This window comes from Sapajus apella, unplaced genomic scaffold, assembly GCF_009761245.1.
Source record: "Sapajus apella isolate SASKATOON/1434 unplaced genomic scaffold, GSC_monkey_1.0 scaffold24, whole genome shotgun sequence".
NCBI classification, from domain to species: Eukaryota; Metazoa; Chordata; class Mammalia; order Primates; family Cebidae; genus Sapajus; species Sapajus apella.
In genome coordinates this window covers 2549572-2621660 of record NW_022436964.1, presented here as the reverse complement: position 1 = coordinate 2621660, position 72089 = coordinate 2549572, and positions in this window count along the sequence as shown.

Below are 72089 nucleotides of genomic sequence, written 5' to 3'. Positions count from 1 at the left end.
TTTCTTCCAAAAGCCTTATTGTTTGCCTTTTAATTTTAGCTCAATTATGCACTTCAAATTAATTTTTATATGAAGTTTGAGGCAAAGGTCAATTTACATTTTGCTTTTTCCACATGGATATTCTACTGCTCCATGCTCAATTCTTTCCATTCTTGGTAGTGGCATCTCTGTTTGACTGAAGTGACTGTATATGTGTGGGTCTATTTCTGTGCCCTCTAGTCTGTTCCATTGGCCTACTTTTCTGTCGCTGTATGAACAACACACTTTCTTAAATATTGTAACTTTATTAAAGTCATCCTTAACAACATCATTTTTCAGCAATAAAAATAAATGAACTATTAATGTATTCAGCAACTTGGATGGGTCTCAAGAAAATTATGCTGAGTGGAAAAAGTCAATCCCAAAGATTGTATACTGTAAGATTCCATATGACATTTTTGAATCGACAAAATTACAGTCAGGAAGAATGAGTTCAATCACTATAACCTAGTGATTGCCAGAGGTTAGAGATGGGGGAGGAGGTGTGGGAGGCAGATGTTAGAAAGAGGCAGACAAATATATGGGATCCTTGTGGAAATGAACGTACTCTGTATCCTTACAGAGGTGGTGATTACATAAATCTCCATGTGTTAAAATTGCATCAAATTAAATACATAAACACATATACAAACATATACATACATGTACACACATGCACTAGTACACTTAAAACAGGGGAAATCTGAATAAGATTACTGAATTCTGTAAATGTCAATGTCCTGATTGTGATATTGTACTAGATTCATATGAGATACTACCATTAGGTTGAACACTGTATGGAGCATCTGTCGCATTTCTTACCAATGCATGTGAATGAACTCAAATGAAAAAATGTTGTGAGTCTTTTGCCTATGTGGATAAAAAACATTTTATCCACAGTCTGAACATAGAATAGCACTCTATTTAGTTAGTTCTTTAAAATTTTCTTTCAGACATATTTTATAGTTTTCACTGTAGAGATGTTGCACATTTTTGTTAACTTTCTAGGAATTTGAAGTTTTTGATGTTACTGTAAAGAATACCATTTAAAAATTTTATTTTCCAATTGTTCATTGCAAGTATATGAAATACAACTGATTTTTGTATATTGATTTTTATATCCAGTAATCTTGCTACATTCACTTAAGTATAATAGTTTATTTTTAGATTTTTTAACATAATCACATCTATCATCTATGAATAATGGCAATTTTAGTATTTCTTTTCAAAGCTTATCAGTTTTTATTTTGTTTTCTGATTTATTGAACTAGCTAAGATCTTCAGTACGATGTTGATTAGAATTGGTAATAGTGGATATCTTTGTCTTGTTCACAAACTCATGGGAACATGTTCACTATTTCAAAATTGAAAAAGTATTAGCTATAAGTTTTATCAAATGTTTTAATCTATCTCTTCAGATGATTATGTTATTTTTCTCATTTATTCTATTAGTGTGGAGTGTTGCACAAGTCTCTTATACAGTCATATGCCACACAATACCATTTCGGTCAACAACAAACCACATATACAATGGTGATTCCATGATATTATAATGGAGCATATATAGAAATCTGATATAAGACACATGATATTAGCATTGCAGATGAAGTAAAGGAAATGATTAATATTCGGTCATGGTAATGGGGCATTTGATTTTCCCCTGTGAACTGTATTGTGTGAGTACGCTCTATGATGTTCACACATGATGAAATCGTCTAACAGAACATATCCTTGTTGTTAAGTGACATGACCATATTTTGTTCTGATATTTCCTGTTGAGTAGTTGTTGAGTTTGCTCAACCTATCTTCTGCTATGTCCAGTCTACTCTTTATCCATCTAATAAGTTCTTAATTTCATAAATTATATTTTCCAATTGTTGATATGCATTTGATTCTTTTTAAGCAGATTCCAATTCTTTTACAAGTTTCTCTAAATTTTCATTCATTTTGTTCAAGTTTTCCTCTATGTATTTTAATATACACTTAATAGTTGTATTGAAATACTTATCCCCAACTCCAGGATTTAAATTATCTTCTATTGATTCCTATTTTTTGTCTTATCAGTCATATTATCCTCCCTTTTTATGTACCTGGTAATTTTTTATTGTATACCAGAAATTGTGAATGAAAGAATCATAGAAATTGAAAGTGATGTGATTTTCCCACAGGAAGGGTTCACTCATCTCTCTGTAGGGCAGATTGAGTGAAGAGCGGCATTACCTTAATCCATTGAGGAGTTGAGCTGAATAAGAATGGGGCTGAAACTTCAAGAAGACTCCCTCCACTTCTGGTCTTATGTGTCTTTAGCATGTACTGAGCCTCTATTCTAGGTCTCTCTATTTAGTGGACTGGAGACTGTGAGATAGTTGATGGTGACTTTCTAACCTCTATCCAGCACCCCATCATGCTTCAGAACTAAACAAATTTTCCATAGAGAAATTTGGCCAAATGTTTAGGGATCCTCTCTAGTTCATAATGTCAGTTGACACAAAAATCTCCACTGGTCTTACTTTCTCCTATTGGAGTCAATTCTTTATGGCAAGGTCAATCCTTAGCCTGTGCTTAGATCTGCACATGCCCCAAGGCATCCAAGTCCCAGCTTATCAAAGGAGGGTTCGTCAAACAACTGGACTAAATGGGCAAAGGACTTCAATAGACATTTCTCCAAGTAGGATATACAAGAGCCAACAAGCTTGTGAAAAGATGCCCAACATCATTAGTCATCAGAGAAATGCAAATCAAAACTACAGTGTGGTACTACTTCACACTGTTAGGATGGCTGTAATTTAGAAAGAGGAAAATAACAAATGACAAGGATGTTAAGAATTTAGAACCTTCTTCCATTGCTGGTGGGAATGTAAAATGTTTTAGCCACACTGAAAGGAATTAAATGTGGGTACTTAAACAAATACATGTGTATATAGGTACATAGCAGCACTACTCACCATAGCCAAAATATGGGGACATCTTAAATGTCTATCAGCTGATAAATGGATGAACAAATTGTGATATATGCATACAATGAAATATTATTCAGCTTTAAATAGCAAGGAATACTTACAAGCTATAATGAAGATGAACCTCAAAACATTACGTTAAGTGAAGGAAGACAAAATAAGGAAAAATTATTCTGTTCATATAAAATATCCAGAATGGGTAAATTCACAGAGACAGACACAGATTGGTGGTTTCCAAGAGCTGGCAAAATAAAGGGATGGAGAGCAATTGCACAGTGGGTATGAGGTTTTCTTTTACAGTGATACAAATGTTTTGAAACTAGGTAGAGGTGGTGGTTCCGAAACATTGTGAGCATACTAAACACCGTTGACTTGTTCACTTTTAAAAGGTTAATTTTTGCTTTGTGAATGTCACCTTAATAGAAAAAGAAAATACTTTTTTCCCCAGGAATGTTTAGCTTATATGCCCTTCTGTGTTTCCATAACTCTACAATATCTTCAATAATTTTAAAATGTATCCACTTCTTTCTAGTTGTTGCAGTGAAAATAATGGCCTACCTAGAAGTAAGTTCCTACGAACATCACATTTTTGAATATTTTAAATCATGGTATTACTATCTGAAATTATATTGTTGATTTAATTCATTTCCTTCTTCGCTGTCTAGCTATGGGGATCCTCAGCCTATGTGCAGATTCTGCTATGGAATCTGTTATAAAATGCTCCAAAGAGGAGGGACTTTGTCTTTCTTCCTCACTGCTATATTCACAACATCTAGCACAGGCCCAGTTTACAGCAAGCTCTCAACAAATACTTCCTGAATATATAAAAAGAAATGTTTTTAGGAGAAGCAATGAACTTGTTCTCTTCTAATAGTAGTTCATGGAAAACTCCTATCTTTGTCCTTTAGTTTATTGATAAGTCTGTGGTTGTTGAGGGTTTATTCCTTTGTTGTCTCTTAAGTAAAAACCAAGGACAGGAAAGGAGAATAATTTTTCAAGTCTAGGACACAAAATGAGTCATAAAGGGAAATTCATTAACACCAAAGATTTGCCCACAAACCAGGTGTGCTGAATGGCTACCACATGCAGCTGCATCAAAGGTAATATGCTGTTGTGATACTAAAGTATCATAAGATCCTTGAAACCCGTGAATACTCATTTTTAAAAGACACATTGCTCTGTTGACTAGACCTCAGCATAAATTAAAGAAGTCCAATCAGGTAGCAACTTTACCAAACAGTTCTTGAGATCCGAAGGTGATAGGCAATATTTACTTAACCTGTTCTCAACGAAATTACCAAGATTTGAAGTACCAAAAAAAAAAAAAAAAAAAAAACCAAAGACCATCTCAGTCAATGAATTTGCTCTGAACAGTGGCTTTCAATGACTTCCCAGTGCTCCTTTAGATCAAACTGCAAAATGAAAACAGCACCAATGATATTCACCCAGCTCTCCTGCATTAAATGTTATCACCAAATTTAGATCTCACTTCCAGTGTGTGACCTCTTAGGTTTCTAACCAACCTTGACAATTTTAGAATTTATGTAACAAAGTTTCATTGACTTAGTGGGAAATAGTACTTAATATTTTAAAATAAGTAAGACTTAGTTGGCAAAAAAATGGCTAAAGAGCCTTCTTGGAACTCAAATTGCTCTTTTAAAAAATGAAAACAGCTTGCATGAATTTAATCCACCCTTGAAAAAGTGGCTGTAATATAAAATCTTGGTTTTTCCCCAAATCAAAATTCAGGTTTCTGATCTTTATTCATCTTTCTATCTTATACAGCCAATGAAAGCTTAACCAGGAAGCAAAGGCTTTGAAATTGTCTCATATCTTCCAAGATTTGATTTCTATGCAGCTCACACTAAATACATTTTTCTTTATTTTCTCATGCTTTTAGGCATATATTTTAGCATTCTCTATGCCAGTTTCACTTACTCCAGGTCTTTTGTACCACAAATACCCAGCAACGCAAATATATGTGCCTGCAGAACAGTATAAATAGATTGCACATGGTTATTTCTATCTATATCAGCAACGATTCTTTTAGAAGGTGTGTTGCTTTATATGAAACATTTTATATATGAAATGCTTATAGTAGGTCAAACAAAAATGTACATTAAGCATGACAATAATATATTTATCCTACCATTTTAATATTACTCATTTCTTTGTAGAGTTTTTGTTTATTTTGATAAAGCTAGGATCATGTCACATGGATAATATGCATAAAAATTATATCTGTTTTAATTCAATAGACTAAGTTCAATTTCTTCACAGGCTAGGGACCTAACATTAAATAAACCCTTGGAATCCAAAAATAATGATAATCACAGAAAATAATAAAATGATTTAGCTTGTTTCTTTCCTTTTCTTAAGAGAGACACACCTAACTGCTTCCCCAAATGACCCCAATGTCTTGTAATCAGTATATCTAATTTATAGGTCCTCTCAAAACCATATCCTTCAATATAAGAAGGTACCTTCCTAACACTGGTGCAATTATTTTCTCTTTAACTCCCTTGTTTTCCTGGTAGAAAAAGAGGTATTGATCTTATCTACAGCTTCAAAAAGAGGTACTTGCAAAGTCCCTCAATTTAACCCATTTTGACACACATTTCTCATTTTAATTTCTGAATGGCCTCTGCATGTGTACAGGCATTGGAAGAAACTAGTCACAAACTTTGAATATTCCTGGTGGCACCAGTATACTGGTGGAAACAGATAACTTACAATATAAAACATTATTAAAATTATTTATAATAATTTGTAAAATTATTTATAAAATGCTCAGCTTGGAATCAGCTCCCAGTGAATTTTGAGTGGACAGAAGACTTCTCAGATGTCTAGGGGCTTTGGAGAACAATGATCAAGAGGAGTATTTTTCACTTCAAGGTGTTCTTAGGTGGGCAGATACTGCAGGACAGGAGTTAGTGAATACACTATCCATCCAGGGGACTATCAAAAGGCCACTGAGAGAGAAGGAACAACCATTTCTGCAAAACAGCATGCCGTGGGTGGGAGGGCTTCACTAATCTAATGCACTAATTTTCTCCATTGAACCTGATAGTCTGTAAAAGGCACTGCATCCCCTCTAGTAAACAGCAAACTTGTTTCTCAGGCACAGACGCAGTGGGTACTGAAAATCATGGAATGCAGTCCCTGAGCCCATCAATCATGAGCCTTTTGTCAATCATGAGCCTTTTAAAGCATACGCTGCTGGAAATTGTCCCCCTCTAAACACATGTCGATTTTCCTTGTACCTTTATTTCATCCATGGAGACAGTTTCCTCCTCTGTTCCCTTATATTTTTCATAATGGGTTGATCCAGAAAAACGTTTTCTCCTCCTCCAGAGTTTAAATTTTTGTTCTAATTTCTCTTCTAGAAGCTCTTTTCTCATTTCTGATTATCTATTTCTTGTGACACTTATGTTCTTTTAGTGCAGAAATAGCAATATATTTGATAATAAGGGACTTCCCCAGACTTCCCTAGAAGTGCCAGGTAATATATGTTTTACTACCTTTCTAAAATTAGAAAAAATTATAAATTTCAAGAACTTAGGATTCATGGAGTCTTCTGCTGGTTTGTTTTAGCCTTCTGTCTGTGCAATAAGGAAACCTTTACTGTATTCACGTAGATTTACATGTTGTTCCCATCCTAACAGATGTGGTTCCCAATCCAAAATCTTAATTTGTCAAAAACACTTGTTTTTTTGATACATTATTAATTCATATCAACTAAATGGCATGTGTTAACTTTGTTGAACAGGCTAAGTTTAAAACTATTTGTTGCTCTTATGAAACATTTATTAAATAAAGCTTAAAATGAATTATTTAAAATATGCTGATCCAAAATACTTTTAATTAAAATGATCTAACTTAAAAGGGGATTTACGCATTGCGTATTACTGGGAAAAAAGGTGAAAGGTGAGTTGATGGTCCCAAAGGTTCCTTGCAACCTTGGTAGTCTAGATGCTGCTCTTTGAAGAGTGCCCTGGGTAAAGAGTGCCCTTGACTGCCACAAGTGGCCCTTAATCTAAGAAGTTTGTAAAAGAAGGCCAGCTGGGAGCTCTAAGCATCAGTTTCATTGCATCCTAATAATTCGCACTTCAGTGATCTGCCAATATTATACAGTAATTCTTAAGAAAATTACTACCTGCCTTAGCTTATAGCACACAGGAAATTTAGTGGTGGATGGATTCAAAGAGGATTCTCTGTAGAAATGTCATTGGAGTGTCAGAAGTATTTATTAAGAAACATCATTGTGCGAATTTAACTACTTCCTTTTAAAAGTGATTATACTGAATGAGACAAGGTAAGTGGAAAGTTCTTTTTTTTGCTGAAACAGAGTAACTGTGAGATCAAAGGGGTATTTCAATGCTCAAGTATATTGGCCCACTGATTGTCTTTCCCCTGAAATCCTCACTGCTGAGTTATGTCAGGTTCACAAGTGTTGAGTCAGCTCCTATTACTTGGCCAGCCCTACAGGGTAGTTGTTTTGAGCACTGCCAAAAAAATTTGGAAGGCAAGTTTTAATTAGACAGCAATAATCATAAAATATTCATAACTATACAATTTCATGGCTGGAACATTTATTACAATAAAATAAGCATAGATGTGTGCAAAGATTTTACTATCAGTATTTTAATCACAGTGTTATTTCCTTTTTAACAACAGCGGTGAAAAACCTTAGCATAACTTAAATATCCAAGAATAAGAAATGGCTTAAATTAATTTTCAAGTGAAGCAAATGGAGTCAATGATAACAGTTAAATGCAAGGCTTTGGAGCAAAATTTAGTAGAACTGGAGTTGCAACTCTAGTATTGACTAGTTTTACAGTCCCCGGCAAGATACTTAACTTCTCTAACCATTATTTCCTCATCTGTAAGACAGAGATAATAACTACTTTAAATAGTGACAATCTGAAAAAAAAAAACTATATAATGTAGGTATACTACGTAGCACAGGATCTGGCATAGAATAAGTATTCATCATATAATGAATGGTTATCATGGTAACAATAAAACTATATGCATGTATTACATATATGTTGCAGAATGTTTTGTTATGAGTAAATGCTCATGATTTATTGTTAAATCAGAAAAAGCAGTAATGAAGTAGAAAATAGTGAATAATCTTAATTTTAAGAGAAATAGGAGTTATGCAGGTGCCTGTTGAGGGGTTGGGGGGAGGGAGAGCCTCAGGATAAAGAGTTAATTCACACAAGGCTTAATCCCTAGGTGATGGGTTGATAGGTGCAGCAAACTACCATGGCACATATTTACCTGTGTAACAAATCTGCACGTCCTGTTCATGTATCCTGGAACTTAGAATAAAATTAAATTTTATAAATAAAAATAAAGAGCAAAGATCATTCTAAAAAAGAATAAATTACAGGAACAAAAGAAGAAACTTTAGTAGTATACTTCTGGTGACAGAATTATGAGTAATAACTTTTTTAAATTCATGCTTTGTTTCAATGATTATATTATATATTGAAAACTATTCATATTTTGCAAATGTGTAAAAAGGTGACTGCTGCCATAAAAATAAAAACAAAATAATTTGCTCTAAAAGTCAGGAGAGAGCTAAGCATTGTGGCTCATACCTGTAATCCCAGCTCTTTGGGAGGCTGAAGCAGGAGGATTATTTGAGGCCAGGAGTTCATGACCAGCCTGGGCAAACTGGTGAGACCCTATATCTATGAAAGATTTCTTTTTAGTTAGCTGGGCATGGTGGTGTGTACCTGTAGTCCTAGCTACTTGGGAGACTGAGGTAGGAAGACAACCTGAGATCAGGATTAGCGGTTACAGTGACTTTGATTGCACCACTGCACTCCAGCCTGGGCAACAGAGCAAGACCCTGTGCAAAAAGATCCAACAAAAATAAGCAGGAGATATTTCTTCCAGCTGGGTGGATTAGGGGAATCTGCATAGAAGATTCCCAAAATATATGCAAGAAATGAACCCCAAAATATATGCAAGATTTGGCCATGCATGGATAAGAGGGGCACTTCTGAGGAAAAGGATAGGAAGAGCAAAATGCAAAGATATAAATGTTTGGAAAAAAAAAAATGTTTGAAACTTGTTTAGGGAACAATGCACAGAAGTTGAGTTTCCCTGAACTGCAAGGAAGGATTTTCTGCATCCAGATTGGAGACAATTTGAAGGCCCAGGCTAAACATTTGGACATTGTTCTAAGCCCAGCAGCCTCTTAATAAAGCTCCTGGAGAAATTTTTTTTAAAGGATTTATAGTCAAATAAAAAAAAAAATTCATGTTTTACCCCCTTCAGAGATTCTCCATGTGATTTAGTGTATTTAAAGCTAGGCCAAATTGTACTTTTAAAAATTATTTTTAAATTTTTATTACATTTTATTTTTTAATTGACATAATAATTATATACATTTATGGAGTACATAGTGATGTTTTGATACCCAATGTATAATAATCAGATCAGGTAATTAGCATTTTTATCATCACAAACATTTATCATTTGTGTTGGAAAAATTCAATATCCTCTTTCTTGCTTTTTAAAACCACATAATATACTATTGTTAACTATAGCTATCCTATATAGTTATATAAGATATAGTGATATAAAACATTTATAATTTATTCCTCCTATCTAGATTTATATTTTAATTCTTTAACAAATTATACTTTTAAAGACAGAAAAACAAATCATATTTAATACTGGTTAAATTTTACATAGATCAAAACATTATATCCCTGTTCTACCTTAAGAATGGGACAAAGGACAGATGAAAATTATTTTTTATTTATTTTTTAACTTTTAAGTTCAGGGGTACATGTGCAGGTAAACGTGTCGTGGGGTTTCATTTTACAGATTATTTTGTTGCTCAGGTATTAAACCTAGCACCCATTAGTTATTTTTGCTGATCCTTTCTCTCCTCCCACACAGCACCCTTCAGTAGGCCCCAGTGTGCTGTTCTCCTCTCTGTGTCTATGTGTTCTTAGACAGATGAACTATGACAGAAGGGAAGGAAAGGAGATTCAGGGCATGGCAACCCCGTGTTTGGAGGAAAATCATGACTGAAACATTTCGGGAATGTTTTGGGAACACAAGAAGCAGAATGTTGGAAAGGAACATGCCAACAAATGGAAGGGAGAGTGCAAGACCCACTTTTCCTCCTTCTCAGTACTACCTGGGCTGATCTTGTCTGCAATACCATGATCCAAAGTCTCAGTGGTGAGAAACCAAGTGAGAAACCTTCATGGAATAAGGTACAATGGGAGGATTCAAGACAGTGAGTCTAGGATGAGGCTGCACACATTCTGTCCCCAGTTCATCCCCTCATTTCTAGTCACTCACTAAAGGTAATGAAGGAATGCAAGGTCAACAGCCCTTCCACTGCTGACCAAGTGCTAAGAGGAAGCTGTGGCTGCTACAACCCACAGAGCTCTTGGTGCCCCTTTCCCATTGGGCCCTCTTTATACAATTACTTTTATTTGCATGGCACTTTTCACACGTGTTAATTCATTTCATAAACATAACTCCATTGAAGCAGGCAGTTTACAAATGAAGTTTATTGAAGTTATAAGTATAATGAGCCCTCTATCACACATGGCCACAAGGCCCCAATGTAGATCATGAAATACTAGAAGCATTTACTAATTATAATTAATAAATACTAGCAAGCATAAACATCCAACATGAAAATACAAACTTAAATGCCAGAAACTATAAATATTACTTTAAAGAGTACCCATGTTTAACTCTAAGATGAGAATTCTGGGATTACATATATAAAATGTTTAGAAATAGGGTATAAAATGTATGGAAAAATTTGGCACACATTAGGAGCAATCAGAAAAACGTGTGCACTGATCACATCAAAATCAAATGATTTCAAAAATATGCTTAATTATATCCTAGATTAAAAAACATAGTAAAAATGACCATTCTGTAATTACCTCAAATTATAGAAACAGTTTATGCATTTTAGGTTTTTAAATTATAGCAGCTACCACTGTTCTAACAAATCTTCCTGGTTTCTTTCTCATTGCATGATTTAACAAGGTCAAAATCCATTTTAGAGAAAAAAGAGAGACCTGAGAAACCTAACAGTCTTGTATCCCATGCAATATCCTTCTCTAGAGATAAACAGCAATTTATTAGGTCAGTATGTAAATTATAAAACTGTATAAGTACTCAAAAATTCTTTGCTGAACTTTTTGTGGAGAGAAGCTAAGGTAATATTTTGACTAAGACATAGGGGAAAGGAGAATTTAGAATCTGAATTCTGATTTGTTAAATTCTTAGAGAATTGCTTATTGTTCCACGGAAGTTATAAAGTTGAATTTCAGCCAATTAAAAACTAAATTTTGCCAAGTCCACTTCTAAAACATTATACATGCTAATCCAGGGCAAGTGACTATAAACTAGAAACACTTTAGTAATGCTTAAAGATAGGGAAACCAAATTTATTAGGCCTCATCATAAGCACATTTTGTAATGACTTTTATGCCCACTAGAGTTTAATGGGCACTTTAAGACGGGATTAATTATTTAACTTCAGGTATCTGCAACAAAGAAAATGGAAAGCTCTCCACAGCTAAAAAATGAAATTCAGATTTCTAGACTTTAATCTCTGGATGTGTGTGTGTGTATGCATGAGTGCATGCGTGCATTAAGAGAGACACAGAAAGAGGGAGATGGAGAGGGAGAAGAAATGATGACATATTTCTTTTTCTTCAAGACACTATCAAAAATCAGTTCAGAAATATATTTAACAGGTCATTTATTACTTCTAAATTTACTCCATCAGTACTTGAAAATAATTCCTCAAGCCTGAATATTATAGCATCCATTTTTGTCAGAGTTCGTAGAATCTCAGGAGGTTTTAAAAACTCATTAGCTAATAGAGTTGCACTAAATCGGGAGGCTCACTAATAAAATAAAATTCTCTAGTGTTTAACTAGCAAATTGTATTTGATAATTGGTTCTTTGTAAATTGCACTTTCATGGCTTTTGTCCACAGCATATTTGATGGAGGAGGAAAATATGTGGATGTGTGTAAATTAAAAATCCAATATCTATATACTTATACTATGAAGTTGCTAAAATACTGTGTCTTCTAGACATGGCAACATTTTAAGTAAAATAGAACTATACAGCATTCAAATTTGCCTATGTGAAAATGTGTCTTTTAAATATTTGTATGCCAAGAATTTCTTCTCTTAATTTGTGCTTTGGACAATTTACATCTCTACTACTTTGGTAAAGAGTCAAACACAAAGGCCTAAATCATGTTGAATGAAGAGAACCTGATTTGATTCTCCCCAGTGTACCTCCAATTCTCTCATGAAATCAAGAGATGATTCCTAGACATTTACAAACTTTTATTGACTTAGAGAAAATAAAGCTACCTTTTTGCTATTAAAGAAAATTTGAGGCCGGGCGCGGTGGCTCAAGCCTGTAATCCCAGCACTTTGGGAGGCCGAGGTGGGTGGATCACGAGGTCAAGAGATCGAGACCATCCTGGTCAACATGGTGAAACCCCGTCTCTACTAAAATTACAAAAAATTCGCTGGGCATGGTGGCGTGTGCCTGTAATCCCAGCTACTCAGGAGGCTGAGGCAGGAGAATTGCCTGAACCCAGGAGGCGGAGGTTGCGGTGAGCCGAGATCGCGCCATTGCACTCCAGCCTGGGTAACAAGAGCGAAACTCCATAAAAAAAAAAAAAAAAAGAAAATTTGATGTGCTCAAAACACAATCCCACCCACCTAGCAAGTTTGAGTGCTTGAGAGATAAACATGTCATTTCTGGGTTTTTGTTTGTATGTTTGTTTGTTTTGAGACAGAGTCTCATGCTGTCACCTGGGCTGGAGGTCAGTGGCGCAGTCCTGGCTCACTGCAACCTCCACCTCCTGGGTTCAAGCAATTCTCCTGCCTCAGCCTCCCAAGTAGCTGGGATTACAGGCACCTGCCACCACACCCAGCTAATTTTTTTGTATTTTTAGTAGAGACAGTGTTCCACTATGTTGGCCAGGCTGGTCTCAGATTCCTAACCTTGTGATCTACCTGCCTCAGCCTCCCACAGTGCTGAGATTACAGGCCTGAGCCACCATGCCTGGCCCATTTCAGTTTTTTTCCCTTTCTCACAATGCGTTCTATTTTAACTTGACTAATTTATACAGACTTATCACCTATCACCGAATAGTCTTGTTAATTTTTTATGAATAGATTCTTTTTATCATAAAAAAAGAGTGTGTTTCTCCAGATCAACATTTACCAAAATTTATTTTCATAATTTCCAAATGATTCAAGGGAATCCATATGTGGAGAACCATTTAAATCATGAGAAAATCCTATATTTAGAAAAATCTAAAGGATGGTTTTCCCTCAGCTATTGATATGTGTCAATATTTATAGTTTAATAGTTATAGATGTGCACATACATAAAAATACATACATATGTGTACATGCATATTTACATTTATGTATATAAGTACACATAATAATCACAAGCTCACTCACTGATTAGCAATAAAATATGTTTATTTTTAAAGATAGAAATTGAAAAGCTTTTTCAGAGAAAATGACTAGCCAACAGTAACATTTGCTTTTGGTTTTTTGTTTTTATTTCCTGGGTGCAGGCAGCAGGAGCAGGTACAGACTGGAAAAGGAAAGCTGAGGAGATGTAGATATTTGATATGCATATTGAATTCCATTCAACAAGCATTTATTAAATACCACCCACAACCAATGTAGCAATAAGCTTTATTGTTGCAAAATATATGAAGGAGATAATATAAAGATTGGTTATGCAAAAATACTTGGGAGACTAAATCATTCTTGACATTTAAGATGACTATAGTTTAACCTACTTAAGCCCTCAAATACATTAACTTTGTTCTTTTTCCTTTTAAAATGCAAACAAAATTTCAGATTTTGTTTAACCTGCCATTATAAACAAACTATCTTGTAATTAAAGTGATGTTTTCAGGATTTATTGATACATTCGAGAACCATCTGGCTTTAAATTAAATAGTCCAGGCCCTCTAAAATATTTGTGTGTGTGTGCGTGTGTGTGTGCTCGTGCTTGGGCGCCGGCTTCTTAAAGTTTTTCTGTCTCCCTTCTTACTTTCAGAGTGCTAATTATCATCTTTTACTGCTGTGAATATTCCTGCCTCTGGCAGTCTTTTTCCTACCTTTTACTTCTTTTAACCTAAGTGGCTTTGGAGACCAGGTAATAAGACTTGCTAATGACGTTTCTAAAGTAAAGGTAAACAGGCTCAAAGGAAGCACCCAACGTTCTGTTTCATGACACTAAAATAATAAGTGGAATTGGTTGTCAGATTGGGTGATAAGCAGTAAGGAAACTACAATGAGAAGCTGCAAAAATTTCAGTCCATTATATTTATTGGCAAAATTTTAATAAAATCACAGCTTTTGTAAACTGGAAGATATAAATTGTTTCTAATACACTTTTGGAATTGAAAAGGAAGGTTTCCAGACAGCATGTTGAAATTTTCAGCTGGTTTTTACAAGAGGCATACAAAGATAATAACAGAATAGGGAACCTAGAAATAAAACCACATACCTACAACCATCTGATCTTCAACAAAGTTGACAAAAATAAGTAATGGGAAAAGGACTTTCTATTTAATAAATAGTGCTAGGATAACTGGCTAGCCCCATGCAGAAGAACCAAGCTGGATCCCCTTTCATCATATATAAAAATTAACTCAAGATAGATTAAAATATTATATGTAAGATTTGAAAAAATCCTAGAAGAAATTCTAAAAAATACTTGGGCACGGGCCTTGCCAAAGAATTTATGGCCAAGTCCTCAAAAGCAACTACAACAAAAACCAAAAATTAGTAAGTAGGATGTAATTATTCTACAGAGCTTCTGCACAGCAAAATAAACTATCGAGTAAACAGACAAACTACAGAAGGGGAGAAAATATTCTCAAACTATGCATCAAACTAGGTATAATATTCAGAATCTATAAAGAATTTAAACAATTCAGCAAGCAAAAAACAAATATTGCCATTAAAAAGTAGGCATCACACCTGTAATCCCAGCACTTTGGGAGGGGGAGGTGGGCAGATCACCTGAGGTCAGGAGTTTGAAACCAGCCTGGCCAACATGGTGAAACCTTGTCTCTACTAAAAATACAAAATTAGCTGGGCGTGGTGGTGCATGCCTGTAATCCCAGCCACTGGGGAAGCTAAGGCAGGAGAATCACTTGAACCCAGGAGGTGGAGTTTGCAGCGAGCCAAGATCGCACCATTGCACTCCAGCCTGGGCAAAAAGAGTGAAGCTCCACTCAAAAAAAAAAAAGAGACATCTCTAGACAAAAGATACACAGGCTGTTTATAATTTAGAATTGGTAAAAGTGACTTAGGCTGTGTGTTTTTAAAAAAAGGATCCTGCCTCCAAATTTCCTACAGGTAAAAATACTATTTTAAAAATTGCTCAAATGGTATATTCTTCAATGCCCTCTTTGAAATTCATAATGGAAAAGGAAGATATCCCAGAGATGTGTGGGCCGTGCTGCTGGTCAGTCAGCCTAAAAGACCTTACAGTAACGTAATAGATTGTAGAAAACATAAATTCGATTCAACTGGAACATGATTTGGAAGAACCTCAAGGTGTTCATCTAGTTAGTTTTGTAGCAACAACAAACAACAACAACAAAAAAACAAGTTGCTGCAAGCTAAAGAGCTCATTAGCACCATACAGAACGTATTACTCTGGGTGCTCTAAAAAAGAAAAGATAACATTACCACCCAGTTACAAAAACATATTGTTCAGTAAAATTAAACTTTAAATAGCATTTGTTATTTACAGGCTAAAAAAACTGAATGCAATTGATTGCATTTTCTTCTAATCAGCAGCACAGCAAGTGCCTCTATAGACTGCAGACTGAGCATCACCAATATCCTTACAATAACCCTTAAAATGATGCTAAATCCTTTATGAATGTATTGATTATTCTCTTTGTGTCAAATGTAAAAAGCCTTGCTACCCAGCTGCCAGAAAATGTTACTGTAGCAAAACATTGCAGAGAGAAAGATTGCTGTTAGCCACAAAGTCAAAATCTTCATCATTTGCTCATAGACCTGCCAGAAAAACAACAGTAACAAAAGCAGAAATCTTTTGTATTACTTTTCTTCTATCTGATTTTATTTAATTTGAGACTTTTAATAATGGGCAATCAAAATTATGGCTTAGGATTTAATTTCTCCAAGTATAGCGCCTCCCTTCTCTACAACAACCTTGCTTATGCTTTGCGTACTAAGCCACTTCAATTGCTTGAATATGTAAGTCATTTTATGTTGCTGGAAAATTTATATTTCAATAAATTGAAATGAATTTGGGCTAACAACAAACAGATAAAAATATAGTAGCACTTCCAGACATGAATGAAAGTTTGTATTGTCCTAGTCTTCTGACAATTGTGAAAGAAAATGAATCTTGGGACACCAAAATCACTAAGGCAAGAGAAAAGTCAAGCTGGGAACTACCATCAGGCATCCTCCTTCCCATTTTATTCCTAAGTAAGACAGTTGAAAATATTTAAAAAACAAAACAAAAACACATTACATACCTCCACAATTTGCCCACAGGAAAATTCGTTGTCAACGTGAAGATCTTTACCCTACAACAGTTCTATTGAATTTGACCCTGGCAATAGAAATTGATAGCTTATCTTCACAGGTGTGAGACAGAAAGTCATCTTTGTGCTCACCTAAGACAAGTGCATATCTGATTTCTTCCTCTGCCCTATTGTTTATGTAAAAATTCACTGAGCCAGGCTAAATTGTATATTCCATGCAATGCTGATCAGAGACTCAAAAGAAAGCCACTTTTTGTCTCTACCTATGACCTGGAAACTCTTCTGCCTCTTCTGCCTCTCTGCCCTCACATCCCTTCTGACTTTGAGTTGTCTCATGTTTCCAGAATAAACCAATGTACATCTTACACATATTGATTGATGTCTCACGTCTCCCTAAAATATATAAAAGCAAGCTGCAGTCTGATTACCTTGGGCACAAGTCAGGACCTCTGAGGCTGTGTCATGGGCACATCCTTAACTTGACAAAATAAGCATTCTAAATTGGTTGAGACCTGTCTTAGATACTTTGGGATCACACTATAAAAAACTAAAACACTGGAAAATATGAAGCAGCTATTTTCTGTTTTAGATGATATGCAGCAAAGGACTTAAAATCTTGAGGAAAGGTAAACTAACAAGGTGAGCCCCAAGGTCTCCCAATTCTCTGCTCAAGAGCAATTTCCTAAACATAGCATGGCAATCTTTAGCAAAAGTAGAGCATGATGATTCCACATAAGTGAAAAGCCAGAACACAGAGCCTTAAGGCACCAAAGTGACTATTGTCTACTGAACAGGGCCCTGAAGAGAAAGGAGCTGTGTGGAAAAGGGAAATTCAGGCTTCCAGGTAATGTTTTCCTATGAGTCCATGACTGAGGACTGAGCTGGCATGTACAGGGCACAAACACACCTACTGGACTTACCTGAAATCTGTCACCATGAGACCTAGAGTAGAACACTGATACTAAAGGCCAATCAGTGCCAGGAGATACTGGAGTTCTAGTACACCCTGAGTAGATAGATCTCATTAACACCTTCAGCATCCAACTAAGACATTGGGAAGACTATTCCTTAGAAATAAAACTATAACTGACTGTAAGGTCTACTCCTTACCTGCTCTAAAAAATCTTATAACCAATTTAAACGTAATCCACACAGGAGATGGAATTAGGAGGTTGAGACCCACCAAGGTAGAAGAACTTGTGAAGTGTCTTGAATTTTATGCAGATCCACTCTAATAAAATATAAAAGTATACCTTAACTTCACAGTTATAACACAGTAATTCAACTGACTACTAGAATAAAAACTAACACACTTTGGAAGAAAATAACAAAACGCAATCCAGTATACACATAAAAAATTACTTAAGTAGGCAAAGAAATAGAAAATGTGACTCATAAACAAGCAAAAAAGAAAAAATAGCTAAAAGATGCCAACACCAACACCTTAGATTTAGTAAATAAAGACTACGAAGAACTTATAATAATACAATATATAACTTGAAAATTAAATATAGCATTAATAAATTAATAGCATAGAAATAGAAAAAGATCACATAAAGGGAATAATAACAATTATACTTGATTTCCTATCAGAATAGAGGCATACCTTGGATATATTGTTGAGTATAGTCCCTACCACTGCAATAAAGTAAATGTCACAATAAAGCAAATTACATAAATATTTTTGTTTGTCACTACATATAAAAGTTATCTTCATACTATACTGTAATCTATTAAGTGTGCAGTAGCATTATGTCTTTAAAAATTGCATACTTAAAAAATATTGCTTAAGAAAGTACTGACAATCATCTGAGCCCTCAGTAACTTATAATCTTTTTGCTGATGGAAGGTCTTGCCTTGATGTTGATAGCTGCTAAATGATCATCATGGTGGTTGCTGACGACAGAAGTGATGGTGGCAATTTCTTTTTTTAAAGTAAAAACAAGTTTACTAGAGAAGTAACAAAATAAAAGAATGACTCCTCTACAGGCAGAGCATCCCAGCTGTGGCAATTTCTTAGTATAAGACAACAAAAATGTTTGCCACATTGATTAACGCTTCCATTCATAAAAGCATTCTCTGTAGCATACAATGCTGTTTGATAGCACTTTACCCACAGTAGACCTTCTTTCAAACTTGGAGTCAATCCTCTCAAAACCTGCTGCTGCTTTATCAACTAGGTGTATGTGATAGTCTAAATTCTTAGTTGTCATTTCAGCAATGTTCACAGCATCTTCAACAGGAGTAGATTCCATCTGAAGGAACCACTTTCTTAGCTCATCCACAAGAAGCAACTCCTCACCCATGCAAGTTTTATCACATCAGCCTCCACTCCTTACTCTAATTTCTTGCTGGCATCTGCAGTTACTTCCTCCACTAAAGTGTTTAACCTCTCAAAGTTATCCATGACGTTGGAATTGAATTCTTCCAAATTCCTATTCATGTTGATATTTTGACCTCCTATGATTTACACATGTTTTTAATGGCATCTAGAATGGTGAATTCTTTCCAGAAGTTTTTCAATTTGCTTTGCCCAAATCCAACATGTATTCAACAAATAAGGCTTAAAAGTTTAATAATAATTCAACATGATTCAACTAATGAGACTTGAAAGTTTAAACTACTTCTTAATCCATAGGCTGGAGTTATTAACAGGCATAAAAACAATATTAATCTCCTTGTATATCTCTATCAGATCTCTTGGGTGACCAGGTGCATTATCAATGAACAATAATATTTTGAAAGGAATATTTTTTTTCTGAGCAGTAAGTCTCAACAGTGGACTTAAAATATTCAATAAGCCATGCTGAAAACAGATGTGCTCTCATCTAGGCTCTGTTATTCCATTTACAGAGCACATGCAGAGTAGATTTAGCATGATTCTTAAGTGCCCTAGGATTATTGGAATAATAAATGAGCACTGACTTCAAGTTAGTCACTAGCTACATTAGCTCCCTAACAGAGAGTCAGCCCTTCCCTTGAAGCTTGAAGCCAGGCATCGACTTCTCTTTCCTAGCTATGAAAGTCCTAGATGGCATCTTCCAACAGAAGGCTGTTTTACCTATGTTGGAAATATGTTGTTTAGTGTAGCCACTTTCATCAATGATCTTTGCTGGATATTCTGGATAACTTGCTGCTTCACCTTGCACTTTTATGTTACAGAGATAGCTTCTATCCTTAAGCCTCATGAACCAACCTCTGCTAGTTTCAAACTCTCCTTCAGCTTCTTCACCTCCCTCAGCCTTTGTACAATCAAAAAGATTTGTTTGGCATGAGGGAATGTTGTAGCTAGTTTGATTTTCTACCCAGACCACTTAAACTTTCTCCCAATCAGCAAGGCTGTTTTGCTTTCTCATCTTTTGTGTGTTCACTGTGGTAGCACTTTAAATTTCCTTCAAGAGCTTTTTCTTTGCATTCACAACTTGGCTACATGTTTGGCACAAAAGGCCTACTTTTTGCCCTCTTTCAGCTTTCAACATGCCTTCCTTACTAAGTTTAATCATTTCTAGCTTTTGATTTAAAGTCTGAAATGTGCAACTCTCCCTTTCTCTTGAACACGTTAGAGACCATTAATTTGTTTAATTTCAATATTGTGTCTCACAGAACAGGGGAGCCCAAGTAAAGGTGAAAGACGGAGGAATGGCCAGTCAGTAGAGTAATCAGAACACACATGTGTTTGTCCATTAAAGTTGCCATCCTCTATGGGCAAGATTGTGGTGCCTCAAAAGAATTACAACATCAAATATTACTGATCACAGATACATAGCAGATACAATACAATAACAAATATAATAACAATGAAAAGGTTTGAAATATTGCAGGAATAACAAATGGTGACACAGAGACACAAAATGAGCACACGCTTTTGGGAAAATGACATTGACAGACTTGCTCAACACAGGGTGGTCACGAACCTTCAATTTGGAAGAAGCACAATATCTGTAAAGAGCAATAAAACAAGCTCTGCCTCTACATCAAGGGTCAGAAGACAATGAAGCAACTTCTTTAAAATTTTGAAAGAAAAAAGTGTCAGTCCAGAATACTATACAGAGGTAAAATACTATTTATTTGTTACCAGCCCACCTACACTGCAAAAAACAAACAAACAAACAAAAAAGCTAAAAAAGATTCTTCTAGCTGAAGAAAATAAATTCCAGAAGGAAACGTGAACATATGGGAAGTAATGAAGATACAAGAAATGCTAAATAAATTAGTGACTTAAAAAGACAGTGTTTCTTTTATTTTTTAAATTTCCTTAAAAGATTGTTTAAACGAAAAGCAACAATATTTTAAGTTGTAATTAATAAAACACAGAGAAATACAAGACATAGCAACAAGAGCACAAAAGAGGAAGCAAGTACATAGAATTATGCCTTGGTTGAAGATATTACAGGGTAAATTTGGAAGTGAAAGTAGAAACTGAAAGATATGAAATGTAAAATGATACAACATGAACACTAACTAGGCTTTGATAAATTAAGGGTGTGTATTGTTAGTACTAGTTCAACCAGTAAGGAAAATAATCAAAACAGTTATACCTATAAAGCCAATAGAGGACATAAATGTGCATATAAAAAATGATAAACCCAAAGATGACAAGAAAAGATGACCATAGAAACAAAAACAAAATGGGTAAATGGAAAACAAGTAGTATGATGGCAGACTTTAACATGACTGTGTCAGAAATTACATTAAATATATATATACAAGAAACATCCCTATTGAGATACAGTGATGTCAAACTGAATAGCAAACCAAGACCCAACTACATGCTTCCCACAAAAAACCAAATTTTAAACATAAAGACACAGGTGAAAGTAAAGGATGAAAAAAGACATAGCATGAAACCAATAGACATAAGAAAGCTGTTGCAGCTATATTTGTATAGGATGTATTAGACTTCAAAATCAATAGTATTACTAGAAATTAGGAAGAATGTTTCATAGTCATAAAAAGGGAAATTTATCAGTAAGAAATAACAATTCTAAATGTGCATACAACTAAAAAATTGGGTTCAAAATACATGAAACAAAAACTGACAGAACTAAGGGAAACATCAAAACATTCAAAATTATACCTATAGATATTTTACACCCTTTTTTTAGTAATTGATAGTACAATTAAATGGTAACTTAGTAAGAATGTATACAATCTGAACAGTATCAGCTAACTTGACCTGACACTTATAGAACACAACATTCACCACCTGCAAAACATACATTTCTTTCAAGTGCACATAAAATGTTCATAAAGATCGACCATATGCTAGCACATAAAATATGTCTCAATAAATTTCAAGGATGGAAATTTGCAGAGTATGTTCTCTAACCACAATGGAATTAAATTCAAAAATCAATAACAAGATATATATAGTAATCCCCAAAATATTTTGAAGTTAAATAGCAGATCCATAAATGGTAAATCATTACAAAAATGAAAAGATATTTTATACAAAATATTAATAAGAATATGACATATCAAAATGTGAAGGATACAGGTAAAACATTGCCTAACAGGATGTTTATAGTCTTACAAGAGTATATTAGAAAGGAAAAGTCTAAAGTAAGTGGCTCACATTTACACATTAGATAACAAAAAGCAAATTAAACAAAAATAATTAGAAAGATCACATAATAAATATAAGAAGAGATATCAGAATCAAAAATATACTAGCAATAAGGGAAATAACAAAGACAAAGTTGGTTCTTTAAAAATGTTAAGAAAATTTATAAAACATTTAAAATACTCATCAAGAAAAAGGGGAAACCACAAATTTTCAAAATTGGTATGAGAAATATAATATCATTATAGATCCTAAAGACACTAAAAGTATAATAAATGGATAAAATAAAGAATGTTATACCAATAAACTTGATAATATAAATGAAATGGACAAATCTTTTGAAAACATTTAGTAAAACTAACTGAAGAAAAAGTAAAATGGCAAATAGTCATGTATTTATTAAGGATAATGAAGAGAAATTCTTCTGACAGATACAACTCCAGGTTTAGTTGGTTTTATTAGTGAATTTTATCAAACATCTAAGGAAATAATACTAATATTACACAAAATCTTTTAAATATTAGAGAAGATAATGCTTTTCAAATTTTTTGAGAGAACAACAGAACCCTATAACAAAACCAAAGGCATCACAAGAAAATAAAGCTATAGATCATTGTTCATCATGAATATATATGCAAAAATCCTCAACGAAACATTAGTAAATGAAAGTTGTCAGCATCAAAGACAAGACTCCATGATATGCAGTGGGGTTTATCCCAGAAATGCAAGGTTATTTAAACATTCAGAAGTAAATCAATGTAGTTCACCATATTAACAGAAGAAACAACCAAATTAATACAGGCAAGAGACTTCTACAGACATTTCAGAAAAAAAAATATGAGTAATAAGAATAGTATTTCAATTTTGGTTCTAATGTGCATTTTCATGATGAAACATTATTTCATCAATTCTGCTTCTACTTGTGCCAGAATTATGTGGTTCTAATGTGGCTCAATAAAACATTGTTTCATTCAATTTCACTTTTTTTTAAATAGTGGTAAATAGATTTCATTTTTAGAGTCATATTTTTTTATACTTCAAGTTCTGGGATACACATGCAGAACATGCATGTTTGTGACATAGATATGCATGTCCCAGGGTGGTTTGCTGCACCTATCAACCTGTCATCTACATGAAGCATTGGTTCTAATGTGAATTTTAATCATAAAAATGTTTCATTATATTTCATGATGAAATTGCACATTAGAACCAAAATTGAAATAACATTTAACATCTACTAAAGTAACAAAAATTACAAGCATAACAATTCTAACTTTTGACAAAGACCTAGAGAAAATTGAGCTCTCATGAAATTCTAGTGGGATTATAAAATTGCACAACTACTTTGGAAAGTAATTTGGCAGTTTTTATAAAGATAAACATACACTATCACATGATTTGGCAGTTCCACTCCTAAGTATTTACCCAAGAGAAATGAAAATATATGTCCACCAAAAAAAAAATCAAGTATGTTCATAACACCTTTATTTATACTAGCACCAAACTGGAAATAAATTACATGTATATCAACAAGGAAATGAATTTTTTAAAACTATAGAATGACTATAAAGTGGCAGGATAGTCAACAACAAAAAGAAACAAAATAACTACTGTAAGCAGCAATGTGGAAAATTTTTAAAAATATGTGTTAATCAAAAGAAGTCAGACAAGTTCTAGGACAGGAAAACAAGTTCTAGAGAAAGAAAGTCAGTGGTTGTTTGGTGCCGAGAGAGGTGGAGTCATAGATTGCTAGAGAACACAGGGAACCTTCTAGAACAATAAAAATGTGCGTTTTGAGAGATGTAATGGTAATCAAGGGGCATGCATTTGTCAAAACTCATTCAACTATACACTTACATGTAAATATTTGTATATAAATTGTAGTCTAACAAAGTTGATTTAAAAAGAAAGAATCATTCGAGCAGGTTTGTTGAAAATAAATAATCAGAGGGCAAGGATAGAAAGAAAAATGTCATGAGGCACACAATGACAAGACGGAACTTAGTTTACCTCTTTTGCAGGGGACAGGAGAAAAATGTTCCTGTTACTGGAATTCTCCATCCCCAAGTAACAACTGATAAGAATGAAAGACCCTTTCTAAGACCTCAGTCCAGCCCTTGGTAGAACAGACATTTTTAAGTTTCTCATTAGAAATTAGAAGTAGACATGAAAAAGTAAAAAGTTCCCACACTCTTATTCTAGTAGGCACTCAAGTAGAAGCAGGGAAAAGCAAATATTAATTAGAACATTAATATGGCCCGTTGGTCTCATGAGAAGTAGAATACTATTTCCTGCATAAGTTATGAGTGAGACTGTATAGATGTATTTCCTTTTTCTTTCTGTATTTTTTTTTTGAAACAGGTCCAAAAAAAAAAAAAAAAAGAGCAAGATAGTCAGGGTCCCCCTGATGTCTGTCACCAAGAGGCTCACTTCAGCCTCAGACTCCTGGGCTCAAGCAATCCTCCTACCTCAGCCTCTCGAGTATCTGGGACCACAAGCACAAGCCACTGTGCATACTGGTCGTGAACACCTAGACTCAAGCCATCTTCCCAAAGTGCTAGGATTACAGGCATGAGCCACTGTGCCCAGCCTCTTATATTTCCTTTTCTCAATATGAGTTTAGATTAAATTGTTCTGAGAATGGGAGAGCTGTGAACCTACGTGTTTAATGTTAAAGAAACAGGCATTCTTGCATCTCAAGATGGAGGAGCACTGCAGTCTTGAGAGACTTCTAAGCTGGAGACTGCAGTGTTCCTGGAGGACCCCTAACTGGGGGGATCCAGCAGCCCTGCATCAGTTTTCCCCACGCCCACTCCTCTTTCTTCTATAGGTAGTAAGAGTGTATAGTCACCAGTGATCCCATCTCCCAAAGTCCAGACCAAATAGCCTGGATTTGTACATTTAGTGTGGAAATGGGAATATTTCCAAGTATTTAATTTCCTCTAAGCTTTGACATGAGGATTCTAAGGAAGTGGGTTAAGATTTGTCAGGAGATGAGAAGCTCAGATCGGGGTTTACAAATGACCAGGTACCTTGGGCAGCTCATTTTGGACTCCAGGGTAAGGCGTATTTAGCAAGAACTTCAAACTTATCCTCCTGCCTCATAATTCCCATTGCAAACCACTGCAAATCCTCAGTGAATAGCTATGTAAATTCCTGCAAAATTTGATCGGTGATCTTAGAAACGCTGAAGGCACAAAGTCATACAGGAGAAGTCTACCACTTCTGAACTTCACGTGGCCTCTGATAGGGGACTAGCGTAGCTCTAATAGGGTGTCTTGGATTACATGAGTTTCATAGCTAGCTCGGCAAATCTGAAAGGAAAAAGGATTAAAGAGAGAAGAAGAAAGCATGAAAGCAAAGTGACAGCATGTGAAGAACAAAAAGAAGGAAGAAAGATATTCTCAGACAATAAAAACCAATATATATATCGTGCTCAACAGTGCACCTGTACTTTTCCAAGGCCTCAGGGCATAAGGGCCTTTTCAGTTTTCACAATTGCCTTAGAAATCAGTATTATCATTCTACTTATAAGGAAACTGATGTTCAGAGGGTTCCAATAGGTTGCCAGAGGCTATATAACTTGGAATGGTCACATGGAGTCAGGACTACAATTCAAGGCTGAATGACTCTGAAATAATAATTAAAACAAAAAAAAGAGAGAAGGTTACAGGATTGGAAGGGGAAAAGAACCGAAGCTCACAAAGCAGAAGAGAGGGGATAAGTTTTGTAATATTAGTTCAGTAGTACAATGAAACCTCAGAGAAGGACAGCTGCTCACTCATCATTAACATTGTATTTAGCTAGCTCTTCCACATTGTCCTGATTTGATCATTACACAATGTGTACAGGGATCAAAATACTACATTGTACCCCATAAACAGAATTATTATGTTTCAATTAAAAATAAAATTTTTTTTAAAATAAGATCCTTCATTCTTAAATCTTCAAACTAGCTAAAACATTTTTTTTAAAAATCTAGGTTCTCAAAGTGCAGTCCCAGATCGACAGCATAGGCATCATCTTCACCTGGGAATTTGTTAGACATGCATATTCTTGGGTCCATCCCCAGACCAACTAAATCAGAAACTCTGGGGGTGGGATTCAATAAGTATGTTTTTTGTTTTACTCAGTTTTGTTTTGAGTAAAACAAAACAACACAGGCATTTCTTACAGTTCTGTAGATTAGAAGTCTGACATGAGTCTCACTTGGCTAAAATCGAGGTGTCCACAGGACTGCGTTCCCCTCTGGAGGCTTTAGGTGATAAGCGTTTTTCCGTTTTTCTGATGTCTAGAGGCTGGCCTGCTCTCCTTGTTTCATGGCCCTTCCTTCCATCGTCAATGCCAGCACAGCAGGCCAAATTCTTTCTATATCTTATCACTTTGAACAATGCCTTCCTCTTCCACTTTTGACAATCCTTGAGAATGCATTGGGCCCACTCAGTTAATCCAGAATAATCTCCCTATTTGCAGGTCAGCTGACTAGCAGCCTTCCATCTGCAACTCAATACCCGTTTGTCATGAAAGGTAACATATACTCTGCTTCTGCACATTGGGGTGTGGACAGCTTCAGCAACTGTGATTTCACAAGCCCTGCAGGTGCTGCTGGCCACTTTAAAGTTTGAGAGCAAATGCAGTAGGCCACAGCATTTGCCATCAGTTTGGACCCCAGGTTTCTCCACACCACACATATTAAAATACCAGGTCCCAGGATCTGAAAGAAATTAGACCACTGCTAATAGTGCTGCGTACAAATGATAATTTTATTAGGGTAAAAACACAACCAACAGAGACTGCAACAAACTTTTCCAAGCTATTGAAGCTTGTCACCTTCAGAAATATCATCATTAAGAACCTGGATGGTATTCAAGAGCTAATATAATTTACTAAGAACCTATTAAACAAGGCAGGCCTGTGGAGTTGTTCTGCCACATGAGCATTTTTCACTGTAATGATTAAGCTGAGAAAGAAAAGAAACCAGCTCTCCTATCCAAATAGTTTAGCTGAGAGAGGTCTTTTCTCAGATACTTCTATATCCATGACAAAAACTTACACCTGCAATATGGGCCCTGGTTCTTGGGTCCCTGAATGTTCCTTTATTCTTCTAATGTTCGAAATGACAGAATTTGGATATAGGAGTAGCACATTGAATTCACTGATGATGCTCTATCTAGGTGGAAATGTTCTGCCAAAGACACTGTGCACATTTCCAACAATGAGATTTTCCGGATATATTCTTGTGTTTTTTCCTTCCTTTTTTCCCCCAAACTTGCATCTGACCTTACATTCACCTTCATATTTAGTTGATGCCGACTGGCTTTTTTCTTTCTTCCTTTCTTCCTTTTTTAATATACAGTGTTCATAAGAACGTGTTTTAAGAGTTACACATGAGCAAAAAGGTTAGTGGAGCCAAATTAAACCAAATTACAAGTAACAAAAGAGGAAATAAAATATTTCATTAAAACGATACATCCTTATTATGTATGATCATGTATTTAATCTACGACTCACTATATATCAGAAGTGTGTTATTGCTGTTCGTATTTGGGGTAGGAGAATAATGAAAATAATATTTCATTCTGTAAAAGTAAAGTGGTTTTTATGAACAAAATTTGAATGGAAAACATTAAAATTGAAAAGCAAACCTGATAATCTTTAAAATAATGTTAGGCTGGGAGGGTTGAGGGGTGGTGATACTTGAAAGAGATAAGGAAAGAAAGAGATATGAGCAAGAAAAAGTAAGTTCCCATTTTCTGGCAGTAGGTCTGAGTTTGTGAGGGATCAAGCCAGCCAGGGGCTTCGTGTTATAACAAACCAGGGTTTACTTCAGTGGGGGAAGAAACAAACTATAGAACACCTCTGGTCAACACATTCACCGTTGGGGAAGATGGCAGTTATGGATAGAAAACGTATTAAAAATAAAGCAAGAAGGGAGAGATGACAGTCTTAAGGGGAATCAGAGCATGGTAGCCAGAAGCTGCAAACCAAATGAAGGTGCCACACTGAACTCACCCCAAACAAAGCAAAGGTGTCTTGACAAAGCCCATTGCTCCTTCTTGAGCCCTGGGGGCTTCCTTTTCTCAGTGCACATTGGAATAGCTTGGAAAGTCTGTATTTCCAGTGTGCCTGCAGATTTCTTTTTACTCATAAATTAGAGCAAAAAGAGCACACACAAAATAGTTAAAGAGACCATAATACAATCATATTAAAGGTGTTTCAGACTTATAGGATGTGTGCAATACACATAAACACACACAATGTCCACATACCTTGACTAAAATCAAGCACTGACTGGAATCACACCAAGCATGTTAGGCAGAGGTAAGGTATATTGCCTTCATTTGTTCACTTTAAATGACTACAGTATAATTCACTCCGAAGTTGCTATGAAGAAGAAATGAGGATAGATTAACCTTTCGGTGCCACACCTGGTCTCCGGATTTCCCAACGTGTTAATGAATTTTCTGAGATGGGAGCGTCAGAGCTGCTGGCAGTACATTAATCTGAGGAAGCACGAAGCAATACATCCTCCAAACTCAAAGGTGGGTGAACCAATTTAGAAAATGTTAAATCAAATCCAAGCCATTCCCTAAAGACAGTTCCAACCTGCAAAGCCCAAAGACATCTGGAAAAGTCACTCTTGCACAGCTCATTCTAAGTCACCGCTGAGTTTCTAACTTCATGTCTTTATCTGTATTCAGGAAATAAGGTCTATGCCCCTGCACCTCCTGAAATTCCTTCTGGAGTAAAGACACTTGTCAGGGGACCTATAAAAATAACAACAGGCCATCTCTCAAATGCTCCCACCCATAGCTCAGCACCACCTATTCTATTCCGTGTTTTTGCACAGATACCTATGTTTGAAATGAAAGGACTGACAATAGAGAGGAATTTTTTTTTAGAGGAATATTTTTAAAGGAGGTAGTTTGTTGTTAGGAGTAACATACTAAGGGTGAAAACCCACTGGGAAATAAGCATATAAAATAATTTTAAGAGATCATTTTAGTGGTGGAATTAACAAAATGTTTTAAAGCAAAGCTGGTAAAAATGATGATCAGATAAGAAGACTAGGAATATACAGAGGACTTTCATTCTAAAAATGTTTCCTGGATTCTTAGGAGTGACATGGCAAGATGGCCAACTAGAGTTGCATGAAACTTGTCCCCCACACAAAAGAATCAGAACAAAAACTAAACAACTATAATTTGACTGGAGTGATTGAGAAAGTACGCTGAAGAGCACTGGGGAATGGTGAATTTCCTGTGGAGCATGAAAACATAATCAAAGGAGGAATACCCAGTACTGTAACAGTGCTACTATGTAAATCTCTCAGTCCTCTAGAATGAAGGTTAAATGTTTCAAAATAGTCAAAACAACGACAGCTATAGTTAGTGGCTGAGGAACAGATAATTGATAAAGATGTAAATTAAGTAACAAAAATATAAATTGCGCGCTATAGGGGAACCATCTAGGGTACTACTTTAATGCAAGCAAAGTAAAGTTGTAATCAGCTTAAAATAGTCTACTCTACTACAAGACTCTTTTTGATAGCCCCATGGTAACCACAAAGAAAGAAGTTACAGCAAATACACAACCAAGAAAGAGAAAGGAAACAAAGCACCCAACAGCAAGCAAAAAGAGAAAAAGGAACAAAGGAGCTATAAAGCAATCAGAAAACAATTACAAAATGTCAGGAGTACGTTCATACTTATCAAGAATGTTCATTGTAAATTGATTAAATTTTTCAATTAAAAGATAGTGGTTGAATGGATAGAAGTAAAAAAAGAAAAAGCAAGACCCAACTCTATGCTGCCTGTAAGAGACTCATCATTAAAGATAAACATAGACTGAAAGTAAAAGGATGAAAAAGGATATTTCATGCAAGAAAAACCAAAAGTAAGCAGAAGTAGTCATACTTAGATAAAATAGACTTTAAGTCAAAAACTGTAAAAAGAAGCAAAGAGGGTCATTATGTAATGATAAAAAAATCAATTTAACCAGAAGATATAACAATTGTAACTATATGTGCAGTCAACACTAGAGCACCCAAATATATAAAAGAAATATTATTATATCTAATGGAAGCCGTAGACTGTAATACAATACAGTCTATTTGTAGTAGGAGACTTCAATGTCCCCACTTTCAACAATAGACAAATCATCATAAAAGAAAATCAACAAAGAAACATTGGACTTTAACTGCTCCATAGACCAAACGGGCTTAACCTTCATTCCAACAGCTGCAGAATACATATCCTTCTTAATTACACAAGGAACATTCTCTAGGATAAATTATATGTTAGGCCACAAAACAAGCCTTAACTAATTTAAGAAGACAGAGACCATGCCAAATATCTTTTTTAATCACAATGGTATAAAACTGCATATTAACAATAATAAAACTTCAGAAACTTTAAAAATACATGGAACTTAAGCAACATGCTCCTAAATGACCAAAGGTTCAATAAAGAAGCTAAAAGGAAAATTAAAAGTTTTTTGAGACAAACAGGAATGGAAATACATAATGTTATAACTTATGAGATCCAGCAAAAGCAGTTATAAGAGGAACTTTTCAAGCAATAAGCAGGTACATCAATTAAGGAAGAAAAATTCTAATAAGCAACATAATGTGTACCTCTAGGAACTAGAAAAACAAGAACAAACTAAACCTAAAATTGATAGACGAAAGCTCAGAGCAGAAGACACAGACTAGAAAAATAGCTCAAAAGATCAATGAAATCGAGAGCTGGTTTTCAGAAAGATAAATTGACAAACCTTTAGCTAGATTAAGAAAAAAAAAAAGGGAAGATGCAAATAAAATGAGATGAAGAACATATTGCAGCTGACAGAAATACAAAGATAAGGAATGATTATGAAAAACTATATACCAACAAATATGACAGCCCACAAGAAATAAATTCCTGCACACAAAAATGTACCTGGGTTAAATTGTAAAGAAATAGAAAACCTGAATAATAAGGAACAAAATTACATCTATAATAAAAAGTCTTCCAAGAAATTAAAAAGCCAAGGACTTGATGCTTTCACTGCCAAATTTTACCAAACTTTTGAAGAAGAAATAATATAATTTTTTCTCAAATTATTGCAGGAAATTGAAGAGGATGGAATACTTGCATACTCATTTTACCAGGCCAGCATTATCCTGATACCAAAACCAGATAAGAACACAAGAAAATAAGGAAAACTGCAAGCCAGTATACTTGATGAACGTACATGCAAAAATTCTCAACAAAATACTGGCAAATAGAATTCATCGTCAGATTTAAAAGATCATTCACTATTATCAGTAGAATTCATGCCAGGGTAGCAAGGATGATTCAATATATGCAAATTGATAAATGTGATACACCATGTTAACTGAAAAAATACTTTCAAAATATATAATTATTTCAATAGATGCACAAATGCATTTGAAAAAATTCAGCATGACAAAAACTATCAACAAATTAGGCATAGAAGGTATGTACCACAACACAATAAAGACAACATATGGCAGACTCACAGCTAACATTGTACTGAATGGGGAAGAGCTGAAAGCTTTTCCTTTAAAATCAGAAATAAGACAAGCATGCCCATTTTCAACACTTTTATTCGACATAATAGTGGAATTCCTGGCCAGAGCAATAAGACAAGAGAAAGAAATGAAAGGTATCCAAATTGGATAGGAAGAAGTCAAAGTGTCCCTTTTTGCAGATTACATAATTTTACATATAAAAAACACTAAAGGTTTTACAAAAATACTGTTAAAACTAATAATTGAGTTTAGTAAAGTTGCAAGATACAAAATCAACATACAAAAATCAATAGTGTTTCTATATTAGCTAATAGTGAACTTATCTAAAAAAAAAATCAAGAAAACAATTCCACTTATAGCTGCTACAAAATAAAATAAGATACCTAGTAATAAACTAATCAAGAAGATAAAAGATCTGTCTACACTGAAAACTATAAAACACTGATGAAAGAAAGTGAAGAAAACACAAATACATTGAAAGACATTTCATGTTTATGAATCAGTAGAGTTGGTATTGTTTAAAAGGCTTATTACCCAATGCAATCTACAGATTCAATGCAATTCCCATCAAAATACTAATAGCACACTTCACAAAAATAGAAAAAATAATCCTAAATTTATATGGAACCACCAAAGACCCAGAATAGCCAAAGCCATTCTAAGCAAAAAGAACAAAACTGGAGAAATCACATTACCCTGACTTCAAATTACACTGCAAGATTATAGTAACCAAAACCACATGATAGTGGCATAAAACAGACACATAAACCAATGAAACAAAATAAAGAGTGCAGAAATAAAGTCACTCACCTAAAGCCAACCAATTTTCAACAAACGTGCCAAGAACTCGCACTGGGGACAGTCTTCAATACATGGTACTGGGAAAACTGGATGGCTACATGCAGAAGAATAAAAATAGATCCCTATTTCTCACCATATAAACAGAAAACAACTCAAAACATATTAAAGATTGTAGTATAAGACTCAATGTTATGAATCCACTAAGAGAAAACTTAGGAAATGCTTCATGACATTGGGCTGGGCAAGAATTTTTTAGGTAAGACTTCAAAAACACAGACAACAAAAACAAAAATAAACAAATGGAATCACATGAAACTGAAAAGCTTTTGCACAGCAAAGTAAACAATTAAAAGAGTTCAGAGACAACCTATAAAATGGGAGAAAATACTTGCAAACTGTACATCTGACAAGGGGGTTAATATCTAGAATATGTAAGTAACTTAAAAATTGCAACAGTAAGAAAAAAAGAAACTCCCCAAAATAGTAATTCAATTACAAAATGGGCAAAAACTTTAATATAATAGATATTTCTTAAAAAAAAAGACATACAAATGGCCAACAGGTATATTTTTAAAATGTTCAACATTGCTAATCATCAGAATGCAAATTAAAAGCACTGTGAGATATACCTTATTCTAGTTTCAACGACTATTGTTAAAAAAACAAACAAAAAAAACTGTGTCCAAAGTTGTGTAGAAAAGGGAACTCTTACACTCTGCTGCTGGCAAATTAGTATAACCATTATAAAAACAGTATGGAGGTTCACACAAAATGAAAAAAGAAACTATCATATGGTCCAATAATGCCACTGCTGGGTATATATTCAAGGAAAAGGAAGTCAACATATGGAAGAGAGAGATATCTGCACTCCCATGGAGATTACAGCATAATGCACAATAGCTAATATATGGAATCAACATAGTGTCCACTGATGGATGAATAGATAAAGAAAACATGGTATATCTACACAATGGAATACTATTTCACCATAAGAAAATAAAATTCTGTCTTTTTCTACAACATAAACGAGGTTAGAGGACCTTACATTAAGCAGAATAAGCCAGGCTCATGTGTGGAATCTACAAAACTTTGACCTCATAGAAGTAGAGGATAGAAGAGTAGTTGCTGGAGACTGGAGAGGAGCTAGAGGGAAGGATGGGGAAAGGTTAGTCAATGGGTACAAGTTACAATTACATAGGAGGAATGAATGCTGGTGTTCTGTTGCACAATCAGGTAACTATGAGTAACAGTGAGGAATTGCATATTACAAAATAGCCAGAAGAGAGGTTTTTTGAGTGTTCTCACCACAAAAAAGTGATAAATACATGAGGTGATGAATATTCTAACTACCCTGACTTGATCGTTAGGCAACATCAACATGTATCAAAACATCAAATTGTACTCCATAAATATGTACAATTATAATGTGCCAATTTAAAAACTGTTTAAATAACATACAAAATGTTTCACTGAATTTAAATATCTGAGGTCAAGTCCTGTGTGATAAAACTGAAGGCCTAGTTGGACTCTGCTGGAAATTGATTGGGCTGGGGAACCCTCTCATAAATTCAGTGGTATCTGATGTAGAAGATGCCGGTCAGGTTGGAAACGGAAAGGAGGACAGGATCCTTGGGATTTAGGATTCAGATCTAAATGTATACACCCAGAGAATGAAAAGCATGGGAAAAAACGTGCAGATGGTCCAGAGAAGATCAGAAATGTAACTCTCTCAGGCACCGCTGCAGAGCTTGGATAGCAAGCCAGGTGGTGAACAGCCCTCCAGAACAGACTTTCTAGACACATCACTTCCTTTCAACATCCATCCCCGTATGGCCTCTGTCCACCATTAATCTGTTTCTCTATTACTATAATTTTACCATATCAAGAATGTTTTACAAATGGAATTACATAATACTGACAGAGGCACGTGGCAAAGAAATTCTAGGCAGACCAGGTGCAGGTCCCAACGAAACCCCACCTTCAGGCAGAAAAGCCTAAAACCTGCAGCCCAAAGTAAGAACTTCTTTCCCTGTTTGCCCCACTCTCTCCCGATTGGTTCTTTCTGAATAATGTCTTTTTACCAAATGTTGCCTTTTCCAAAACTACCTAAGATCCGCCCCATCCCCCTTCCTGTGATTATAAAAACCCCAGACTCAGCAGGTAGAGAGAGAGAAGCAGCTTGACTGGAGAGAGGCAAATTGACTTCAGAGGGACAGCTGGACTTCAGAGGAGAGATGGCTTAACTTCAGAGAGACAGCTTGACAGCAGGGAGATGGCCGGATTTCAGGAGATTACCTGCCTGTCCTGTTCCCTCTCCAGCTCTCCTCTCCGCTGAGAGCCATTTCCTATTGCTTAATAAAATTCTCTGTCCTCAGTGGGTCCCTAGCTCTTGTCTGGCATCCAAGAAGAAAGACGGCAACCAAAATCTTTTTATCAATTACATACCTCTTTCTTCTTGGACGCCACACCAGAGCTAGGGACCCACCAAGTGCAAGCACCCAAAAAGGTTATCACACTGACCCTTAGCCCTTGCAAGGGGAATGGGGGAGCAGCCACCCCTTGTAACAAGGCAAGGTGCCCACTGAGCTGATAACACACCACTGTCCATGGACGGTGAAGATAAAAAAGCATTGTAAAGTGCCCTCTGGGCTTTGGGGGTCACAACAGGCACCCCCATCTGGGCTCTGCTGAAGGCTCGCACAGCACCTGCTCCTGCTGTCATTCAAAGTAGCTGGCCAGATCCTGTACTCACTCACCCATGTGTTTCCTCCAGCAAGGGGATGAGAGCCACGGGCCAAGTAAATGGGGCACCCCAGTCACAAGTCTAATGAAGGGGTTGAAAAAAATCCTGCCTCAATATGTATCCTTTTGTGATTGGCTTTTTACACTCAGCACAATTCTCTGGAGATTCATCAAGGTTGTTACTTGTATCTACAGCTTATTCTGTTTTGTGGCTGAGTAGTATTTCCATAGAATAATCGTACTAAAGCAGGAACGGCCGGCAGGAAACAAACCTCTCAAACACTGAACTGAGAAGGAAGTGGTGATTTATTCGGCAGGAAGCAAGGCGGCTTAACTGCCTAACAGCCAAGCTCGTCTAACAGAGAAAATCCCTGCCCTTATAAAGTCTTACAACTCCAGAAATTACACATGAAAGGGTCTTGGGTTTACAGCTTTACAAATTACACGTGCAAGAGTCTTCTGCTTACAACTCTAGAAATTACATGTGAAAGGGTCTTGGGTCCACGGAGTAGGTGTGGGGTATGTGGCTTAGGTAGGGGTTTGATCTTGTTTAAGTAAAAATAATGCCTTCCAGAAAGATTCCTCCATATCATGCCTGCAATCTATAGGAGGGTGATTAAGGTGGCTCCTGATCTGCCAGCCTTTACTTCTCCTATTGAAATGCAACGTGGAGGTCAAGGGAGAGGTGGTCTTAGATGCTTAGGTCTCCTTCCTCAGTACCACATTTGTTTAGCCCTTCACTCATTGAAAGCCATTCGGACCTTTTTCCAGTTTGGGGCTACTACAGCATATAAGGACAATATGATGTAGCAATTGCAATAAGCCCCCAAATGTAGACTTATTGTTCACATAAAACTTATTGTTTACATACAAAACTGTTTATGGAAGTTCTATTTGCCCCTCACTGGAAACAACCCCTGTGTCCTTCAAGGGGTGAATTTTACTTGGAATTATTTCTTTATTCTCATAATATTTTTTAATCGATGCTCTGCAAATTTTTTTATTACTCATTATTAAATGAGTTGGAATTTTATGGACCAATATTTACAAGGAATTTCTGTAAATAGAGAGGTCTATTCTGTAAATAGACCAATATTTGCAAGAAATTTCTGTAAAGTTCTGTAAATTTTCAAGGGTCGTGCTCCAGGCTAGCTGGTTTTGCATTGCAGAGATTCTCTTTTCTTCAGCTGCCACAAAGCAAGACAGTGTTTACAAATAATATTTACTCCTAATGTCGCTTGCGTAAAACTAAACTTGTTTTTGCATCCTTTACAAATTATTTTACATTCTCTTTTCTAGTTCTCAGAAGATGGAGTCTGTGTTTTTGTTTTCCCATCTCTTTGTTGATTGCTTTTGGTTGGTTTCCTGGAGAAGATGTGATTAATAAATTCATATAGTCATCATCTTGGAAGTTCTCCACTAGAAATTACGAATCTTATTGTTAAAGGGACCGTATCAATTGTATAAGCCAGCCATTCAACTGATGCTTGAATACAACACTGTTTTATTCATTTCTGTAACTTGGGTGCTGCAGAAATGTGACAAGCTAGGGTAAGATTAAGCTGGGTGCCTCCAAAAAGCTCTGGGCCAAGAAAATGACAGACCTGATTTTTAGTCTTAATTCTACTACTGTATGAGGAAAAGCAAGACAGTTATCTGTGTGAGCCTCCAATTCCCACCTGAATTGGTTGAGATGATCACCACCAGCCCTCGTCTTTTGAAAGGTCAGCAGTCTCTGTAAATATTATGACAGATTTGAAGCACAACAGACTTCAGGAAATAACCTAGATTGTAAAGATTACACTATATGTAATAATAAATGATTTATGCTAAGCCAAACTTTGGAAAGAGTCCTCAGTCATTACCTTTTACTCCTTTATTATACGTCTTGTTAGGCCCAAACTTTTAATTTGGCTTTTTCAACAAACATAATTTGAAACTGTGGGGAAATCTTTTCCTTTTTGCCTATATGTGGCATTTTAATTATTAAATGCTTTTTTAAGTTAAATTTTGAGTTCACAAGTCATGTCACTAATAATTTAATTTGGAAACCAAATTAAATGTAATTTCCTTGAAAATCTGAAATCTGTAAACTGCTAAAAGGGGTACAACTCATTGAACAGCATGATTATTAACACTTATAAAAAATAATTGTATTTTCCACTGGAAATGTCTGAAACTCCATGATGATTCTTCATCTCTCTTTCTGCTTACTGACATTAGGAAGAGAAAACAAGTTCGCTTCACTTAAAAAAATAATAACTGAAAATTTTTCTTCATGATCAAATTGCATTGAAAAACTGAAGGTTCTAATATTAAATCTGTAAAAAGAATTGTCCGTCTTAATAAAACTGCTGAGGTTAAAACATAGAGTTGTAAATGTTCTAGATAAAAATGTGACTCTCCCAATGTAACTTAGCGATTTGGGGAAGTGATAAGCTCAGTTGCTAGGGAACAACTAAATTTTAGTATACATAACCTGAACATTAGTTACTAAATCCTATTAGTACCTACTTTATATTTGGTTATCAGCTCATTGGCATCATATGTGACTTGTTACGAAATAAAAGACACTTTACTTTCATTTTACTTTTGATAAAAAAAATGCTATGTCAGATTCTGTTTGCAAATAAAAGGCCTCATATGAAGCTTTAAAATGGAAGGATACTTGCAAAAAATATTCTTATTATGATGAATACGTTAGCCTAAAATGAAAAATGTAAAATTTAGCAGGCTGCTACTCCCATTGTTCATTTTAAAAATTCAACTTTGATTTATCTGTTTGACTAGTTTGTTTGAAAAAGCAGGTATGTAGCATAAACTACTGGGTAAGTCTTCAATATTGTTTCTGCCACTTGTAAAAACCTTTCAAAACCGATATATTACAGGCTGAGCATCCTTAATCCAAAAGTCTAAAATCCTGAATGCTCCATAATCCAAAACTTTCTGAGCACCAACATGATGCCACAAGTTGAAAGTTCCAGATCTGACCTCATGTAACAAATTGAAATCAAAACACTGACACATAATAAACAGGTTATTTGGCATCCCCAAAAGAGAAAGACCCTCCCTCAGCCTTGTTTAGCTGTAACATATCTTTTCTAAGCATGCCCAGATTCCCTCAGGCAAGCATACCACAAAGGATGATAAAATGGCACATATGCAGGCTGGACACACCAAGAGCAAGGTCCTCACAATGCCTCACATGGAGCCAAAACCTGCATGCATTACTTACTCTGGGTTTATTTCTGTGTGCATATTCTCTGCTCTGTGGTGTAAAAATACTGTTGAAAATGTCTAAAACACCTGCAGATGCTGCAATAGGTAACAGTTATAAGAAATAGAGAAGTATTTACATTCCTCTACTTCACAGAAAGTCAAGCTGTTGGAGAAACTGGATAGTAGTGTAAGTGTGAAACATCTTGTAGAAGACTATGGTGTTGGAATTACCACCATGTATGACCTGAAGAAATAGAAGGATAAATTGTCAAAGTTCTATGCTGAAAGTGATAAACAGAAATTAATGAAAAATGGAAAATCACTGTGTAGGGCTGAAAATGAAGATCTCAGGCATGTATTGAAAGGGTGGCTCCATCAACTTCTCAGTGGACACTTATGACTTAGTGTTATGCTGATCATGAAACATGCAAAGATCTATGGCAATGAACGAAAATTGAAGGGAACTGAATATTCAACAGGCTGGTTGCAAACACTTAAGAAAAGACATGGCATTAAATTTTAAAATATTGCGATAAAGCTGATCACCACAATTTGCTGATCACAAAGCAGTAGAGAAATTCATTGACAAGTAAACCAAGGACATTGCTGATGAAAATCTGATGCCAGAACAAGTCTGTAATGCTGATAAAACATCACTATTTTAGTGTTATTGCCCTGGAGCAACACTGACTACAGCTAAAGAGACAACCCCTACAAGAATTAAGGATGCCAAGGACAGAATCACTGTGCTGGAATGTGCTAATGCAGCAGGCGCACACAGGAGTCAACTTGCTGTGATGGGCAAAAGCTTGCGTCTTCACAGTTTTCATGGAGTGAATTTCTTACTAACCATTATTATGCTACCAAGAAGGCATGAATCACCAGGGACATTTCTTCTGATAGACTTCCCAAACATTTTGAACAAATGGCACATGCTTACTGCAGGGAAACGTGACGAAATGATGACTGCAAAATTTTGTTATTTTTTGACAACTGTTCTGCTCATCCTCCAACTGAAATTCTCATCAAAAATAATGTTTGTGCCATTTATTAATACTTTCCTCCAAATGCAACTTTGTTCATTTAATCATGTGACCAAGATATTCCTAGGTGAGGAAAGAGTAAATATAAAAACACTCTCTTGAGCAGTGTGCTACCAGCAGTGAACAGATGTGGGTGTGGAAGGTTTTCCAAAGTTTAGCATGAAGGATGCCATATATGAGGTTGCCAACACTTGGAATATAGTGACTGAAGACATGATTTTGTATGCCTGGCCCAACCTCTAATCTGTGACTATGTTCGGTGATGATAAACAAGGTGGTGACTTGGAAGGATTCCCGATGTCAAGTGAGAAAAAGTGATGTTTGACTTGCTTGCATATGCAAAAAATATATCTTCAAACTTCATCAGTCAGCTGGAAGAAGTGAATATCAAAGACGTTTATACCATTGATAATGAGGCTCCAGCTGTTCATTCTTTGACCAATAGTAAAATGGCTGAAGTGTTTCTGAATCAAGGTGATCATAATAGTTATGATGAATATGGCATTGTTAACACTGTAGAAAAGGTGCCTGTAGACGATAGGGTGGAAATGTGTGATGGGCTTATTGGAGGCCTAGAGCATCATGCATTCATAACAGAAAAAGAAATTATGTCAGTTTATCAAAGAGAGTCTTATATGATAAAGGCTGTTATTTGTTTTGTTTTGTTTTCTGAGATAGGGTCTTGCTAGTCACCCAGGCTGGAGTGCAGTGGTGTGATCATGGCTCACTGCATCCTTGACCTCCCAGGTTTAAACAGTTCTCCCATCCACACTCCTGTATGCCCAGCTAATTTTTGGTTTTGTTCATTTGTTTGTTTGTAGAGACAGGGACTCCCTTTGTAGCCCAGGCTTTTCTTGCACCTCTGAGCTAAAGCGATCCCCTCACCTTGGCCTACCAAAGTGCTGGGATTACAGGCATGAGCTACTGCATGCAGCCCCTGCAAAAACTGTTGTTAATGAGGCAGATGACTCTGAAGGAAACATTTTTTTAAAGCCAACCAGCAGAATGCCTCCTCAAACCTGGAGGACTCACTTCCGGGTCACTCAAGGCTTCTGAGGTTTTTCTCAGCTAAAAAACTAAAATGTGCTATACAGTAACGTTTTAATCAGAACACAGCATTGTAGATAGAGACTAAGGGCCTGCTGTTGCTCATTGTTGCTTTGTTTCACAGTGGGTGTAGGTATTCTGGGGATGCCACTGTGCTCACTGTGCTGCTTAGTTACCTTGAACACATGAGTTCTTCGCTGTATTTATGGTATGTTACATTTTCCACTGTTATTTATGTGTGAAAAAGCATAAGAAAATGATTGCCTATCAATAGCATATAAGTTCAGAGTCAGGAATGATGGCAATGCCAAACGACCACAAATTATCCACATGGGTGGCTGAAAGAGTGACACCTTGTCTTTCTGGTAGTTCAATGTACATAAGCTTTGTTTCATGCAAAAAAAAGAAAATTAATGTTTTATATAATTGCCTTCTGGCTATGTTTCTAAGGTGTATAAAAACCATAAATTAATTTTCTGTTTAGATTTGGGCCCATTACCAAGATATCTTATTATGTGTATGCAAATATTCCCATATCTGAAAAAATATGAAATTTAAAATACTCTGATCCCAAGCATTTTGGATAAGGGTTTTTCAACCTATATCCCATTTTATAGATGAGCTATTCAAAAGTCAAAGAGGAAAGAGATAGGAGCTAGAAGTAGAGGAGCTCAGATTTTAATCTAGAGCTGTCTGACTTACTCCAAACCCCAGATCTTTCTATTTACCTTGGTATGCACACATTTAAGCATTTTCTTAGAAGATCTTGGAAATGCCTTTTCCCAAAGTGCAATTCTACAATTGAAATTCCATAATTAAATACACAATTGAAAAGGGAAGCTAGGTAGGTTTTAAAAGTTTCTGTCAATAGTGACAGATGCCACTTCCTCACATGTGTCATTCACCAAAGCAAGTCACACCTACCTGCCATGTGTTCAGAAGAAGGAGGGATGGAAATAGGTGGCTGGCAGTACTAACGCCTGTGGCATTTAGTCTGGCGGTTGTGTGTGTGGGTTGTGAGGCTCCTAAAGCCAGTTTGTCTGTATTTTAGGACATCAGAAGTCATTGAAAGTTTTGAGCCAGAACATACCATAATTGGTTGAGCCACAGTCTGAACTCACTAAGCAGATATGGACTGCCAGACTCCCAGACTCATTCCTTGATTATTGTTGCAAACCAACACACCATTCATGCTTTTTCTCACTTCCCAAAGCAGAACCTGCTGCATGCTTCCTCAAGCCAGCTTCTCACTCCTAAGAACGCAGAAGGATATGCTCTTTTAACACTAAAAAGAGAAACTATTATCTGGCACTGGGTGAAGAGTCCTGCTGACACCACTTCAGGTGAATTGTAGTTGTATCCAACAGGAGGGAGATCGAAGGCTCTCCAGAGGAGAGCAGCCTGCCCCAGGGAACAGGTACAATCATACAGCTGTATAATTGAACTTGTTCCTTTTATTTAGTGGCAAAACTTTAGAAGCTCCCTGTCTAAAAAGGAAATACATATAGACTCACACAGAGACCAAAAAAAAAAGTATTTACCACAACTTACCTAGTTATTTTCAGGGCAAACCCAAGATTTATATTTATCACTGCAAAATGCAGTTGTGTCCATATCCTTGAGTAGCCATGTGTTTGCCACTTTATGTACTTGACAGAAACATTATTTAGAAACTGGCTGTACACATAGTTCTTATATAATGTCTGAGACAGCACCATGTCAAATAAGATGCTTAAGGCTATGAGACAATATACATGTATATCTGCCAAAATATTTGTATGTAAAATATATATAGTCTTACAAGTAAAAAGAATTAATATAATAAAAATTGAAAAAACAAGACTGAAACCGGCACTCCATCAAGGAAGATATATGAATAGCCAATAAGTGTATTTTTAAAATGCTCAATATCACTAGTTATCAGGGAAATGTAAATTAAAACTAAAATGAGATTCAAGCATACCCACAGACAGATTATAAGACTGGCAGTATCAATTGTTGCCAAGGATGTGTAACAACAATTCTCATCCACTGCTGGTGGGAGTACATTAAGTGTACAACTGCTCTGGGACTTTGGACAGTTTTTTATAAAGTTATTTACAGCCACACTGTCATCCACTCTAAGCACACTAAGCAAATTAAAACAAATATCTATAAAAAGATATACACAGTAATGTTCTACTGGGATTATTCAAAATAGCCCAAACTGGAAACAACCCTAATGTCTATGTATTAGTCGTTTTCACACTGCTAATAAAGACATACCTGAGACTGGGAAATTTACAAAGAAAGGGGTTTTTTGGACTTACAACTCCATGTGTGGGGAGACCTAACAATCATGTCAGAAGGCAAGGAGAAGCAAGTCACATCTTATGTGGGTGGCATTCACTATCACACAGAACAGCGCGGGAAAGATCCACCCCCATGATTCAGTCATCTCCCACTGGGTCCCTCCCACAACATGTGGGAATTATGGGAGATACAAGATATTTTGGTGGGGACACAGAGCCAAACCATCTCAGTCCATCAAGAGGTAATGAATAAACAAATAATGGTATATTTACACAATGGAAAACTACTCAGCAAAGTAAAAGAAGAAACAATGGCTTTTCCCAACAGCATAAATGAACCTGGACTCAGAAACATTCATACTGTATGATTCTATTTATACAAAGCTCTAAAGTAGGCAGAGTTACTCTATGTTGATAGAACTCTGAATAATGGTTACCTATGGGGGAGATGAGTGCGTATTGACTGGAGGCAGTATAATTGAATTTTTTGGGGTAATGGAAATGTTCAATATTGTGATTGGTGAGTCAGTTACACAGGAAACATGCAAATGCAAAATTCATTGCACCCTACACTTAATAATATGTACATGTCACTGTATAAATGTTCTTCAAAATATTAAAATTAGATGTTTAATAAACGTGTCTAAATAATGACAGCTGGAATTTCTTAGAAAAGCAGAAACCTTGATACAACTGCTGTACTTAGACCTGTTTATTTTGGATATTTCCAACATGGAATGTGGTGTAGTGCAGGAATCACAAGTTCGAAAACTGCAATAGCCAATAAGCTAATGTAAATCAGTGAAATGACTTGGATACATGACAGGAAGGAGTGGCAGGGCCTCTGGTGACCTGTAGAGAGAACGCCACATCTTGCAAAGGTTGTCAGATATTTTTTTAATCTAGTGATTTTTGCTTCTTGGAGAAGCTGACCCAAAGTTGCCAGATGTCCTGGTTTTTTGAAATAAATCAGAATTTATATATGTAAGTGAAATATTTGATATTTATATTTTGGCAATTAATTTTTTTAATGTAAATGCCAAGCCAGCCAAATAGTGTTATATATTTTTGAGATGACTTCAAATGACACTAATTTCCTTAACCCTACCTAGACTGCAGCTATCTCACTGTGCATTGCTTTCCAAGAGCAAAGGGTACATAGGGAAATAATCATCACTCTGAAACTTAATGGCAGGCACATTTCCTTAACCCAGTCAATCCCAGGTTCTTTCTGGCTGGTAACAGAGGGAGAATATCAGTACAAAAACAATGCCTGGATCTCATTTCCAATTTTTATTATTCAACATTTTTTCTTCATCTTGCTAGGCTGAAATCCTTGAATCGGGCCTCACTAAAGTATATAAAGAAAAAAGAATATACGGAAAGACAATCTCGTGCTTGCGTTTCAGTTAACTGAATCTCCTCCATCACCTTTGGCTTATGCTGTCTTACAGACCACTGCAGCTTTCACTAGATCTTACACTGTCCCCCAGATCAAAAGTAGGATGACCCGACATCCAAGTTTTCTTGGGATAGTCCTAGGGTATGCCAGATTTCTTGGCAAAATTATTAATGGCTTCACCTTTCACTCTCATAATTGCTCTACTTTGAAAGATAAATTTTATGGTCACCCTAGTCAAAAGTAACCTTTTGCTCAAAGCATGGAATAATACTGAATCTAAACTGGAAGGCTACAACTACGAGTAAAGAAAAGTCCTTTCTCTACTGTCCAAGGCTCATCTTTTAAGCCACATTTTATTATCCAGTGAATCTTCAGAAAACAATTCCACTTTGTATCTGAAATGATTTAAAATTTCATGATAAAGTAGTATTGAAAGTTGATGGACATGTGTTTTTTCAAAGCTAGGCAAAGCTTGAGTGTTCAAATCCTTGATTTTAACGTGACTAAAGTATATAAAATTTAAACTACAAGTAATAAATTTGGGGAGAAACTTGATACTGTAAAAGCAAATTTTCTGAAACCAAATGAAATGGAGTGATAAAATGAAGGAGAAGTGCTGAGAGATGAAAGCGTTGTGGTGTTTTTGAGAAAGGATATCTTATTCCACCTACAAAGTCACAGCCCTGGGTGAAGTTAGTTGAAGGTTAATGAAAACATTACCTAGGTTTCGGGAAGTACCAGATCAGAGTGTGCCTGTGCCTCATATCTCAGGGCATAGCCAATGGAGAGCTACAGGCCTTAGAGAGAAACCTTGTATATCCACTGTAGTATCAGAACTGTAGAGTATCAAAGGCTAAGTGAGGGTCCAGGTAGGCTGGTGTGGGCAAACTTCAAAGTCTTAGACAACCCAGGTAAAGTGCATAGAACATCAGAAAACCTCCAGGACCCCACAAGAGAGGCTCACATATGGCTGAGAGATGGCTCGTGAACCAGCAACACCTCATGAGTAGCTCAAAGAAGAAACAGATGACCTGACATGAACAGAGGCCATGGCTGTGAAGTCATCACAGTGGATATCAGTCATAGACAGAGGACAACGAACAAATGACCAGCCAACATAAGACATTCCTCTGTGGACAGAGAACAATCGTGAGCCAGGTGCCCTCTTTTCTCAACACTGCGAAGCACCAAAGCCCCAGGAGCTTAGCTGCTATGCTGGGGAATAGAAATGGGAATGTAAGAGCCCTGGTTTTGAGCATCTTTCTCTAAAAAGGCTGAAAAATAAAGTTAATGGTTTGTCTTAAATCAGCATGACCAAGTTTTCTGCTTTCAGCCAAAAAGGGGTGTGAATTACATGCTAAATTTTGTTTTTTTCACATCTGAGTCTGTGGCCTGTGAAATTCATACCCCCTACATTTTATTTCCCCAGATGTTCTAAAGGCTGCTTGCTGTTGCTTTCTGTCTGACAACATAAAAAGCACAAAAATCTTAAAGAAAAGCAGGTTAGCGACTAGATTTCACTGAAAAAAAAAGTATTTCAATTCTATAGAACACCTAAAGAAGCCATAAATCTGGGCTACGTGTAGCATCTCAAGTAGTTGACTCATTATCAATAACAATGGTCCCACAATCAGGAAATCTGATTTTTGTCATTTTTCAAACTTTGCCCCCACCAAAACTTTAACCTGAACCGCCAAGAATAGCAAAATTGACAGATTTGTGATTCAGTTCTCCATTTCCCTTTGTTTGATGGATGTGTAGATTAGCAGTGAAATGGCCCAAGACTAGCAAGAAAACGAGGGGAAAAATCTGGTTGTGGTTTCATCACAGAACTTTTCCTCCCATCTTTATCTTTGTTTTCAACATGCATGTTTGCACAGGCGCACACACACACATACACACACACACACACACACACACACACACACACACACGTGTCCACTATCTAAAGAATCTGTCATAGAGTGAGACTCCATCTCAAAAAAAAAAAAAAAAAGAATCTGTCATATTACTTGCCAAACATTTTTAAAACAACTCCAATTTAAAATTGGAATAAATGATTTATACTTTTAACTTTATTTACATCCACCCACTTGTTGCTGCTGTTGTTTCATCGCAGGAAGATTCACCTAAAGAAGAATTATCTTTGGTCTCCAAAACCTTTTCAACCATGTGTCCACACTGTTTTCATAAAGGCCACATACAGAACCACTTCTGAACCCTTTACTTTCATGCAACAACTTCTCTAAAACTGTAGAGATCTTCCACCCAATCAGTCTTCTTCTTTCTTTCCAAGCACCCACACCAATAACAACCTTACACCTTTGCCATTGTCTTTTGCATGTCATAGTGGATCCTGGAATGCAAAGGCCTCCCATGGCTCAGTTCTAATCCATTTTCACAGATCAGATGCTCACATAACCAGACCTTAGTCACCATACCCCATGGACACTGCTCCCTCCAAGGCCTCCACTGTTGGACATTTCTTTTCTCTGACCATAGCTTCTTTCCTTCCATTTTACTAATTCCCACACTTTCAGTGAATGACGCTGTTTTGTTATAATCATTATGACCTCCAGGTCTTTGAACTCTGCCATCTCTCCTAGGGGCTCTCTTCTGGACTCACTTGACTCTCTGATTGACCTTGACCCAAAGGCCAGTCATTTTTCCAATCCAATCTTCACTATAATAAAATAATCCCTTCCTCTTCTGATATTCTACTGGCTTACCTTCAAATACACCCCAACATTTTCCTTCCCCTCAAGATACACTCCCATACCTGCTGACAAGCATTTTATAAAATGCACTTCCGCAAATGAAACTCAATTAACCTGAAGTGAATTCTCAAAGCTGCCCGAAGATCTCTTTGTCCACTGTTGGATCTTTTATGTACTCCTTGGATAGGGATTTGAAATTTCTTTATCCTCCTAAACACCCACATCAAACCCCATCAGAGACCTCTCAATTTCACCTTACCAAGATTAATTCAATCAAATAAGAGCTTCTTCAACTTTCCTTTACTTGGTCTCAAACTATTTCTCTAATATGCTGCTTAATTCAGCCCCTCCTGTTATTCTCAAGAAGTTTTTTCCCTCTCTGTATCTCATTTTCAACCCGTCTCCCAAAGCTCTTTCAACGCAGTTTAGTATCAGGCTCAATTTTTCCACATCCTAAAACATTTCCCTCCTCTCCAATCAAACTATCATTTCTTGTCTTGCTTTTTACTTGCTCTTTAGTTTCACCTTCTTTTTTTTAACATTTCTTCTCTTTATTTTTACCTTCTCTTTTAATTATGCACAATGTGAACCCAGAAAATCTAAGACAAGTTTCAATTAATTTAGAAAGTTTATTTTGCCAAAAATGAGGATGCACCCATAACACAGCCTCAGGAAGTACTGACCACATCCGCCCAAGGTGGTTGGGCATAGCTTGGTTTTATACTTTTTAGGGAGACATGAGACATTAATCAATATGTGTAAGAAGTACACTGGTTAGGTCTGGAAACACAGGACAACTTGAAGCAAAGGCAGGAAGACTAGAAGCCAGAGGGAAGCAATTAGATATGTATCTATCTCAGTGGGCAGAGGAGTGACTTTGAATAAAATGGGAGGCAGGTTTGCTTTAAGTGGTTTCCAGATTGAGGTTTCCTTAGTGATATTCGGGGGCCCAAGGTATTTTACTTTCACAACACATTGTTGAACTAGTATTCTAGTTGCTGCCCTGCCTTCCTGCTCACTCCTAAACCCTTACAATCTGGCATCAGCCTTCTCTTTCATGAGCTAATCTCACTGCCTGCCCTCTATCCCTTCTCTGTAGTATCTCCCATTGTTGACCCCAGTCTCACTGAAGCTTCTCTTTTTTCACCACTGAAACTGGCTCTCCTCATACCTCTCTGCTCAATCTCTGTTCCACTCGTAGCTCTACGTTTTCCTTCTGCTCCCTCAAGTGCAGGCAGCCTCCTGACGCTGTTCTCACCCCAGGACTTCGCTCCTTACAGTCTTTTTTTCTGTGATTGCATCACTCCTAACAGTCTCAGTAACCTAGATATCTTCATCTGAGCATTCCATTTACATCTCAAAATCAGTAGTTGCAAAGTTGAACACAACTGCTTTGCTCCATACATCTTCTTTCCCAGAATTTTCCATTCTGTTAATATTCTTTACCATCTTTCAAGCCGTGCAAAGGAGTTGTCAAGCCATATATCATCTTTTGCTTCTAGGTCCAGGCTTCTAACAGGCATTATCTTCCAAATTCTATGGCTCTGTGTGAAGGGACACTTGCAATCACTCCTTTCCATTTTATTTCAAACTTACTCTCTAACTCTTACAATTGCTGTATTACCTCCCCTCTCATTTTATCCTTCTCCAAGTAATCCCAGATACTTCTACTGGATGACTCTTGCTAAAGCGTAGTTCTAACAAAGCAACTTCTCCTACTTCAGAATGTTCAGTGGTATCCCAGTGTCTAGCTCATTACCTGCAAACTCTCCCATCAGCACTCAAGAGCTCCTAAACGATGGCCCCAGCCTGTTGTCCAGCCATCTGCTCTACTTAATCCCATGCTCCAGTAATCTGAGGAAACTGGGAGGGAAATTGTGAGACAAGTTAAAACAGAAAAACATCTTTCTTTTCTTCTGTATTCTTTTTATAAAGGTTACTTTACTACTTAAAGTTACCTACTTAAAATGTCTATCTACACTAATAGATTGTTTTATATTTCAACCTTCTCCTCTCTGGGAGGAAGACACATAAACACATTTTGCAAGAAGCCAATACACTCAGTTCCTAAATAATATTAGAGCAAAATTGTGTTACAAAAATCTTAATTGGGTTAAAATTAATTGTGTTAAAATTATAAGGCAATGCCAGCCCTAAGTAAACAGTAATCATTATTATGGCTATTATTTAGTCTAATCTTTCTGTCCTCAAGAAGTCCCATGCATTGCCTTTTAGTAGGTTACCATCTTATTGGGGTACAAAGACTGGCACATCAATTATTTACAACCAGTTGTATTTTTCTTTTTTTTTTTTTAAACGTAGAACCTATATATTTTATAACTGAAAAAATTTCCATCCTTGCTTTGTTTACTAGGAAACCCAGTCAAATTTGTGGCTTAACTCAGCAGCTATATAGGGCCCCATGTATTATATATTTGTTTGTTATTTTTATCTATATATTTATCACATTCTTGGCCTTATTTTTTTTATCTGATTCTTTCAATAATTTATTTAATCCTCCTATTTTATAAGTTGCTTCCAATTCTTTGGATATAAATACTATTAAATACCGATAAACCAATCTATGAATAATCAAATTATAGTAGAGAGTTTGGTATTAAGGAACAGTATTAGATAAAATGAATTCAGACTCAGGTAAGCACAGATTTCATTTTAAAAGACTACTGCAATGAGGAGAGAGGACTATTGTGATGAAGTGATGGAGACAATATTGCAATAAGGAGAATGCTCCTTTGGGAAGAGGTGCAGGCAACTCAAAGGTTACAAAGAAAAGGCTTTCTTTATACAGGGAGGAATCAACAGGCTGGAAAGAATCATGCGTGGGGTCTGAGCTGAGCAGGTGGCATTATGAGAGTATTTTTTTTCCTGAGGACAATAGGAAGTAACAGCTCTGGAGAGCTGTTAAGGAGATGTTGCTCTGTGTCCCATGCTCAGGAATAAACCAAATTTGAGGGATGCAGGTCAAAGAATGGCACCTAACCAAAGTTTGGTCAAGTCATATTAGTTTTTTGTCCAGATTGGTCAATGGAGACAAATAATTCAGCTAATCATTTATGAGACAAAGAACAGGAATTTTGAGAGTCAGGCCTTGTCATGAGTAGACAAGGGGCTCATTTGCAAGTGTTATCCAAGTCATATGGGGAAGAATCGTTCTTTGCAGTAAGTTATTTCCTTTGGAACAAAAAAGATTAGGGAAATCTTTTAACCATTGCTATCTTTCAAAAGCACAAGGCTCAGGTAAAGTTCAGCACTGTCAACAGATTGAGAGTAAAATAGGAATGCAGAATAAAGGGAGACTGGTGATGGAATCTTGGAAGAAATATTATCAGGGTCTTTTGCTTAAAGGACTATTAGGATTTCAGTGGTTGAAACTATAGCTTAAGAAAACTCAGGCTAGAGTGGGAGCACAGGCTAAAGCACAGAGAGAATGAACATGTGTGTAGAGAGGTAGGCGCTGGACAGAGTGACTAAAGCAGAGGCCTGGTTGAGGAGGGGAGGGTAGAGGTCACTTGGCAAGTGAATTCAGCATCAGGATTCCTGAGAGCTCAGTGGTGTAGCTGCATGCGGTGCATCCCATTATTTCCAAATCTAAAGATGATTAATCAAAGCATAACTGGATATCCTTTCAATTGAATGTCAGAACACTCCAGGTATTATCTAAACGTATAGGGTTATGTGCCTTTGTTTTTGACTAGGCTGATCATAATTCTGTAAAGATTAAGTTTAACTTTTAAAAACCAATAGTGATGCAAACAATTCTTATCTATAGACATGCAAATTAATTTAAATCCCCCCCACTGTAGTTTTAAATACATTTGCAAATTCATTTCAATATCCCTGATCCATAAATGCATCTGTTCTTTGGATTTTCCTTTGAACTAGTCCTAACATCTTATTAGTTCCCTCGTTTAATTAATGACTTAAAATCTTTGAGATGTGTTCATCTTTTATAGGAATGCTTTTTCCTTTTTTGAAAAGCATTCTTTTGTTAAATGAATGTACTTCATTACTCATACCACAACAACCACCAGAGAAAAAAGCTTTCAAATCTGGCTGCCACCAACAGAGAAATTAGCAGTCACTCAGCCTACTTAGCCTTCTGGTACCCATTATGTTTGCAAGTAAAGGAGTTCCTGTACTCCTCGTTTCCTTGGGAGTTACGGTGGGGTTACGTCAAGTTACCCTGGAGGTAAATACAATATTTAGGAGGGACTCTAGCAATATAATCAAAGGCCATATGAATGTCCCAGGAATTGGCACACAGTGTTCCTGCAGCCTCCAAAATGTGCGAAAGGAATGACTTATACTCTGGGAAGAATCTAGCTCGATGTAAGGAAAGACTTTGCAGATAAAAAGGACTGAATTACAAAAATAAAAATAGTGAGTCTTGCCAACACTAAAAAGCAAGCAGGTGTGAGAAATGGAGTGGTATAGGTTTGTGACTAGGAATGCCCAGCACGAGGTGTGCAGGCCATGTGCTCCACCTGAGCCATCCTCTAGTCTCACTGAAGCAAGCAAAGATCAGAAACACTCACATGGGGAACCCACTGGTCTTTCCAAAAATAGGCATCTGTTGGGAAGAGCTGTTGCTGCATCTGAGCAAAAAAATAAGAAGCCCTGCTCCACCAAGCCTGAGCAAAGGCTGATCTAGATGTTAGTGCCTCCCATTCACCAGTCAATCCATTATCACTTCCATCACTATCCTGGGAAGCTGGGGGACAGGAAGCATGTCTGCATTTGTTCCCTGTATGTCTAAAGAATTTTCTAAACATTTGGCCAGAAATGGGCTAAAGAGAGCGCTGCGTACCAGCCACTTAAGTGCCTTAATCTTTACCCTATCAGGATGATAGTGTTCTGGGTACAGCTCACACACATGGCCTCTTCTAAATTGGACAGCTGCTAAGGATGCTGTCAGCAAGTCCAATTTTAGGTTACTCCAGAATGATAAAATTCTACTTTTCTTTCATTGCACGTCTCTCAGAGTCACTTAATTTCCCCTTTTTCTTATTAATTCACATTATAAAAACATTGTTTTAGTTTAGGTAGAATTTTTTTTCTGCTTCATTACGCTCGTCTTTTTTTTTTCTTGGACTTCCCTCCCTGGTATGTGCAATGAGTACACACCACCTCCCTTGCAGCCTCTCTGCTTTTAGCAATAATTTGCACATAATGGAACAGCCAGAGGGGGTTTGATCAATGACCTCTGTCTCAGAGATGCTGTTCCTAGGGAAACACATCTGCCAACATAAAGTATTGGAGCAATCACAGCTCAGTGAACGCCGTAATAAGCAACTGTTACTCTGGCGCCATCAGTCATGTTCAGTTACAGACCTGAAAGGAAATGGCACCTCAGGGAGCAATGTCCTTCCATAAATTTGGGCAACAATGAAGAATGATTTGCAATCAAGTAATAAAAGGCCCAAAAAAGGTCCACCATGCATACTAACATCCAGTACAGCTGACAAAGGAAATAAAAAACCTTGGCATTGTTTGCTCGTTATGTAAACTATACAGCTGTCCAAGCAATTAAGATATGATTTTGGGAATTCTCTCGTAAAAATTTGCTAACAGTGCTTCCACTTGTGAAAGTGACATTCTTCTTTATCAGTAAAGTGCATTTCATTAAGGTAATGCAATTTCATCAAGCTTATTAGTAGAAATTGCTTAACCTTATGGCAAGAGTATATAAACAATATAAAATTAATGTCGCTCCTTGTGTGGGAGATAGATTTGCATTAGTGACAGTGCTGATCAAGTAATAAAGAAAGCCTATATAGATTGTTCAGGTCCAGGGGCAAATAGCTGCCCTGTAACTCACATGTCGGGAAGCTGTGCTGGCAATAAAACAGTTAAACATTAACTTCCATGAAAAGCATTGAGCTATAAGGAGAAAACAGATCTAATTACTGAAAATATGTTGGAAAAGTGCTTAACTTTAGGACAAAACAAGACACCTCCCTTACTGAGAAGGAGCATGGGCTTGCTTAGCAAGCAAAAGAAAGGGAAAGTTAACTCTTGACCCAAGCCCCAAACTTCACTGGCCAAAGACAAGTGACTTTGTCAACCTATTCTACACCCCATAACCATTATCTTTCATACAGGAGGTCTTCTCTGGAAATAGGGTTGTGGCTGGTAGAAGGAAGTGCTCTCTAAGCAGAGCTCCATTTGACCTCTTTTTCTTTCCACCATTTCAAGCCAAGCCAAATTTACCCTTACTAAAACAAATGCTATTATAGAGTTCTCATAGAAAAGTTAGTGCTCAAAAGCCACTGTCAGTGGAAGAAAGAACACTTCAATTTCTATCTCGACTCCAAAGACATCTTTTATCCTTGACAAGTATTAGCCTTATTAATATATGCTTTCATCAGAATTGTTGATGATAAATGCAATTGATATATTTCAAATCCCTTCCTGTAATCTTGCATCCATAGCAAAGGAGTGGGTAAGGACGGCAAAAGAAAATAGTTTAGAAAATCCCATATTGAATTATTAACCGTCAAACAATTGCATATTCATCCTGCAAGCAAGCCCATTCATCAGTTGAACACACAGTCATTGCTCCCTACCTTGCAGAGGACTGATTTCCAGACCTGAGTAAGAAGGAAGCCCTGCCCTAAGGGAGCAACAGTCTGGTAAGGAAGACAAGCATGCAAATAAGAGGAGAGAAAGTCAAGTGAAATAAGCAATGCTTCAGCATTTAATCTGGTATCAAGAGCAATGAGGAAGGCGAGTTTAATTTTGACCCTGGGGTGGGGTCACGAGTCTACATGAACAAGGTAGGATATATTGCCCTTGAATGATGAGAAGGACTGATGAGTAAACCCGTTCAGAACATGACCCGTTCAGAACATGACTCCATCATGAGGTTTCTGAAAAGAGGGTAGAGATCGTGAATGAGCTTCACTGACAGATGTGGCGGGATTAAGAGTTTAGAACCATGTCATTGAGAAACTTGAACAACATAGGGGCCTTAGAGAGTCAGATGATACATTCAAATGAAATAGTCAAGGTAAGTTTAGTAAAGAAATATTTACAAAGCTGTGGGCAGGATTAAGGGAAACTAACAAGGGATAGAGTACTGTAGGGCTAGCAACAATGGGGAACTTTATCATTCTGAAGATTGGGGATGGGGAGGCTCAGAAACTTAGAGAAAAAAATGGTAGCTATGGCTTTAAGATTGGACCACCAATATGAGCTATGGTCTCAGGTAGAGGGATACAGTCTACACCAAGAAGGATACACCCCAGCAAGGAGTGAGGCAAAGGAAAAAATACTTTGATCTCTCTTTCCCAAAGGGCAAACTCAACCAGAAGGCAAGGGAACCCTTTGATCCAATAGTAAATGTCAGCCTCAAGGACACAAAACTGGGGAGTGGGAAGGGGTAGAGGAGAGGATGGATATCAAGGAGCAAACAGAAAATACCTAGCAAGGCTAAATCACCACGATAAGATACTTAGACATGAGTTAACTTTTGGTTATAAATCTGATAATAATTCTATGGATAGGACTGTCAGATTCCCCATTTAGATTATGAACTACTTGAAAGCAAGGAATGGGTCTTTATCATTCATTGTGCCTTGCCTACACTAACTGTATCCCCTGTATCTAGCATAGATGAGGCAAAAGTAGCAACGTGAGAATTTAAGGGTCTAGCAGTTAAACAAGATTAATATAGTTAGGCCTCAAATCTCATGAAAAATTTTAGATTATGGTTTTTGGAAACATACATCTGTCCCTTCAATAAGAATATCAGGAGATGGATGTCAAAGTGCATGACATGCTAGTTTTGAAATCAATATAATTTTAGGTCAGCCTTGAGTATATGGACCAAATCTTGAATGAGGCTGGAGTTTCACCACAGCCATAAGACATCTAATTGCAAAAGAAAACCTCAAAATGTGTCACCAGAGCTCAAGGGCCACTGAAATTTTAAAATCTATTCTATGGTGTGCTGGGCATAGGTTGGGTTCACCAAGAAAGGATAAAGCACACCATGCTGGCTTCCTTTGCCTGCAGGCAGCTGGATACTGGAGCAAATTTTTCAGGGGCACTTTACCCTGGGGATAAAAAAGAAGGAATTCGGGTGGCAGCTGTGTAAGGAAATGAGCCCTGGGCTTGGCATGTGCAGACCTGGGTTGGAGGCCCAGGCACACCATGCATGGCCGCTGTGACTGGTGACAAGTCTCTGAATCTCAGTGAGCCTGAGCTGTCCATGTGCTTGGGGGAGAGAATTTCTATATCTCAGGATTGGTGTAAATGAAATACTGTATGAAGAAGTGACTTATAAAAGGCAACACATACAAATATTAGGTGTTATTCTTGCTGCTACTTCCTGGCATTCAACAATTGTTCAGCCCACAAAGCACACAGTAGCGTCTTCGAAAGTGAGCCCTATACAATTCTCTTTTCTCTATAAGACATGAAAGGGTAAATCTGAACAGTTCGAGGGATGAACAAGTTATTTTATGACACATTTTTCATGAATTTTGCAGCACATATGGAAGAATAACCAGCTTTTTGAAAGCAAATTTAATTTTTAAATCTATAGTAAAGCCAGGAAGAGCTTTTATTTGTTTATTTGCTTATTGTTTGCTTTATTCAAGTTACTGTGTCAGCTTTGCAGAAGTTTTTCTCATCAAATGCACAGTCACTGAATAATCATCTCTTTTAAGTTGATATAATCATCTCTTTTAAGTATCTCTATGGAATGTATGACATTAACATCCTATACTAGTCTTCTCAAGGCAGTCAGAATGTTGGAGGTAGACCATAAAAATTTGGCCATGGGAGATAATTACACTGCAGAAATTTCATCAGGTATGCTGAATGATGAGTGCACTAGAATGTTAAAGCTTTGGTGGTTCTTTGTCAGGAGTCTTCAGTCAACTGTTTTAAATTCTCTCCCCTTCATAAACTTCTATCTCCACCATGGCCATAAGCAGTCAACCTTTGATAATGGCCAGATCTGTTGGACCCTCTTTCTTCTTGGCATCTGTCTTTGAGAGACAGCATAATATAGTTTTAATAACATGATCCCTGGACAAGGATGACTTGGGTTCAAATCCTAGCTCTGCCATTACAAGTGATATGACCTAAGGAGAAGGTTACTTAACATCTTTATGCTGTAGTTTTCTCTTGTGTAAAATGGAATAATGCATACCAACTTCATCGGGTGTTACAATGCCTGGCACAAGACTTTATAAGTTTTTTTAAATTAAAAATTAATGGTGATTTCAGAAAATAAACAAGCCTTCTATTTGACAGTATTCTTGACCTCTATGAGCAATTCCTTTTTTTCCAAATAAGAACTTGGAAACCACACCTTTTCTTTCTAAATCAGTGGTTCAATGCGTAGTTCTTCAGATAATGTTGCTTTCAAGATCTAACATTGCTTCTAAATCTGTCTGCAGATTTTAATAAACATCATAAAAGATTATTTCACCAAACCTTCAACAGATCTAGACTTCAGTGCCAAGATCTCTGTAACAGGATGTTGGGCCACTAGCCATTTGGGTTATATGAGAAATGTACTTAGCTTCCATACGTTTAAATGTCCCTAATGGAGCTGCAAGAGGACATGCTGGGATTTGGAAACACAACTCCAGTGTTTTAAGGGATAAGGACATGCATAAATGTGTCCAGGGAAGTCAATGGGGTTTTGGAATTCCTTTATGCACATTCAGGAAGACATTCCTGCATTGCCGAGACCTGCTAGGTAGAACAACTAGTTCAGCCTCAAGCCCAGGAATTCAAAAAGGGGTAAAGAACAGATGGTGAGGAAAATGGCCTGAAGAGCCCTCAGATCCTTCTTTTTAGTCCTCAACAAGCAAGGAGAAACCATTCATTATGAAATAGATATCATGACATCCCTCTCTGAAGATCCCTACACTTTAAAAGGATAGAGAAGATCCCAAGAACACTGTAACTGCTTTCAATGATGAAAGCACTAATGTAGAAGGATGCAAATACCAGAAACTAAGAAATAACAAACACAGATATCTTCAGCTTTGAGCTTCAGCATCTATCCACATTAGCACTTAAGATACCTCTCACCATAGACTCTTGTTCCTGGGCAGCTCCAGCCCACTTAACAAGCAATCACAATTTAAGAGAAGGGACACTGGGCCAAGGCTCAGAAGACCTGGATTTGAGGCCAGTCTCATAAATTCACATAGTGGAAAAAGCATTTGTTAGAAAATTGAACTGTAAAGAGTATGAATAGACAGACCCAGATGTGAAGGTTATGCAGCTGCTTATTTCACAAATATGCCTGAGGATCTGTGATCCTTGCTGGCTCAGTTTATTCAGAGGAATTAGTGATATTGCTAGTCCTACTTTTAATAAAAAATGAGAGAAGGAGACACAGAGGTGGGACAAACTACAAGCTCCCTGTCACTGAAACCCTGGCAGAGGTAAGAGGCACTCATGGGCTTCTTGTGGCAAGGGGATTCAGGCTTCCCTGGTTTTAAGGAGGCTTGTGAATAAATGTTTTGCCTCAAATAGGACCTCCCTCTGGACAGAGGACTTAGATCTGTGCCTGTAGGTAGATGAGACGTCTTGAAGTTGCCCACACAGTGGCTACACAGTTGTGTTAGTTTCCTATTGCTTCTGTAACCAAACTGCAACAAACACATCAAAACAAAACAAGTGTACTCTCTAAGTTCTGGAGGTCAGAAGTCTAGGATCAAGGTGTTGGCAGGGCTGTGTTCCCTTTGGGGCTTCAGGCAAGGACACAATGCCTTGACTGTTCCAAGAGGCCTCCTGCCTGCCTTGACTCATAATCTCTTCCTCTATCTTCCAAGTGCTTCACTCCAACTACTAGCCTCATCACCCATCACATTTCCTTTCTGACTTAGCCCCTCTTGCCTTTCTCTTGTAGAGACCTTTGTGATGGTACTGAGCCCACCTGGATAAACAAGGATAATCTAGCACTCCTGAGAACCTTAATTTAATCACATTTGTAAATGTCCCTTTGCCATGGAAGTTATAGTCACATGTTCTGAGGATTAGGATGTCGACACCCTTGGGAGACCATTATTCTATCATACCCATGGTGCTTTAGGTTGACGGGGACATTTAATTATCTATCATAGAAGGTATAAGAACATTCCCCAGTGGGGTTCTCTCCGCAAGTCAGGCTACCAGCAGGAAATGACTCTCCTGCATAAGGATCCACCAAGTGGCTCTCACATTCCCAGTCAGGACTCCCAGAACCCTACTACTAGCGAAGAATACCAAGAATTCCTAACGGAAGGATTCAGAGAGATTAATACCCTGAAGGTGATAAATCAGGCCACTAGCCTTAGGGGCAAATATTGAATTGGGTTTGTAGAAACTGATTAACTTAAATGACACCTCCTAGGAAATGACAGTAGACAAGATAATTGAAGAAGATAATCTAGTCCATAATGGACTGGATTAAAGACTATTCCCTTAGTCTTGTGGTGTCATTAACACCTGCTTTCTTATTCAACAGAAACTATCAAGTAGTATCAAATCAATGATATCCTGTAGGGTCATCACAGAACCAGAGCTCAATACCCAGTGTTTAATAGATTTTCAATAAGTATGCAAAAGATGCTGAGTCAATGAATGAATGAATGAATGAATGAATGCTGTAACCTTGTCTCTCATAATTACCCAAACAATTATAATATTTTATTTTATATAATATTTTTAAACTTCCAAAAGTAGAAACTTGATTTAAAATGGAGATCAGTGGCCATATGACAAAACATATGTTATACACCAATAAAGTTATATGTTCACATCATGGGATAGTGTATACATGTATGTGGGATGTGTGTGTATACTTTTTGGTATTTTATGGTATCATTATCAGGAACTGAGGAATGCCTAATTTCTGCTCTGCTCTATAATAAGTGACAACCACATCTGCATATAGACCAGGAGTTTAAAATCACACACCTACAGAGGGCAGACAAGCAACAAATGAGGGAATCAGGTAAAATGGAAAGTCAAATTGGTAAGTGATAATTTCACAACCAGGCCCAAGATGGTCTCAATAGTATTCACTCCACAGGCTTGTGGAAAGTGTATGCAACCATTTAAAATGCTCTGGTAGGCAACAAAAATAGCCAAAAGAACATTTCCATGGACTCTATAATAAACAACACTGCACTGTTTCCTTTATCCAGGTCAGGAGAGGGTTGATGTCTGCGATCCTCCCCAGACATTCTGTGATACTAAAAAGTAAAGAATTCTATCCATGTGGAAGGCAGCAGAGTTACAAGGGAAGCTGTAAGACAGGTGATTAATTCTTTTAAAAGCAGTAAACCTACAAATCTAGGGGAAAACAATCCAATCTGTATTACCTAATGGTCCACTGCTAAAATGGTAGTGATCTATTATATGGGGGTGGAAGTGGAAAATAATGAGACTTGTTTTAATTATGACAATATAATTTCTACAGGGTAATAAAGACCATCGAATAAAACAATTATCAAGGCATGTGTGCACACATACTTGGTGTCATTAATTTGTATAATGATACAACACTAAAAATTACACTTTTGTTGAGGACAGAGACATTTGTTGTTTTTTTTTTATAATTTTGTAATTCAGGATATTTACAATCTAGGTTCTGAAGTTAAGGTTTTAAGTTACGGCCAATGCTTCTGTAAATATTTCTAGGCCATATAAATCATAAAGTCACATATCGACTAGTTTTGTAAAATATGTAACTAGAGACCAAATTTCCCCAGGTCTGTGTGTCTACATGAAGGAAGATAGCTGAAGGGTAGGGCGGTGAGGGAGGATTACTGCAAATTTTCCCTGAAATTATTCATTCACTGACACTTAATTTTGAGCTACTACTCTGCTTAAAGAATTGAATTTAACCAAAAGGTGGACTTTCTTCCCACAGTATTACCAATTTTCCTATACTATGTCTTTTTATTAGAGACAAATTAGACTATAGAAAAACACAGTCCACTTTATGTAAACACGTGATCCTTCAACAATGCACATGAGTTTCTAGAGGCCTCTCCTTCAAGTACAATGCAGTGTTTTCAACTAACTTGGCATCAACATAAGTTGTGAGACTGGCTATTGACTTTTTTCCTATGACAAATTAGCAAAACTTGAAACAGGAAAGTTCTTTTGCTAAGACCCCATTCTGAATTTGTTTGCGCTGTGCCATGAGTTCCTCTCCTCTGAACTCACAGCTATATTCAAAGTACAGCATTTGTAAAATGTTTTAAATTATTATTTATATGTTTTCCACCAATAACTGCTTATGACTCACCTTATCCATGAGATAGGGCTTATCCTGAAAGTAAACAAGAACGAAAATTAAAATGAAATAAAAAAAAAAAAACCAAGAGCGATGTTAGAAGAGGCAGCTTAAAACACAAAGCTTAAACACACACACACACACACACACACACACACACACACACACACGAAAACAATTAATACATCAGAGAATTCTGCCAGGGTTTTGTAGCATTACAGGGTTTCTCGGCTATAAAGAAACATATTGAATGTTTACAGCACAGCCCCTTCCTCACTGCTTCAGTTGTTTCCTTTTGTTTACAAGTCCCTGCCATCCTTCTTTGTGAATTGAATGCTAAACTATCTCTGGAGAGATGTTATATTGCTTACAGAATGCTTCAGCAGATGGTGCTTCCTGTTGTAACAGAAGGCTGTGATTATACCTGAACTCTTCAAGAACTCTAACACTGAAAAACAAGATAAATGAAAGTCTTCAAAAGTTTTATCTCTTCCCTTACCAGCCATCTAGATGCTCAGCTGCCCACTGGCCCCGCTCTGTCACTACAGCCAATACAGGTGATTCTCCCCACCCTATCCTATCTTCTCCCAACCAAGGACTTTTTAAAAAATGGCTTACGCATCCCATCAGCAGAGTTGGTTTAAGAATTACTGAGAGCATTGCTCATTCGGATGCCTGGTCACTGTGCATTCAGATATTCGAACGCCCCATTATAAACAATAAAGAAAAGAGAATAGATCTTCATCAGGAAGTGTCTATAAAAACAAATTGAAATACGGAGCAGGCCACCTGGTGCCAAAAGTTCAGGGTTATAGAGAAATTTATCTCCACACATTTTGAGTGAAATTGTCCTTTTCAAAAGACCCTCCACACACCCTTCGCAGCATTGCCGTCATCTTTGAGGCTGAACAGCACCTCTTGGTGAGTCTCAAGCACTTGCCACTTTATCCTCGCAGCTCGTTCCTATTTTTCGCTTCCTAAATGTCTGTCCTGTATTTCCTGCTATGATCTGTTTAGTTCACTGTCCAAAGCAAAAGGAAATTCCTCGTTTGTCTTATTTTCTCTCTGCATACGAGGGAAATGTGTAACGGTATAACAGAAGAGGTCACAAAAAACAAAAAAGAAAAAACAACACATACACACCTAGTTCATAAATATCAATGGGAAAATAGGCAGGGTTCCTCTTTACAGCCCCACCATCACACACGGCATCCTGAAGCTTTAAGTCCTTACTTTCTGTGATCCCCAAATCTGGCCTTCCAATATCACAGTGATTACACAGAAAGCCAAAATCTCTCTCCTGTTTTAATATGCTCAGTGCTCAGTCCTCTCATCATACAATAATGGGCGATAAAGTTTCAAGCAGTTAATAGCCAAACTGATATCTGACCCTCAACCTTTTGAAGAAATCCACAGCATGGAATTTTAGAACCAGACTACTCAAACTATCCTCTAGTTCAAATCCCTCATTTTTCTGGATAAAACTAAACTCAAAACTTTCCTTGATCTGCTTAAAACCATTAAGCCAAGAGAACCCTAGAATTTGAGTCTAGTTATTAAACACATTATTAGCCCTGTTGTTAAATATGAAAATCTTATAAGCACTCAAATAAGTAAAACACTTAAAACTTCATTTGGTCCCTGGACTTGATCTCAGTTGGTTGCATCACGATGTCTAGCCACAATATAGCATACAGGTGCTTAGAAAATCAACCAGTGGCAGGTATTTATTAAGTGCTTTACGACCTACCCTGCATCCATGGTCGCTGTCAAGGTTAGGCTACATCTTTGTTTTGGTACCAGTACCATGCTGTTTTGATTACTGTAGCCTTGTACTGTAGTTTGAAGTCAGGTAGTGTGATACCTCCAGCTTTGTTCTTTTTGCTTAGGATTGTCTTGGCTATGCAGGCTCTTTTTTTCGTTCCATATAAAGTTTAAGGTGGTTTTTTCCAGTTCTGTGAAGAGGGTCAATTGTAGCTTGATGGGAATACCACTGAATCTATAAATTACTGTGGGCAATATGGCAATTTTCATGGTATTGATTCTTCCTAACCATGAGCATGGAATATTTTACCATCTTTTTGTGTCCTCTCTTATTTCCTTGAGCAGTGGTTTGTAGTTCTCCTTGAAGAAATCCTTCACATCCCTTATTAGTTGTATTCCTAGGCATTTTATTTTCTTCGTAGCAATTGTGAATGGGAGTTCAATCATGATTTGGCTCTCTGTTTGTCTGTTATTGGTGTATAAGAATGATATAGACCAATGGAACAGAACAGAGTCCTCAGAAGTAATGCCACACAGTTACAACCATCTGATCTTTGACAAACCTGACAAAAACAGGCAATGGGGAAAGGATTCCCTGTTTAATAAATGGTGTTGGGAAAAGTGGCTAGCCATGTGCAGAGAGCTGAAACTGGACCCCTTCCTTACACCTTGTACAAAAATTAACTCACGATAAATTAAAGATTTAAACATAAGATCTAACACCATAAAAACCCTAGAAAAAAACCTATGCAACACCATTCAGGACACAGGCATACACAAGGCCTTCATGACTAAAGCATCAAAAGCAATGGCAACAAAAGCCAAAATAGACAAATGGGATCTAATTAAACTTAAGAGCTTCTCCACAGCAAAAGAAACTATCATTAGAGTGAACTGGCAAACAACAGAATAGGAAAAAATTTTTGCAAACTACCCATCTGACAAAGGGCTAATATCCAGAATCTATAAAGAACTTCAACAAATTTACAAGAAAAAAACAACCCCATCAAAAAGTGGGCAAAGGATATGAACAGACACTTTTCAAAATAAGATATTTATGCAGCCAACAAACCTATGAAAAAATTCTCATCACTAGTCATTAGAGAAATGCAAATCAAAACCACAATGAGATACCATCTCATGCCAGTTAGAATGGTGATCATTAAAAATTTTGGAGATAACAGATGCTGGAGAGGATGTGGAGAAATAGGAATGTTTTTACACTGTTGGTGGGAGTGTTAATTAGTCAACCATTGGGGAAGACAGTGTGGTGATTCCTCAAGGATCTAGAAATAGAAATATCATTTGACCCAGCAATCCAATTACTGGGCATACACCTAAAGGATTATAAATCATCCTATTATAAAGACACATGCACATGTATGTTCATTGTGGCACTATTTACAATAGCAAAGACTTGGAACCAACCCAAATGCCCATCAATAATAGACTGGATAAAGGAAATGCAGCATATATACACCGTGGAATACTATGCAGCCATTAAAAAGGGTGAGTTCATATCCTTTGCAGGGACATGGATGAAGCTGGAAACCAAACATTCTCAGCAAACACAAGAACAGAAAATCAAACACTGCATGTTCTCACTCATAAGTGGGTGTTGAACAATGAGAACACATGTACATAGGGAGGGGAGCACCACACACTGAGATTTGTTAGGGGGAGGAAGCTAGGGGAGGGATAGCAGAGGCTGGGGAGATTGGGGAGGGATAACATTAGGAGAATTACCTAATGTAGGCGACAGGGGGATGGATGCACAAACCACCATGGCATGTGTATACCTATGTAACAATCCTGCACCACCTGCACATGTACCCCAGAACTTAAAGTATAATAAAAAAAAATTTAAAAAGGTTAGGCACTGGGGATACGGTGGTAATCAATTTAGATACTGCCATTGTCCTCATGTGGCTTACATTCTAGTTGGAAACAGAGAAAATAAACTAGCAAGCAAGTAAGGTAAGTTCTCATAATGGTAAATGTTCCAAAGAAAATGAAATTGTGAAATAGAGTGACTGGGAAGTAGGCAGCACTGAGCTGGGGTATACAGGGAAGCTTCTATGAAGAGATGACCTTAAGCAGAGACAGTAATGACAAGATGGAGCCTCCCACACAAAGATCCAGAAATCAAACAGGCCAAAGAGTCATTCAGATTATTAATAGGTTGCTCTTTTCTTTTTAAACCCACAAGAAACTGTGTGTTTCATTTAAGAGGAGCAAAAATGAAATTCCTCAGTTATTCTTCCTCCAGAGAAATCGATTTCTGGATCAGACATGCAAAGCAGCCCAGCCAAACTCTCAGCCCTTTCTTAATATTTTGTCTATATAAATAACATTTCTATAATTATATATGCATAAATAATCTTATATATAGCACATACTCATATATAAATATAAACCATGTGATAGATACCAACTTTCAACTTTCAGATTTATCTCCACCAGCATTGTTCAAGAGAAAGAAAATGTGAGTATACATGTAATTTAAAATATTTGAGTAGCCACATTAAAAACTCAGAGAAATCAGGGGAACCTAATATTAATAACATATTTTATTTAATTCATTATATTCCGGATATTAATATTTTAACATGTAACAATATAAAAAATAATTGAGATGTTTTACTTTTTCTTAACTAAGCCTTCAAAAATCTAGTGTGATTTTAACATTTACAGCAAATCTCAGTTCAAACTAGCTATCTTTCAAGGACAAAATAGCTGCATTTGGCTAGTGACTTCTGCATTAGACAGTTCAGGTCTGTAGTTTGAATATCATATTGCCTAAAAATTACAGCTTTTCTTTACTATACATTTCTTAGTTAATAATAGAATGGCCAAATATTTTTCTCATGTCTTTTCTCTTTTCTTTGCTTCTCCCGATATGTCCTGGTCTTATGCCACTTCCTGTTTTAATACCATATTGAGAATATTTAGAAATTGAATTATTTATTATCTCATGATACAAAAGTGTTGCTCCCTTCTTATCATTTTTATCATCTCAATAAAATGAAAGGCTTTACATTTCTAATACCATGCATTTTACGCCTTCTAGCCTTAAAAATGTATAGGCCAGGTGTACCTGTGTTGTCAAGCAGATTCTGTGCCATTAGAGACAGAGCCAATAAAAAAAAAGTTTATTAAGAACAAAAGGCAGCATGGCAGATGGTAGAGGCTAGGTTCATCCAACTTGGAAACTAAAGACCACAACAAATGTCCTAAATGTCTCCAAACTATACAAGTGGACCTCCTTCTGCTCCATGGTTCACGTGTGCCGCCGACTGGATGAAGAAAACTCTAGAGTTGTGCATTAGTGAGGGAGGGTTAAGTTAAACGACCTGCATTCATCCAAACTGCAGCATTCTAGAACAAGATGCTGTTAAATATTTGTGTAGTGAAGAGGGAGCAAGGGGGGGTGAAAAATATGACAAAGAGAAAGGGAGTAGGAGAGAAAGAAGGAGAAGGGAAGAGAAAAAGGAAAGAAAAGAAAAAGAAGAGATATAGAAGGAACCATGAATCATGAAGCAGACACAACTCTAACTTAACCTTTAAAAAAATTCTCTTTCTAGTACTGCCCACCAGGAAAGTGGGGGGCCTACCCTACCTAAGCCCTGATGTTTAGAGGCCCTGCTCTGTCACTTCTCCAAGTGTGACATCTCTACAGGGTAAAAAGTCTGAGGGTCCAAAAGGATAGCCCACCCCACCTGAAGCCTGTGACCTCTTTCCCCCTACAAAGCATGCTGTGGATACTTGGGCCCCTGGCATTAATTCCCTGCCAATAGGATGCTTGCTGGCCTGCCAGGCTTGTGAGGACCTCTTCTCCTGTCCATACTTGTGAAAATATGCTGAGCCACCTGAGGAGTGTCCAAAGAGCAGCTGACTGGAGTGGGGGAACGTAAAGGGAGGTTGGCAATTGCAGGCTGCCATGTCCATCAGCATGCATTGCAAAGCCCCTCACGGCTTGGGAGAAAGTCAAAAGTGGGAAGGGGGATTTGGACAGAGAGCCTCCTGGCATCTTCTTGTTCCAGGCTCCACAAATGTTAGGGTGTGGTCGACTTTCTCATGGAAGGCAGTAGGTTCAGTCACAGCGGCTATTCTACAGCTCACAATGGGCGCCAACATGTTGGATTAGGACATCTGGTAACATCCTGGTAACATTAGGACATCTGCTAACATGGAAGGGTCATTCTGTCATTATGGCACTTTATAATCAGTGGGTGCCTAATTCATCGGCACTGCGATTTTTAACTTCAGTACACCATGGGAATAGTGAGCACCAACTTCCTTGCTTCTCTAGTCATTGTTAGTACTAGATTTTATGCAGAAAGAAGGAGCACAGCCAGGAAACATTTTTGACTTGAGAACCTGAAATCATAATCAAAGAGCTATCTGAAGTAGAAGAGCCCAATCACAGTAGTCAACACGCCTCAAGGCTCCTTCAGAATGGAGCTGGTGGGGAGTAAAAGTCAGAAGTCTATGAGGCAAATCTGGGGAAACCACTTAAGAGATTCGAAAAGAAAAAGGACTCTCAGAATTAGACTGAGAAAACTTAAAGACCCTTTTCACTTGGTAAGTTACTTTGGCTTTGGGATACAAAAGTAATCAGAAAAAGAAGCCTTGGTGTCTTAAGCATAGGAAGTCCTGAGACATGCATCCATTTTAGGGCTCCCCCCCTCCACCACCCCATAGTTTTGGAAAATTTATCCTAGCAATTGCTTGCTTGATGGAAGTATGAATTATGCTTGCTGAATAGTGATGAGTATATTTAAAAGGGTTCAGGGCTGAATGCATGAATACTCAGACTGTCAGCTTCTTCTTCCTAACTCATAATTCCAGCTTTCCCAAACATTAAAATCAAATGAATAGACTTGAAAGAATAGGAATGCATAAAACAGAGTCAAGACTTCATTCCAATTTGGGTTAGGCCAGGCATATCACAGAGTAGCATCATAAAACAAAAGATCAAGGCAAAAGGGACCCTCAAAAATATCTCAGGTTAACCAAGTTAAGATCGCTGGTTAATTTTTTTTAAATAAGGCTATTAATCCCTAAGAAATAGCAGATAATTTAATCCACAAACTATTTTGTATGAAACCACTAAAATAGTGTCTAACATTTTCACTCAGTTACTTATTTTTTTCTCCTCTAAGTTTCATATGAATTAAACAAAAACAGAGGTCAAAGGGAGTGAGAGGTATCAATTTCTTTAAATGCCAACTTCAGCTTTTTAATCCAGTTGACATTCAGTCCAAATCGTCCTTACCTACAAAAGAAAATGAGCTTACCCCTTATTGGCAGGCTAAAGACAAAATTTTGAATGTCATTTGTTATCTCTTTTATTTTCTGGCAATGTATGCTTGTGTGTGTGTGTGTGTGTGTGTGTGTGTGCACGCATGTGTTTTGTACATGTTCCTCTAAAATCACTTTTGTGTTTCCTATTTTTCTTAAAGTCTCCAAGAAGGCATGGATGCATCACTGCAATCAGAGAGCATTGTAAATCCTACTTCTTTGTGTGTGTGTGTGTGTGTGTGTGTGTGAGTGTGTATTTTTAGTAGAGATGGGGTTTTACCATGTTGGCCAGGCTGGTTTCAAACTCCTGACCTCAAGTGATCCACCTGCCTCGGCCTCCCAAAGTGCTAGGATTACAGGCATGAGCCACCACAGCTGGCCAAATTCTGCTTATCTTTACACTAACATAAAGTTTTTTCCATTAATTACTAAGGGCTCCAACAACCTAAGTGAACTCAAGCTACATCTATACCAACTCCAGGCAACTAAATGTGGACAAATGGGTATTATTGTATGTGTTAAATGACTGACTCCAGTCAGACAGGAAAGAGAAGTACTTGATTTAGAGAATAGGGACAGAATTAAGTAGGCATTACACACTTCATGGAGTTTATTTGGTTTCATTATACATATCTACAGTTAGTCACCCAGGGAGAATGGAATAAAAGAGGAGTGTGAGTTAGGTGTTTAAATTTGTTCAAGTATTACAGTAATGAGTTCCACAATTTACCCAAAAAAAGTAAAATAAAGTACTGCTCTAATAGCACAGCAAGCCCCATTAGTCACCGTGGGGAAAGCAAAGTGCTTTAATTCCTTCCCAACTGTCAAGAAGACAGGGAAGAATGGAGCTGTTGAAAGTACCTTTGTCAAGGGTGTGATTGTTAACCCACCTCATAATAAAGGTGGCATTTCCTGGGGGGACATCAAAAAAGAACCTTTTCTTTTGTACTTCATATCACCACTAACCCCGACCCAGGCACACTTTGGGACACTGTCCAGAAAGTCCTCACTTACTGCCATCCAGAGGTTATTAGAAGCTGCAACTTTAAGTGAAACATCTACAGCAGGTTCCCAAAGTCCTTTTGTTCAGCATTGTTTAGTTATAAACAATGAGAAAAAGAAATGGTTTTGTTATATATTGTTTTGGTTGAAGTTGTAGTTTTCAGGAACCCACCCACAATGTTAAGTGAGCACTTACTACATTAGTTTCCTACACCTGCTGTAACAAAGTACCACACGCAGCTGGGCGTGGTGGCTCATGCCTATAATCCCAGCACTTTGGGAGGCTGAGGAAGGTGGATCACGAGGTCAGGAGTTCAAGACTAGCCTGGCCAAGATGGTGAAACCCTGTCTCTACCAAAAATACAAAAATAAGCCAGGCATGGTGGCACGTTCCTATAATCTCAGCTACTCAGGAGGCTGAGACAGGGAATTGCTTAAACCGGGAGGCAGAGGTTGCAGTGAGCCAAGATTGTGCCACTGCACTCCAGCCTGGGCAACAGAGCAAAACTCTATTACAGTAATGAGTTCCACTCATTTAAAAAAAAAAAAGTACCACACGCTTTAAAACCACATAATTATTCTCTTAACAGTTGTGGGGCCAGAAATGTGTAATGGGTCTTACAGGGCTAAAAGCAAGCTGTTCCCAGGGCTCCCTTCAGAAACTCCAGAGGAGCATCCACTCCATTCTCCTTGCACCTTGTAGGCACTGCAGTTTTTCTGTGGGTGGCCACCTCACTCCCATCTCTGCCTCTTCTTCTCTTCTTTCTCAGTGTGTGTGTGTGTGTGTGTGTGTGTGTGTGTGTGTGTGTATTAAAGCTTCTTCTGCCTCTGTCTTATAAGCACTTGTGTGATTGTATTGCATTTAGGGCCTACCTGGATAATACAGGGTAATCTCCAATCTCAAGATTCTTAACTGAATCATATCTGCAAAGACCCTTTATTTACCGTATAATGTTTGATTCACAGGATCCAGAGGTTAGAATGTGGATATCCTTTTTTTTGTTGGGGGGGGATGCATGTTCAGCCTATGCAGACACGATTAAATTGCATCAATTAGTTTTGAGATTAGTTTATGTCAATCATCATCAAAGTATTAAAGATAAATGGAAAATAACTACCTTGTCGCTGAACCACAATAATCTTAACTGAAAGGATGACACAGGAGAGGGCAAAAACCCAAGTCCTTGCTCACCCCATCCTACTCTGCTTGGCCCAGTGTGGTATCTCATGTTGCTCTATAGGGCTTCAAACAAGTTCAGGTTTTCCTCAACTTGTAAAACCACCTCTTGCAATGATGCTCCTTCATACCACCATCTTACTTCAATCCTCAATTTCAGCGGTTATATTTTGCCATCACTCACACCTCCTGAGTCTCTAAGCATGTCTCCCCCTTGCCTTTATCCCTGTACTGAAATGCTTCCTTCTATGTCTGTGTCCATGAAGAGCGGCAGCTCTTCTCCCTCTCTTCTTTGCACAGCCCTGATCCCTCCTCATTTCTGAAGCTGCTCTTCCCTTTTCTACACTCCTCTCTGGCTCACCTCTCCAGTGTAAGTTGAGATCTCACAATTCTCTTGGGCTGCTGTTTCCCCTCTGACAACTCAACATTTTGTGGCTCTTGAACTGACATCTTTCCTGTCTCGAAAGTTCTAAACCAGCAGTTTTTAAATAGTGACCCACAGCCAGGGCTGGTGGTTGGTACATGTAATCCCAGCTACCCAGATGCTGAGGCTGGAGGATCACTTTAGCCCAAGAGTTCAAGGCTGCTATGACCCTGTGTCTAAAAACAAAACAAAACAAATAGGGACCCATGAGTATTACCTGGATAGCACATTAAAATGCAGATTCCTGGGTCTCCTTTGGAATTCCTGGCTCAAGTGATTCTGATGCATGTGGTTCCAGATATCCTCCTCTGGAACCATGCTACCAGTTGCCTCCTGAGGCTGCTGAGATGTTTCACCACCATCAAAAACTAAACTTGCACAAATTCAAACGCAGCCTTGTCAGACTTGGACTTTTCCATTTCTCTTGATGGCATTACCATACTTCCAGGTATCTATGAGGACCCTTTGGACTCCTCCTGCCCCACTGTGTCCAGGTTCCAATCCACATCTAAGTTTTCTCATTGAACACCCTTTAGTCAACTCTTGTGAATCAAAGAATGAGGATTCTGGAGAAAAAAAATCTAAGAAGTAATCTAACTCATAACCAGTTTTTTCAGTTCTTAAAAAACAGAAGCCATAGACACCTTGGGCAGCTGTTGGGAGACTGGTGAGAGGTTCCTAAAATGAATATTACAGTTCAAGGGCTCCAAACAAGCAGGGACTATGGAGTCAGACTCCTTGGGTTTAAATCTCTCACTCTGCCATCATAAGGCTGTATGACCTTAGAAAAGTAAACTAACCTCTCTGTGCCACCATTGAAAATAGGGAGAATAGTAGTTTCTACTTCAAGATAATGGTTTGTTATGAGAATTAAGGGGTCAACATGAGGACAATGCATAGAACAATGCATAGGTAATACTATTTAAGTGTTGGGTGTGATATTATTATTATTATTATTATAAAAGCCACCAGGAGTATCCCTTAAAGCATGACTTCTGTCCCTGACAGCCATCTGCTACCTCTATGCATTTAAGTCACATGTATACTGTCTTTAGTTCTAAAGGCTATCTGGAGACTCCAAAAGTCTACATATTCCCAGACAATCCCAAGTTTTACAGAAATGAAAAGCCACAGGTGTCAAAAGCTGAGATGTATTTTCACCATTTGCCTGAAAATAAACTTTATCTATGACACATACTAGATAGCTGGCGTGCAGCTATTATTAGAAAATATTTATTAGCCACTGCAAAGTGCTGTAGGCATTGCACAAAACATAGAATACAGTCTCTCCAGGCCCTAATTGATTATGGGCCATATATTTTTAGGGGAAGATGCTACTGAGTTACTTAACACAGAATGAAAGATTCCAGGCCTTCAGGCAAGGGAAAAATTATATCGTTTTAAGGGATGGTGATGATTTATGGTGTGTTTAGGGGTTCTGTCTGTGTTTCTTCTTCGGCAGTGCCACATCTGAATTTTCCACAGCATTTATATAAAGTACATGCGGTGCTGGTCTTTACGCTGACCCAAGCACATCTTCCAATAAGAAGATTATTGCATGAAGATCTCTCTTACTTGAGAGGAGTCACAGACATGAGATGATGTTGTATGTTATAAATACCAGACCACAGTCAAGAGGCTCATAAGTTTCAACTATGTTAGCATGAGATGGACTGGAGAAGAAGAAAATTTGCAGTGGAAATGAAATGAAATAAAGTGTTTGAAAAGAGCTATCTTTTCGGAATTTCAAAGTCAAATATTTTTACACATTGCATCGTTAATACCAGGTATAATAGAATAACTCCCTTTCTTTTCTCCAAACAGGGGAAACACCCTTAGGATGAAATTTTGTTTAAATAATACGAGAAGACTTAGGGCAAGACATTCAAGGCCTAATTTTTTTAAAACAAAATCTATTAGACTTCTGAACACATGCGTAGAGAGCTTCTTTTAGCTATCCTGAAATGATAGTAACCCCCCCAAATGAGAGAAAAATTCTTATTTGGACAACATAGTCTTTCAATAAGGCATATATATGCTGTGTTCTATAATCTTAAAAATGGCTGATACAAAAAGAAAGTAAACGAGGGGAGAAATGCTAAACATGAAACAGTGTCAGCAGATTAAAATATTCTCACCTGTCTTCTCTCTTCCTTTTTTATTCTTTCATTCAGTAGAAGTTCACACAGTGACACCTAGTGCAGCTGGCAAGG